General features: G+C 42.4%; 1 protein-coding gene across 3 annotated transcripts; it reads right to left on the bottom strand.

Moving 5' to 3' along the window:
• Positions 1 to 5,458: 5,458 nt before the first annotated feature.
• On the bottom strand, positions 5,459 to 37,249 carry NR4A3 (nuclear receptor subfamily 4 group A member 3). 3 transcript variants are annotated; one of them, XM_032860703.1, is made up of 8 exons: positions 37,076 to 37,249; positions 36,108 to 36,179; positions 33,822 to 34,810; positions 29,996 to 30,125; positions 29,363 to 29,535; positions 19,854 to 20,053; positions 17,591 to 17,769; positions 5,459 to 6,021 (listed from the first exon to the last, which is right to left on the bottom strand). In XM_032860703.1, exons 3-8 carry the CDS (start codon positions 34,806 to 34,808, stop codon positions 5,774 to 5,776), a joined length of 1,917 nt encoding a protein of 638 aa, XP_032716594.1. In that variant the 5' UTR covers positions 34,809 to 34,810; positions 36,108 to 36,179; positions 37,076 to 37,249; the 3' UTR covers positions 5,459 to 5,773. The 3 variants fall into 3 exon arrangements, with proteins under 3 accessions (XP_032716594.1, XP_032716596.1, XP_032716593.1); XM_032860705.1 differs by lacking the exon at positions 36,108 to 36,179; XM_032860702.1 differs by lacking the exons at positions 36,108 to 36,179; positions 37,076 to 37,249 and adding an exon at positions 35,759 to 35,849.
• Between the last annotated feature and the right edge of the window lie 28,910 nt (positions 37,250 to 66,159).

Here is a 66,159-nt window from a genome sequence, read left to right as displayed (position 1 = left end):
TTGCTACCCTTTTAGTATTTTGTTCTCTCATTCATCTGTTCTTATCTAGTTATATATATAGATATAGATATAGATATAGATATAGATATGGATATGAATAGAACAGAGCCACACACTTGATTTTGGGTGTATTTTGGTCTGTTAGAAGAAACTTCCTCCCAAAATTTTAAAGAAAGAAAATCTTATGTATATACAAAAATAAGGGTAAACATGACGAAGGGATGGAATATGACTGTAAAGATGAAAATTTTAAAAAGATTCTAAAAAAGGAATTGATAAGATAAGAAGTCAGTTGAAAAAAGAAAAAAAAGAGGAAAGAGTATGATCAGGCTGGAGACTAGAACAAAGCCATGTGCTAGATTTAGGGTATATTTTGATCTATTACAAGAAACTGTATACCAAAATTCAAAGAAAGAAAAACCTAAATGTATACAAAAAATAAGGTTAAATACAATGAAGGGATAAAATATGACTATAATAATGAAAAATTTAAAAGATTTTTAAAAAGGTATTGATAAGATAAAATAGTTAAAAATGTTAAAATAGGAAAGTGGAAAAATTAAAAAAATAGAATAAGAAAAAAAATTTTAAAAATTTAACTTTGAAAGACTAAAGAATCATGGGGGGATAGCCATGAATTCTATGTGCTATATTCCTGTAGGTCTAAAGTTTTGCAGTTCTCATTGATTGGTGAACTTGGTCTGGCCGGATGTTCTTGCTGATCTTCTGGGGGAGGGACCTGTTGCCCTGATTCTCAAATGTCTTTGCCTGAGGTGGAATTGCTCCACCCTTGCCAGAGGCTGGACTAAGTAATGTGCTCGGGTTCACCCTCAGGAGCTTTTATTCCCTGAACGTTTCCATAGAGCTTTGGAGGACAGGAATGAAAATGGTGGCCTCCCAATCTCCAGCCTATAGGAGCCGAGAGTTCGGGACCCACTCCTCTGTCTACCCTCAGAGAAAAGCAGTCAATCCTTCCCGTCTCCTTGGTCTCCAGCTGCACTCTGTGCTCACCCGGTCTGTGACTGAGCATTTCTATCTCTGGTCCCTGGTTCCGTTTGGAGTCCCCAAACCTAGCAGATTCCTGATGCACACTCCTGTGCTGCTCCTCCCGGAGGAGGAAGGTGGGGGGTCTCTCCGGATCTGCCACTTGTGGGGTCCCTGCTCGAAGATCAGTGGCTGAACTGTGCCTGGGATCACAGTTTAAGGTAACCCCGACCTGAGAGCTCACTCCTTGGCTCTGTCTTTGCAGCCAGCCTCCCTGCTATGATACCTGGCAGCTCTGCCACACTCAGACACCCCTGTTCTTTCTGTGACCCGGCAGGTCCTGAGACCATACTGTCTCCATGACAGCTCTGCCCCCTACTTAGCCTCTGGAGCGATGTCCCTCAATGGAACAGACTTCTAAAAGTTCTGATTTTGTGCTCTGCTGCTCCACCGCTTGCTGGGAGCTAGCCCCTCCCCCCATGGTCTATCTTCCTGTATATTGCCTCGGATTCACTTCTCTGCATGTCCTACCTTCCAGAAAGTGGTCGCTTTTCTGTTCCTAGAATTGCTGCTCTTCTTCCGTTTGACCTCCTCTTGAGTTTGTAGGGGTTCAAAATGGTTTGATAACTATCTAGTTGAAATCCAGGAACCTGATGATATTAGGTCTCCTACTCCTCCGCCATCTTGCTCCTCCCCCTTGGTGATTATTTTTTAATGGCTACAGAGTTTCGGTTGTGTGAGATGAAAAGAGCTCTGGCCATTGGTTAACAGTGGGGATGTACTTAACATCACTGAACTGTGCATCAGATTAAAAAAAAAAAGGCAACAATTAGCTTCCTTTGTTGTCTTTGTGCATTGAACTTAGGAAATTTCAACTACAGACATCTGCCCCTTTAGTCCTGAACTTCCCACTTCCCTCCTTGTTCAAACCAGACTTCTGCCTCTGGAGTGAACTTTTGCTAAGCACCTGTATTTAAAGCCATATGCAAGATGGAGCTCCACCATATCTCTCATTCTTTTCTTACTAATCACACTGTATATAGTTCAGGAAATGAAGGCACTGCTGAGAAGCAAGAAGAAGGGTTTGGCCCCTAGACTGAACATAGTACTTAGATGCCACAGAAAATTCTTTGTGTATGAACTGATGAACTAAGTAGAGCTCCACATTTCTTTTTTGGACCCGTCAGCACACACACAAGTAATACATTTGCCCTAATCCTGAATATATGATGTTTGGGGCGGAGTTGAAGGAAAGTTGCATTTGCATTGCCCACAAAGAGGGCTTCCTAGGCAATGTAGGATAATGGTGTCAGCAAAAAGGCAAAGGCAAAGAGTACTGATCAATCTTGGAGAACTCTAATCCTGATTCTTGTAAAATCTTGATATAGAAATGGATCCTTCATACCCTTAAAGAATATTTTAGGCTCTATTAAATATATATATTTCATATTCATATATGTATGTATACACACACACACACACACACACACACACACATATATATGAAAGAAAATAGCTTCAAACACTCTGCATGTTTGTATCTCCTAGAGCACACAGCAGTGCTTTGTCCACAGGAAGTAGTCAATACACGGTTATTGAATTTAGAATGTCCTTCTTCCCAATCAGTGAGGTTTAATATATTTCCAATCCAGAATGCCTATTAATTTTTCAGCATTAGTAAGCCTTAAAAAAAATCCATTTGTGGATGTGTTTAAGAGCTCACGGCAAATACCATTTCATACATGATGAAGAGAATACTGTTAAATGAAGCATGCTTATTCAACACATCGGTAGCCACTGATAAAATGTAATTTAATTTAATCATTTAAATTTACATTGTTAATGTACAAGAGCATTTCTTTCAAACCACAGGTTAACACACACTAAGGAGCAATGCTGTTAGAAGAGCAGAGAAGCTCTGGAAAACTCTGCTGTCTGAAATGAAAGCAAGGCACTCTCCATTAACAGCTGGTGGATTCCTGATTTCTGCCCACAGAAGGCATGTTCACACTGAGAGAGCTCTCCCACAAGGGAAGAATCACCTGCTTTAATTCTTGCTGTCCTCTTCTGAGCTAGTTTGGTCATCCACTCTGTATGTATAAACTTGTGTGTCAACGTTAAGACAAAAGAAGAGAGTTGAATTGATGGATTATGTGGGAGGCTCTCATAGTTCTTACAACTATGGAAGACAGAAGAACACTGGCTATAACCTTTATTTTCAACACTAGTGTCTGGACCTATAACTAAAAACCTTCATTCTGCCAACCAATCACGGCTAAAAAGTCTTTTCTTTTAATCTGATGGGTTTAAAAATGAAAAGTAACAGCATTTCTCCAGGGCTCTGATTTTTCTGTTTGTTTTGTTTTTCTTTTATGGACATGACAGAAAACAAGGAATAACTTTCCAATACTAATGGTGCACAAAAGGGTTATGTATACACAACATTTCTAATTTATTCAAATTCAATTTGAATTTGGTCCGAAGCTACCTTGTACAAAATGTTAGCTTTCCTGATATTTAATAATGTTTATTATGTTTGTATATAAGTTCAAAAAAATTAATGCAAAAGTACTACTTTACTCATGGTTACCAGGTAAAATGTAAATATTAGTGGTTATTTTTAAAAGCCTGTTTTCCTATCGATGCAATAAGTTGAATAAAAAACACTATGGAAAGGAGAATTAGGTCCTAGTCTTGATTCTGGTACTAGCCTGTTGGACCTTGGGCAATTTTTACTTTCTCTGGGTCCCAGTTTTCTCCTTGAAGGGGTGGGGGAGCAGTTGACAAGTCTAATGTCCCAAGAGCCTAACATTGCAGACCCTATCACCTGGATATAAAAATAATAATCTTCCATAAAAGCACACACAAACATAATACATGATCAAATATCAGAATGACTCTTGGGGGGGGAACATATATGCTTTGCTATCTGGGTTATCCTTTGCAGCAATTCGGCAATTCATTTGGCATTTGTTTGATTGTATAATTTAATGACAATATAAACAGCATAGTTTTGTTATTTTTTTCTTGAAAAAGACTAAAGCAAAAATGATTTAAAGCTAACAGAAACTACTGTGACATCAGTTTCACATTCATAGTTTGTTTCTTAGCAAAATGGCCAAAGATATTTTGACTTGATACAGAATATATAATATAAAGACTTTTAGACCTAAAAATCTTCAAACATTATTCGAATTTAGCAAAACATAAGCAAAATTTTCATATCAAAGTGCTAAACAGTACTGCCTTAAAAGTCACTGCAAATGAATCATAAAATAACTGCATGGGAAGTAACATTTATTGTACAAATGGTTAATAAAAAGACACATTATAAATATATATATATGTAACCTGCTATATTTATATATATATTTGTTTATTTAATTTCTAATTGGTGTATCCAAGTCACTGTGAACACCCCATTTAAGTACTCTGTAACTCAGCTTCCAGGAGCTGGTGGTCTTGCAGTAAATACAGGCAAAGCTATTACAATAGAACGTGCATACAAATGTTTATACAAATAAGGACACTATGCAACAAATTATCTCATAGTAATATGGCATCGACAGTATAAACATACAAAAGGGGAGTACGAACACGGAATGTTGAAACGCAGCCCACTAATCCTGTCTAGTAGTCACATTCATACTATTATTTTTTTAAATAAGACTCGCTTGCTCTCCAAAATTGTCTTTGTAACCAACAACAGAAATTAAATTATATAGATTTTAAAAATCTTGTTACCTCTGGTGTTTACCCTGTATGATCAGTTCCTACCTCTTTGTGTGTTCTTATTTAGGGATCAAACGCTTGAGACTCACTGAAAGCTCCTGGGGCTTGTGAATGAACATGTCGGCCAGCTGCTATTAACTGAAGCAAGTTTAGGGAACTCTGTCTGGATTGACAGAACACAGCTGAGATGGCTGTATGCATTTTATTTTGTGATCTGAGCCCCTTGCAGGACAGCTGGACAAAGATCTGGATCCATTTAGAATGACCCAAAGTCTTGGATGGACTGTACCTCAGAAGGGTTCTACAGATGGACAAAGCCTCGCTAGGAAAATTAACATGTGTCATTTGCCAACACGACTGCCTCCTTTTTTTTTTATCTCCATACGAAATAAAGGAGAGTTAATAAACACGATTCAGCAAGACAGCACTTTAAAAATTGCACTTGTATATGGAAACGAACAGCCGTTATCATTTTGCTATGTCTGATTTCTAGGTAATCGTCATCTTTCACCTTTTGTTAAAATAAAATAAAGGAAGAGAGAAATTAAGAAGAAAGAATTTCTGCCTCATTTGCATCACATATATACCCTTGATACAGGAAGTGTATTCTAAAGATCAACGTCAAGAAACCTCCTACCCTGGCGAACAACCCTTGGCTGTTCTTGTTTTTAAATACAAAGCAACTCTAATTGTATTCCCCAAAAAGTTTTAAAACAGTTGTATTATCCTTTTTTTTTTTTTCTCCTGCTGGGATAACATCGTCCAAAAGTGCTTTGTTAGCAATTTCTTAGAAAACCCTCATGAACTATACCCTCCCCTCCCACACCAACCCCAAAGCCTAAATATAAAACACAACCCCAACACAATACTCTGCAAGTTTTCTGGCTTTAGGTTGTAAGGAAAAGTGCCAGAAAGAAAAAAAAAAAAGTCTTTTCTACAGGAGCTGCTTCTCCTCTTAAGGAAGGACAGAAAACGGTAGGTGTCCAGACCCATTCCTCTGCTGCTTAGCAAGAAGGTGCTGGCCACTGAGGCGGCTCCCCGCTCCAGCTGCTCCTGTTCAGAAAGGCAGGGTGTCCAGGAAGAGCTTGTCGATGATGGAAGGTGGAGACACCAAGTCTTCCAGCTTCAGGTAGAAGATGCGCTGGAGGCCCAAGGTACAGAGCTTGCGCAGTTCCACCAGCGCGCCCAGGACCTTGGGCTCGCTGGGCTCCAAGGCCTGTCCCTTACTCTGGTGGTCTTTCAAGCTGCTTGTGATCTTGTTGCATAGCTCCTCCACTCTCTTTGGTTCTTTTAACCCATGTCGTTCTGCAGAGGGAGAGAAAAGGACAAGTTGAGGAGGTGGTGACATCTTAAGAGACTTTGTTGTTTTGTTTTTGCTTTTTTCTTTTCTTAAAAGTAGGCTCCACACCCAACATGGGGCTTGAACTCATGACCCTGAGATCAAGAGTCAGATGCTCTACCGACTGAGCCAACCAGGCACCTCATTTTTTTTTTTTTTTTTAGATTTTATTTATTTATTTGAGAAAGAGAGAAAGGGAGGGATAAAGCATGAGTGGGGGTGGGGAGAGGCAGAAAGAGAGAGAGAGAGAAAGAGAGAAGTAGACTCTCTGCTGAGCAGGGAGCCCTATGTGGGGCTCGATCCCAGGACCCTGAGATCATTACTTGAGCCGAAGGCAGATGCTCAGCTGATTGAGCCAGCCAGGTGCCCCAGGCATCCCCATCGTAAGAGGCTCTGAATCTCGAGTAGAGGCCCATGTCTTCTTCCACCAGTTGGGATGGCATTTTACAATCCAAGTGCCTTCCTCTTAGAGGTCACTCATAGCCTTTGGTATCAAACGGCACCAGGCTTTGAATCCCAGTCCTGCCACTTTCTCGCTGTGTTCCCCTGAGTTAGCCTCTTAATTTCTGAGCCCCGTTTCCTTATAAAATGAAGATAATAATTGTTCTTAATTTTCTGGCAGTTTCTGGGAGTACCGGCTTAGGGGAAGCACACCGTTCCTGGCACACAGTCACATTGAATGAATGACAGAGAGGTAATTACTTTGCATACATCGTCCTACAAAAGCCTGGTCAGGAAGCAACTCTTTATCAGAGTGATAGAGAAACACATCCAGGCAAACGAATTAATGTTCGCATCTTAACAGGTGGACGGGGAGGGGTCCTGTTAGTTCCATTTGCTAATGCAAAGGCTGCCCCATGAGATCCAGCACAAAGCACATTTCTTATGTTTTCATGCTAACCAGCACTGAGAGGAATCCGGCTTTTCTCTTCCTTGTTTGTGGCCCCCCTTGAAACACCTATTGACCTACGCCTGGCACCCTGTACAAAATACACGTCTTCCTGCTGTGGAGATGGAAAAGTCAACAAGAAGGGAAGAGGCCCAGAAAGAGGAGCTGCAGGCATTTTACAATGTAGCAAGACATGAACACCTGTATCTCGTATTTTATAAAACAATACAGAAAAGGATCCCCATGTTGAATATTATGATCTCCTATTTTATTTTAAGTGATTTTCTCAAAGTCCCAGAGATTTTGTCCTCCTACCCCAGAGTGATGTTGCATCTCTAATCAGAAAGGACTTACTCGCATTGAGTACCAATCACTTTGCTCTCCCTCAGCAATTAGATACCAAAGTCTCTTTCCTGAGAGAAGGGCTTGGCCCTACTTATCTCAGTCAGGGTTTTTTATCTCTAAGTATATTTACATGTAAAACAATAACTCTTGTGAGATGGAAGACATCCTTCCAAAGGGAAATCAAGCAATGGTGTCTCATTTTTCTTACAGTTATTTTTTTCAGTTGGGTGTATATATATATATATATATATATATATATTATTTTTAAAAAATTCCAGTATAATTAACATATCGCTTTATATTCGTTTCAGGCATACAAGAGTGTTCAGCAGTTCATCAGTCCTACGTGTTACTCAGTGCTCATCAAGGTAAGTATTCTCCTAAACCTCAGCTGGGGAAATTTTTGTTAGGGAAGTTATTTCCTTAAAACAGAAACAAAAAAATAGTCAATTAGTAAAATGAAGCAAGATCCAGACATTTCTTCTCTTGCCCTAAATCAAAGGAGGCCGAGGGACCCGGAGATCTGCACTCTTCCCCCGGCTGGCTAGTTGTGTATGAGCTGGGTGAGTCCCTCCCTCTTTAGGGCTTGTTTTAAAAGAAGGAGGTCAGACTTAACGACCTTTAAGGTCCCTTCTGGCTCTGTGTGTCGTATTTACAAACGACAACCATGAAAACTGCCAGCATCTCAGTTGGATTATAACTTGCAGGCGTCTCATCTCCGTGCACCACAATATAGAGCAAAGGGCACTGGACGTGCAGCCAGACAGAGCTGGGCTTCAGGTCTGGTTCTGTTACTTACTAGCCATGTGACCTCATTTCTTTGAGGCTCAATGTCCTTCTAGCAAAATGGGGAGGTAGACATACAAGTCTTTATTGTATTCTTCATTTCCTTCTGTGTGTCTCTTTTTTAAAGATTTTATTTTATTTTTAAAGAGAAAGAGAGAGTGTGCACGTGCATATGCACGTGGGTGTGTGAGAGCGGGGGAAGGGAGCTTGGTGGGGGAGGGGCAGAGGGGAGAGAGAGAGAATCTTGAGCAGGCTCTATGCCCAGCACTGAGTCTGACGTGGGGCTCAATCTCACCACCTTGAGATCACAACCTGGGCTGAAATCAAAAGTCGGACACTTAACCGGCTAAGCCACCCAGGCACCCCAAGATTTTATTTTTTAAGTCATCTATAGACCCAATGTAGGGCTCAAATTCACAACCCTGAGATCAAGAGTTGCATGTTCTACGGACTGAGCCAGCCAGGTCCCCCCTTTTCTGTGTGTCCTAAATATTGCACAATAAATTGAAAGAAAAATATGATTATAATAAAATCTACTTCCATGGATTATTGTCAGGCTTAATTAAGATGATGTTACCTGAAGACCTTCTGCCAGCTGCAGTGTGCTACACATGTGGTACGGTCAGCACCCACAATGGTGCCTGCCGCCTGGCAAATGGTTGGCAACCGCAGGGTCAGACAAAAGGCAGTAAAGTCCCCTACTTCCCAAGTTTTGCAGGGCACGATTCTGCTTTTCCCAGGAAACTGTGAGCTAATCATCCCAGGTGCAAACCTGTCCTCTCCGTTTATCTTTACTGCATACATAGCCCCTTTGTTTAGTCTCAAAAGATGTACTCAGGACTGACCTTCAAGAGAAATTCTGCCTACAACGGTGTTCTTCTTAAAGTCCCCACCCCCCCCCGCCCCTGGCCCCACCAAAGCAAAAAAGCAGACTGCAAGTTTGGCAGTAACTTCAAGAGCTGTAAAACGTTCATAGCCTCTGACCAAGTAATGCCACTCTTGGGAATTTATCTGAAGGAAAAATTCAGCAGAAGACTAAAACTGTATGCACGAACACATTTGGGGGTAGCAGTATCTTTTAAAAAAAAACTGGGAAAAAGTTAAGGGGTAGAAAGATAGGGATACTGCTAATGGCATACACACATAATGGAAGATTCTGTAAACATCAGAAAGGACAAATGGGAAGGCTGTGAAGCGACATGGAAAACTATAAAATATCCCATTAAAGAAAGAACAGAATATAAAATGGTATCTAAGATGTGATGACACCTATACAAAATTTATTTCTGCATATAGAAAAGGGTGAAAGGAAACAGAAAAGTGAGAATATTTATGAGCTTGTCATTTAGCTCTTTTCCTTTCTTTTAAAATTTCCAAGTTAGCAGTATTTGTATATTAAACTGCTAGCCTAGAACGATGTGGGATTTGGTCTCTCTCGCAGCTGTAACATGATCAAACAGTCATCTTGCTGATAGTAAATTCTATTAATACCAAGCTATATCGAATTAGGTTCACAACCCAGGAGAGACGCTTTTCCCAGAATAAAATACCAATCCACTGATTTCAACTTTGCCTTCCTTCCAGTGCCCCATGTCTTGCATTATATTCAAGATCCCATATTTGTCTTCAGGCAAAGAAATGGAGCACAGTGCTGGCTGGATTTGGGGAGGGGGTTGATTATAGAACCTAATAACTAGACTTTGTCATGGCCAAACTCACAGAAGGTGCCTCAGAGTTTTCCCTGCTCTCCAACCAGTTGTGACTGCTCAATAACTATGGCAACCATTATTTATTCAGCGAATTCAAGTGGAGATCGATACCTCCCTGCCAGCTGGATCAACCCTAGGCCTGGAATTCCTTGAGGAATTCAGAGACTCTCCTGTTAGAAGCCAAAGGCACCTTCTTTGTTGCTTTGAACAGCTACTGGATTTGTGGTTTCTTTACTTTTTCAAAAGGGCTGAAATAAAATTCAGTCTCCATGCAAACTACTGCCAGCAGCCAGCAAGATTTCCAAGTCACCAGGGAGTCCCTGAGTGGCAGGGACCTTCCTAGTAATCTGCAATTCCTTAAAACCCCAATCACTGATGTTTTCATTTAAGGGACCTCCTTTCTCTTTGGTGCCTGCTAAATATGGCTGCAGTGCTGACAGACAGAGGCTTCAACAAACCTGGGGAAATTGGACATTTGGATTTCCCCCTTCCTAAAGAATCACACACAGATTTTACTGTAAGATCTTTGTCCACCATTAAACAAAAACACAAGCTCTTTGGCATTTTTTGCTCTTTGACCTATATCATACTACATCATACTATAAATATTTTCACATTTTAACTCAGCTCTCTCTATCCAAAACTTAAAGACACATCTTATAGAAACGGCTAAGTAATGGATTTATGTGTCACAATCATAGTACATATGAGTTGGAAAGGATTTGAGTCATTTAGTTCACACTCCCATCCAAGACAAAAATCCCTGTGGAGATGTCACAAAGTGCCCAGCACCAGCTAGTGCTTAGGGGGGCGCCTGGATGGCTCAGTTGGTTAAGCAATTGCCTTGGGCTCAGCTCATGATCCCGGAATCTGGGGATCGAGTCCAGCATCGGGCTCCCAGCTCCACGGGGAGTCTGTTTCTCCCTCTGACCTTCTCCCTTCTCATGTTCTCTTTCACTCTCTCTCTCTTAAATTAAAAAAAAAAAAAAATCTTAAAAAAAATTAACAATGCACTTGGTAGCACTTTATATTCTGCTCTTTTACTTAGATTATTTTATCACACCCTCTCAACATCCTTGTGAATTGGACAGGACAAAGATGATCTTTATTTAATAGATAAGAAGGCTCAGGCTCAGAGAGTTAAGTGACTTGCTCATAGTCAAATTTAGCAAATGGCTAATTTCTTTTGCTCCAAGTCCAGACATGTTTCTTTTATACCAGGATGCCTTGAACATCATACGAGAATGTTTTTCATCATGAGATGAATTCAGCCCCTATAACCCCTATAGCCCCTTCCTACTTTCTGTGTACCTAATTAATTAACTGATTAATTAATTCTTTCAACAAATATGTACTGAGTGCCTATTCTGTGCCTAGCAATGTTATAGTCATAGTCATTGGGGGTAGAGCAGTGAACAAAACAGACAGACAACAGATCCTATTCCTGCCCTGTGTGGTATTAGTATCTAAAGAAACTGTTGGATTCTTATGCAATTTTAGCTATAAGGGCTGAGAGAAGAAGAGAGGCAAGTGGGAGGAGAAGTGAGGAGGGAGGGAGGGGGAGAGGGAAGGAATGGAAGAGAGGAAAGAGGGAGAGAGAGGGAGAGATCGAGGGAAATAATAGAGCTATTAAGGCCCATGCTCATGGTTTCCCCTTTTTCCCTAGTTAAGATCTACTTATCCTGTAGATTGCAAATCAAGTATTTCTTCAAAGGGACTTTCCTTTTTGCTCTAGTTTAGATCATGTTCTCCTACAGTGTTCTATTTTTTTCCCTCTGAAGGACAGAACAGGGCAAAATCAGATATCCGTCTGACTCTCGTCCGCCTCCTCCATTAAGTGTAAGCTCCATGGGGGTATGGGCTGTGTTTGCCCACCATTATACATGCAGCACTACTACATACATATATACTACATAGGAGACACCAATAACTATCTGCTCAATGAATATATATACGGAGGAACAATGACCTGTAAAATACGATTAACTGATACTAAACATGTGGGTTGCTCAGAATAAATAGACAAGTTGGGAGTTAATGAGCAGGGCACAAGGGTAAAGAACTTCACAAACTCTAAAACCTACCACATTGGAAGCTTTGGAGCCAGATTTCCCAGAGGGAGAACCTGGCTCTGCCACTTATGAGCCTGGGTATTTCAGGTCTGTTTCCACATTTGTAAAATAGGGCTGATAAGGACAGCTACCCCTTGGGTTGTAGTGAGACTTAAACGAATTAACACATATGAAGTGTCTGGGACAATGCCAGCATAGAGTTAAGTACTTAAAAATTATTAGCAAGTATCCTCTATGTCTAAAAACTCAACTCATTAACATCCTCTTCAAATCAGCCACTTCTCTGAGTTTACCTATGAAGGATTTCGCGGACCTCCCCATTGCTCTCATAACCATGTCTAACAACTCCTCCCCCCTGGCCATCATAGTTAATCCATCGCAAAAACTCCGATTATTATCTCTGTGATGTGCCTTGCATTTAGCTCCTCCTCTCAATCTCACTGCCTCTGGGCTAGGGCTCCTGTAACTATTACCTACATTGTTTCCAGGGCTCCTGGCTGGTTCCTCTGCTTCCCATCTCTGCTGTAATCCATCCCAGGTCCTTCCAAATCTACTTATTAAATGACATTAAACAAAAGAGCACATGTAAAACCCATGGCACACTGCCTGGCACTGAGTGTTTTTAAATGGTGGTTATTATTAATTTCCTAGAATCCTAATTACCAATAGCTTTCATTGCCCCTTGCTACTCAAGTGTGGTCCCTGCAGGAGCCACTTCAACATCACCTGGCAGCTTGCTAGAAATGCAGAATCTTAGACCCTGTCCTGAACCAGCCTCATCAGAATGTGCAGTTTAACAAGATGCTTAGTGAGTTCATGCCCACAAACGCTGGGGAAGCCTGGTCCCAATGAGATGCCTGAGCCTGTCTGTACCCAGTGTTCGTCCAGTCTCCATAAACCTAACTCCCCAAAGCCACTTGTCCCAGTATCAAATAGTTCTATTACAAAGTTTTTCTTTATGTTTTATGTTTATGATTTTACAGTTCCCAGTTCTGCCTCTTGGGCACATACAAGAAACAAATTCTCTTCCTTCTGGCAAGCAGCAGGGAACGAGGACAGGGTGTTGGTAGCCATCAGAAGACCCAATAATGACATGCAATTCCTTTGCTTTCTGAGCAGGTCTCAGGGCACAGGCCAACTCGGAGACAACTGTAATCCAGTTCCAGCCAAAGAGGAGCGCTAACACCAACCAACAAACAGGACCTTCCTGCTCCGCTCCGAGCTCCACTTCTTTCTTGGGGAAGTCATCTCACTGCTACTTCTCACTACATACATAACATCCTTTACTGGAGGGCAGTCCCCAGAGACACCGAGCCTGTGCTCATGAGGAAGCCACAAGCTGGTCAGCAGTCTATGCTTAGGCTATAATACTGCTTTCCAGTCTGTCTGTCTTTGGTTTATTAGAGTATATGTCTGTCTCCCCAAGGAAACCACAAACTCTTTGAGGATGAGGGATTGTGTCTGGTGCATAGCAGATGCTCAATAAATATTACTGAATTAATCTGAATTGAAATATGGTAGTCCTCAGGAATTCAGACTATTTTCTAATAACAAAGTGGTAGGTTAAAAATAATTAATTTTCCTAATATGGGACGCTTTCTGCAATTTACAATTAACCCATTCATTTGACCAATGTTTGCTATGTGCCAGACACTTAAATGCCAAGGTAATTATAAAGATGAATAAGACTCTCCCTGTCCTGGGGCGCCTGGGTGGCTTAGTGGGTTAAAGCCTCTGCTTTCGGCTCAGGTCATGATCCCAGGGTCCTGGGATCGAGCCCCACGTAGGGCTCTCTGCTCAGCAGGGAGCCTGCTTCCCCTTCTCTCTCTGCCTGCCTCTCTGCCTACTTGTGATCTCTCTCTGTCAAATAAATAAATAAAATCTTAAAAAAAAAAAGACTCTCCCTGTCCTTCAAGAAACCCACCATCTAGTTACAGAAGAAGAGACACAAATAAATTACTTAATATAATGTGTATGTGCAATTGTAGGGATACAGGAAATTGTTATGGATTCTCAGGAGAATAGCTAGCTCTACCCAGAAGTAAGAAAATAGCATTTAACATAATAATAATGAAGGTTGGTCTAATATTTTTTCTCTTCAAAGTACACATTAGCTCATTTAATCTTTATAGGAAACCTACGAGTAGATGCAATTATCCCTGTGAAAAATGAGAAAACTGAGATTCAGAGAGTATAAGGAAAAAAGAGAGAGAGAAAGAGGGAGTGTGCGTAAGAAACTAGCCCATGACTGCACAGCTAGGAATTAGCAGAGTGAAGACTTGAACTCAGATCTACAATTTCTAAATTCCAAGACAATCCTCACCCTTTTTTAAAAAAAATGATATTGCCAAGTTTTACACTTCGTTTTCTTTGCAATGCAGCTGATGGCTATACATGATATAAAAACAGGGTAACTGGGTAACCATTTAGAATGAGCGGGGTAGAGGGTATGGCAAGATCAGCCACCTGCCTGGTCCTTCTATGTCACTGTTCATTGCTTTCTGTCCCTGGTTCAACCTTTCTTCCTGCTCTCCAATCTTAGAATTCATGTTCTAATAAGACCAAGAAAAAGACTCTAAGCATAAGAGAAAGGAATTCTTTTCTCACTTGACAGAAGATCTGAGCGGGCAAAGAAAGCCATGGAGAACATTATTTTAGTGTAATGATGCCAAATGGCATTTGGACACTCAAGATTCCCTCCCCACCATCTGGTCTAAAATGGCCTTTCCGATCTTATTTCCCTTTTTACTGCATGGGAAAGACATTTTACTTGGATGCTAGATCATCATAAGATAAGTACCATATTGAATCAATCTTTTTCCTGAAAATCCTTTAAATTCCCCCAAAGTTCAGCTTTCACCACCAGAAGCAGAGACCCCAGGACCCATTGTGGACATGATGTCTTCTGTCTCATGCTCACCGCAGGATTGACACTCTTCAAGTATGATAGCCTGCATTCTTTTTGGTTCTTCTTTCTAACCAGATTATATGTGGGTTTGGGTTTCAACACAGGTGTAACGCAACACTGCTTACTTGTTCTCCCCAAAGGTGCTGAAGCCTTTGTGATGCTATTTTCTTGATCTGGAATGTCCTTCCTCTGCATCTTCCCATGGCTACACCCTACCTCCTTGGGAACCCATACATGACCGGTGTCTCTACCTTTCTCTGCCTGAAAAAAGTGAACAGTAATCTGGACTTCCCCTGCACCAAATCTATTGCTTTTAAGGACCTGGACGCTAACTGTCACACATTAAGTTCATTGCATCCCTAATCACACATGACTTTCTAGAAGGTTCTACCCTTTCTAATAGTAGAATTGATGCATGGCTTATCTTTGCATCCTGAGAGACTGACACCAGCCCTGACATATGGTAGGCCCTCAATATTTAGTTAATGAATGGATACTTATAAAATGGTAATTCCACACTAACTTTCTGTTTGGGGGGGGTCTTCTTATGCATGAAACATAATGAACTGTTGCCAGACCTCACCTCACCAGGATCCCATCAGAAGCAAAGCATTTCTGTTGCTCCCATGTCAGGGATGGGGTACGGGTGAAAGAAGACAGGGCAGATAAACTGGGGACTTAAAAACATTTGATAACCACAACTGTGGGGCATGGGAGTGATCTGAAACAAACCATTTCCTGCCCCACCTCACCACCGAGTTTTTCACAAGGAGGCCTAGAGACAGGTGGAAGAGGCAGATAAAAAGAAGTAGAAAACACAAGCCATGTGTGTGTGCCAACTTTTAATACTTCCCAGATTCTTAATAATTTCCCTGGAAAAGAGATTGGCTAAACTTCTAACAGCCTGTTTCCTTTTCATGATTCTTCCCTGTGGTTTAGGAGCAGATAATTTGGGGATGAGTTTTCTGATGCCAGGAGCCCAGCTGATCAGAGCCCCACCATCACCTGGGACCATCAGCGGAGCTTATTCCAAAGTCAGGATTTCCTGGGAGGCCATAGTCAATTGGAAACGAAGATCTGCAACAATGCACACTGGTGTTTTCCGGACGTCCCCTTTCCTGCCCTTTCCTGATGCTTTCATACGTTTCAAACCCCCTCCCAACCAGCAAATCACAAAGCACTGCAACGTGCGGAAAAGAGAGAAGAGGAGCTTATTTTTCCTGTGGGCATTCCCCACAGCACCTAGGATAGCTCTGCACAGGCTACCAAGATCAAGGGCAGGGACCAGGACTACCCCGTGAAGGACGGGGCCCCTGGTGCCTTAGTGCCGGGTGAGTGCAGCTTCATTTCTTCAATACTTGTGTCCTCCTTGGAGCCTCTCAAGCAGCCGAGGAGATATTCACCAAACATAACGCCTCCTAAAGCCACCACCAGCTTCCTCATGGCACCGAGTTCGATTTTGGACTCCCTAGGGTTTTCAAGGGGAAGGGGTAGGCATAGGCCAACTTTGAGGGGATCCCTGTCACCATCATTCCAGGATGGAATATAGGTGGAACGAGCGCCTAGTCCAAATCCAGTCTGGCTACATCACAAACCTTTTTCCCGAAATCCTTACTGCTATCTCCTAGAACAGGTGTTGTTATCCCCATTTTACAGATTGCAGTCCGGAGAAATGAAATGCATTACTGAATAGCACATGCTTATTGAATACAGGGACCCAGATTACAGCTTGGGGGTGCCGAATTCCATAGTCCACTCTGCTTCTGCTATGCCAAACTCCCTGAGCAAACTTCCCCATAGAGGGCAGTGGGCCGGGCAGCTGTAACTGTAGGGCACACAGCAGGCTTGAGGCAGAGACGGGACCCACAGCACCATCTCCTAATATCTTCCCTGTGTTCTCTGCACTGAGCTGCCCAGTATCTCCAGGAGGAGGGGACTGTCTGGCACTCACGTGTCCCGGGTTCATCGGCATCTATTAATTTCTACTTAATGAGGAAAACAAACACACAAAGATGTAAACCTCAGTAGCTCTCCTCTAACCCCGTAGCTCCTATACCTGGACTGGCCCTTTCCCTCTTACTGGTGCTCAAAACCAGCTGTCGGGGTAGCTCTTTCTAAAATGCAAGCCTGGCTCTGATGCTCCCCGGGTCAACACTTTCCATGGATCCCCACTGCTCCCTGAATGAGCTCGGACCTCCTCACTGATGTACGAAAGGCTCTTCATGCCTCGCCCCACCCTTCCGTGCCAGGCCCAGCTCCTTTCCCAGCACTCTATCTTTTTTACTCATTTCCTTCCTGAAACTTATGACAGACAAATAGTCAATGGGTTTAGCAAAGTTTTATGTATCCCCAGAATTCTCATTCCTCCCATTTTAGCCTGGAGATACCCTGTGCTTTTATCAAGAACAATTCACGTTTGTAAAATGTTACCTCTTTTGAGAAGCACACCACCTTTGATGACTTGGCACTTTGTACCCATGCCCACAGCCTGCCCTGGCACAGCACCCTGTCTCCCATGCATTCGTGTGCACATTCTAGCTCCTCCAGGGACGCATGCTATCATCTCTGAAAACCCACCGACGTGAGCAGAGGGCCGAGATCAGTGAACACTTGTTGACTCACTCGCTGGACTCAACACTCATTTCCATAGGGATGTGGCAACGTGTTGGTTTTATTTGCCGCAAGCCAAGCCTGGTTCTAAGTGGCAGTCATTTCCCCAATTTTCTGGTTGTGTGTGTGTGTGACCACCAACGCCCGAATCCACCGTTAATATAGGAAAGGAGAGGAAGGGGACACAGTCACCTTGGGGAGCAGGGTGGAGCTTACCTGTGATCATGCTCAGTGCTGACAGGCATGCTAAGGCTTGGATATCAAGGTTCAGGCTCTGCAAACTTAAGGAAAAGTCTTTAATGGAGTCGAGCCACTCCCCAAATCCACGAAGGCACTGAAGTCGATGCAGGACAAGTCCATTGCAGAACACAAACTTATCTTCAGCAGTGTTTGACCTATAAGACAAAGTCGTGGGGGTGGGTGGGAGATAGAGACACATCAAACATGTGTTCAGTCAGTCCAACATCAGAACACAAAGGCACCTAAACAGTCATGAGGCAGCCTTCAGAAACCCCCGGCATGGTGCTGTGCAACCTTCCCAGATACTCTCGATAGACAAGACTGTGCTCCTGGGATCGACAGCCACTGCCACTTGTCTGCACGAACCTTCTGAGGGGCAGCCCTGGGTAGCAGGCGGTGGAGCCCCTGCTCTCTTATTACTCAAATCAGGTGCTCGAATCATCCCTGTGAGGGATGGGACAGGGAGGAGAAGACACTCGGGGAGGATGGACGTGAAGCCCCAGGCGCCGCCTCTCTCTGTAGTGAACGTGAGGCTGTTCCCTTCAGGGCTCCTTGGCCAGGACTTCTCCCTTTTATTCTTAAATGTCAAAAACTGATAAGACCTGAGCCTAGACACTACAATTCCACTGTGCAGACTCTAAGAACACTTCTTGCAATTGCCAGAAGTCAATCCCAGAAATTAAAAGTGATCCAAAGTCCAAGTAATTGTTGTTGGAAGTCTCCTTCTGTCCTTTTAACAGTGGGGATGTGGAGGGCTGTTTCTAAATCGGCCTGATAGTTTATATTATGCCCATCACCACTCTGGAACACCTAGACGTCACCACTTAGCCATGGGCCTGGGAGCATGCCTTTCATCTCTCCTTATCTATAAAAAAGGAAATTCTGATTACTACCTCCTGCCATTGTTGTGGGAACTCAATAAGGTATTTGAAAGCCCACGCACAGGGCCTGGTACAGAAGAGGAGCTCAATGAGTATTAGGTGTAATAAATTCTGACTTCTCTATGGTCCTTACTTGAATCTTACCTTTCCTTTAATTTTCCAGTCTCTTGCTACATATTTCTTTCTTTCAGCCTATTGCATTAACAAGTTAATATCTCTTGATTTGGGCTTCTTGGATGAGTAGCTTTATTCATTCATTCCCTTAGCAATTATGTCCTTTGCCCCAGGTATATGCCATTCCTGGAGCCAGGCACTGGAGAAAATTTGGTGAATAGTACATACATGGCACCTGCCGGCATGCAACTTATCCCTTACTTAATCCATTGCTGCCTGCCCAACAGAGGACAGTCCCGTTGCTGGCTTGGCTTCTGTGCACATGAGACTTATCATTATGCTAATGACTGACCCTCCTAGACGTAACTCCACCTCTGTCTCTCCTGCCACAGAGGCGTGCAAAAGACAGAAGGATTCAGCCTCAGAGTTTAAAACCCGGACCTCAGGCCACTGGCATCAGAATCACTGAAGCATGAGTTAAAAATGCAGATTTCTGGACTTCTTCCAAAGTAGCTCCAAACCAGAAGAGCTGAGAATGAGGCCTGGGAACCTGCACTTTGCACAAGAGTTTCTGGTAATAACACTTAGATATGAAAAGCTTAGAGAGAAGCTCAGATCCCAGGTTCCAGCTTTTTCGAAAATCACCCCCTCTTTGTCTTTGTTGTCACTGAGGAGGACAGGTTGGACCAAGTCTTTTGATCCAAAAGCTATTCTCTTGGAGTAAACACGTGGGGTTGAGAAGCTGTGGGAACTCTTTAGAGCCCCATCTGGTGTACTCGAGCAGCCCCTTGTTAAATAGAAACCCGTGAGGTAAATGCGACGCTCAAAACAAATACCTCCTGCCAGGAAATGCCTCACACACCATGAGAGAATCTTCCTCGAATCACAGAATGTTGGAACTGCCAGGGGCTTCAGAGATCAGCCTCAGAGATCAACCATGGGCTTCAGAGATCTGACCTCCTCATATCACAAAGCAAAGGGAGTATCAGGGGAGGCCAGGGACCGGCTCAGGGTCATAGAGCAAGTCCATTTTGGAACTGAGACTAGAACCTGGGAGTCCTGGCTCCCAGGCAAGTGCTCTCACCCACAGCCTAGTTTCATTCATGCCCGGCCATCTTTCCTATTTCCTTCCTGAGCAAACTTTTCACTGATGACTCCGTTACAAACCCAGCAGATTGCCAACTTCTCCCAAGCAAGGGGAGAACTTTAAAAAAAAATAAAATAAATAAAATCATAGTAATTACCTGATGGAAAGTCTGAGAACAAACAGCTCCAAAAAGGCTGATTCTATAAGTAACGTCTGATCTTCTTTGGGGAGATCAGTAAATCCGGGGATCTTTTCTGCCCAGCTTCTGGACACATCAATGGAGGCTGTCAGGAGGTTGTAGAACTGTTGCACGTGCTCGGCATCCGTGCCTGCCGCAGCCTGTTCGGCCGGACAGTACTAGAAGGCAAACCGCAGAGAGCTGCATTAGCGCAGGCCCACTGGGGCGGCAGCACCATTTGCAAATTAGCTTTTCCAAGACAGTCAGGGCCTAAAACCTCATTTTTAGGTCCCACGGTTGTAAAACATTTTTTTTTTTTTTTGCATTTAGTCTCATCTGATTCTCACAAAGTAAACAGAGCAAATTATGTTACCTCCTTTTTTTTTTTTTTTTTTTTTAAGATTTTTATTTATTTATTTCACAGAGAGAGACACAGCGAGAGAGGAAACACAAGCAGGGGGAGTGGAAGAGGGAGAAGCAGGCTTCCTGCTAAGCAGGAAGCCCGATGCGGAGCTTGATTCCAGGACCCTGGGATCATGACCTGAGCCGAAGGCAGACGCTTAAGACTGAGCCACCCAGGCACCAACATTGTGTTATATCTTAACAAAGAAACCTGGTAACATCCATTAGTGCAGTGGTTTTCCATCCTGATGCAAGACTGAAATCAAGTTTTACAAAACACCTTGTCTAGCTCATCTGCACAGAGATTTGAATTTAACAGGTCTGGGGTGGGGATTGGTCATCAGGAATTTCAAAGGCCCCCCCAGGTGATTCCAAAGAGCTGTTAAGGAGAATCATTACCCCTGAGGTCTGTGTCCAACAGGCCTCCAGGGTCTACTGATTCCACCAAAGCATAGCTGTCTCCGGGATGCTGATTCCGTCACAGTTCTCAAAGTGTAGTCCCTGGGCCAGCAGCAGCAGCCACACCTGGGAATGTGCCGGAAATGAACATCTTGGGCCCCCACCCAGATCTATAGAAGCAGAAACTCTGAGACTAGGAGAGACTGTTTTATGGAGACCTCCAGCTGATTCTCATGCACACTGGAGTCCAGGAACCACAGAATTAACCAATAGGAAAAGAGAAGGATTTTTGCTTGTTGCAGGTAGATTTCTGTAAGATAAAACAAACCAGGCCAGAGGAGGGGGGTGTCTCCTTACCAGGGCCCCGGCAGTCATGTGCTATCAGACTCAGGACTTATGGCTACTTAAATTCATGAAAACTAAATAAAAAGCCCAGTTTCTCAGTTGCGCTGGCCATATTTCTAGTGACCTAAAGCCATATGTCATGTGGAATATTTCGATCACTGCAGAATATTCTACAGGACAGCACTGATCTAAAGGATCCCAGGAGAAGAAAGGTACAAGTAGGAATACAGTCCTTGTCCAGCTTTTGGATATTCTGGTAGACTCAGGGTTTTGCTTGAGTCACTGGAAGAAAAAGTCTTTGCTGCTCTGGGCAGGAAGATTGATAGAGCAAGATAGTAATCTAGGGTCAAACAACAACAGAAACGCAACAGATCTGCAGAAATACTCATGGAAGTACGCACATCATTTCCTTCGCCCTCACACAGCCTTATGTGTGTTTGTGTCTTTTGTCTCAGTTCCTGCGGGGTATGGATTTTAATCCGTATTTTACAGGTGAGAAAAATGAGGCTCAGGGGGACTTAGGGAGGTGAAGACTTTCCCAAGGTACACAACCAATAGTGGTCCAGCCAAGTCTTAAACATGGCCCCGTGACTCCCCCTTCTATACTCCCTGGCTGTTAATATGTCTGATGTTCCTAGCTGGTAGCCTGTGGGATAGTTTTAAATAGTGTTTTTGCTTTGCTCTAATCGGAGGTGTCTGCGTGTGTATTTGGTCCCATGTTTTTGTCAACAGCACAGTGACAGCACATAATTGACCTCCAATAAGTTGTTGAATATTGCTCAGTGAAAAAACAGTCAGGGGAGTGCCTCGGTTTGTCACAATGCCCTAACCTGGCTGCCGGAGGAACAGCCAAGAAGCGCCAGGAGCTGACTTGCCTTAACTGGGTCTCTCTCTCTTTTTCCCCTTTGTGCTTTCCCAAGAGGCATCATGAAATACCAAAAGACACCATCAAAAGGGGCCCAGATGCTTTAATCCTAGATTTGTCTAGGCCCCTAATTTGTGAAAGAATGTAGCTCTGCCTGTAGTTACCTGGGATAAATTACTTCACTTTTCTGAGCCTCGGTTTTCTCCTCTGTAAAGTGGGGATTAGAGCAGAACCCCCTTTAGAAAGCTGACAGTACTACATGTGAAACTCCCGCGTGCTAGCTGGAGTAGAGAGAAGAATTTTGGACCAGGCAGTAGGTCATGGGGTCCTCTTCCAAGCTCTGGCATTGACTTGCTATGCAGCCCTAGCCAAGTTACTTAACTTCTCTGGAGAAGGAAGTGACCGGGCTACCTGATTTTTAAGATATCTTCTGGCTCTCTGCATTCAGCTGTATTTCTGCTATTGATTTCTAGTTTAGTTACATTGCGGTTTGATGGCACACATCGTCTGTTTTCATTCTTTTAAATTTGTTAGGGTGCATTTTATGGCCCAGACTATCAACTATCCTGGCGAATGTTCCATATGATGGCTCTTGAATTCGATGATTCTACATGTTGTTAATCATACCAGCTATGCTGTTACTGCCTAGAATATGGCACTGATTTAGCATTATTTTGTCTTAAAATAGTGTGTTAAATGGAGAGAAAAAGACCAAAGGTTGTAAACTTGTCCCTGGGAACAGGACCTAATAGCGCCCTCCTGCACTGACCTCCCTGAAACCATGGCTCACAACTCAGTAATCTCTCTGCTCAGAATCCTCCCGAGTGCTTAGCTTCCATCCAGCATTCTCTGTAGGCCTCATCCCTGCTGGGCTCACAGGGAGGTGCAGACCCTGCCTACCGTGTTTGTGCAACTGTCTCCGATGGAGTTCAGCAAGGAGAAAAGCCAGCAGGCCCGGCACGCCGGACTCCAGCCAGCCCTCCGGGCTTCACCTACAGTGATTCTGGCCCACGGTCCGGAATTTTTGGGACAAACTGGAGTCAGCCTGAGCCACCACTAACTTGGGGTTGACTAGAGGAAAAAACAAACCAAAGGTCCCCTCTGTTGAACGTAAGATTTAAAGGAACAGAACAAAACATTTTGGATCCTTTCTTACCTGGCCTAGAAGTTTTTTATAAAACCTTGCCAAGGAATACTGGGATTTGCAGGTGGAAGAATGTGATCCCCATTCTCAGCTTCTGGGCTCCCCTACATCACTCTGTTTCTGGGCGAGGCAGTTTTGGGGTTCACCAGAGAAAATCCAGAAATGTTCATTTATTGATCATTCCCATCGAATTTAGGTCAAATAGAGAAAGACTTTAAAAAAAATAAATCTTTTTTCCTGTTTAGGCTTCTTATTTCAGCCTGTGTGAATAATCGATCTATCTTAAATCTGCTTTACCTCTGGCCAGAGACACAGTATGACATTTACTAACCATTTAGAAGAGGCTATCGCTGTCTGATGGAAGTTTCTCCGACTGACCTAGAGTGAGAATCTCGAGCTGAAAACATCCACAGAAGTTACTGAAACAAGTCTCCATTCTACAGATGACAATACTAGGGCTGGGTAGGTCAGACTTCGCCAACAATCCTAAAGGCCTAAAATAAATTGTTCGAATGCGAATTAAGTGAGAGCCTCCAGGAACGCCAGCCCCGGCACATGAGTAATGAGAGGTTTTCAGAGCAAAATGGAATCTGGTATTTACCCCACCTCACCACTAGTCCAGGCTGAATATGTAAAATACTGAATACTAAGAACCTTTATCTCCCTTCAGAATGTTACTTCCCTCTGGGTCTTTCTATTTCTTTATACATTTTAGATGTGATCACTACATGAACCAACTGTGCAGACATATTCTTAGGTTTTTACACTTTAAAAAGTGACACTTTAAAAAAATTGGCAACAAGTGTGTCCCCCCCAACACCCGCCCTGCCGCCATCTTTCTTTTCTGACCCCCTCCCCTGCTAAAAAACAAAAGAAACAAAAAACCCTCTTCTCCTCCCACTAATGGCGTCACTACAGTGATACCTTTGCTTACTTTCTCTCTCGTTTAGGCTATGTCAGCTGTAGGCAGGGGATTCTCTTCAACATGTCCACTGCTATAGAACAGTACCTGACACCCAAGGGCCCAATCCGTAATTATTTGTTATACGACTTGGTTACTTTCCAAAAATTTATATGTCTATCCCTCATTCCCTCTAGCCTCCAAAAAAAAAAAAAAAAAAAAAAAAAGCTGGGAAACATAAGATTAGAGGTAAAACTGGATTGTTTTTATTAAACTATACTGGTGGTTCTCAAACCTTAGTGTGGCAACGAGTCACCCAAGGCACTTGTTAAAATGCAGATTCCTGTCTGCCTCGTCCCCCCCCCGTCCCAGTTCTGATTCGGTAGGTCTGGGTGTGGCCCAGGAATCTGAATTTTTAAGCAAACACCCTGGGTCTTCCTGGGCACTACACTCCGGGAAATGCTGAGCTCAGCCCATAGCAGAATTAGAGCATGACTAACAGTCAGAGGGTCCAGAAGGAGAAGCCTGGGAGGGATCATGGCGGGGCATTTAGTCTGATCTCCTCACCATTCAGACAAGGCAGCTGAGGCCCGCTGTGGCACAGGGACTGCCCTGAAATCTTGTTAACATATTTAAATGCCATTTGCTGGTGCCTGGTTTTATCGGAGCGGCATCTCTCGTTTTTGAAATCTGTTACTACCCTAAGTGACACCAATTACCGAGAAACATCCCAGTTTGCTGAAGAATACTTAAAATGACCAACTAATGAGAACGTTAAATATATTTTCTCATTAGTAATAATGCAGGCTCCGAAGCCAAACCCCATATCTATATATACTTGTATTGCTAAATTAAAAGCAACTGTGGGGCAGAGAACAGCTACATTTCAAGGAGAAACAAATCAAACGTGACATGTTTTGACTGCACTGATATACAATGATCTGAGCTCACTTTTGAAGGAGAGAAGTTTGGCCCAAAGGAGAAGTGAAGGTCCCAGAGCCAGGAACACTTCGCAGAGCGAGAAGCTCTCTTTCTGGCCTCTCACACATGCATGCATTCCCTCTGTGACTTGGAACCCAACTGCTCCACCTCCCTTTCCCACAATCGGGGAAAACCACTCACTCATGACCTTAGAGACATACACGCTGGAGCAAGGTTGGAACATACCTATCTGGCAAACATTGTCTCATTTCTCCATTTGCCCAATTCAAGGGGGAAACTGGTATTGTCAACAAATTGTTTTGGTCAAATCAACTGTCTGACTCAAATCCAACAGGGTAAATTCTTATTTAAAATGTAATAAACTATGGACACACACTAGAATGTTAACATTTGTTACCACTGAAGAGTGGGATTAGTCAGGAATAAATGAAGAGGAGAATTTCATTTTTCACTTCGTCCTCTTCTAAATAGTTTGCCTTTTAAAAAAACCCAATGGGTATATATTACTATTATTGTCATTTTAAAAAACTCAGTAAAGCTTCTATTTAAAAAAAAACTAGTAAATTTTCATTACAGAGACAAGGCAGTATGGTGAAATAGGAATTTAAGACCTTGAGTGATGAGATTCAGATCTAGCTCTAGCTCTGCCCCTGACCTTAGGCAAGACACTTAGGCTCTGGAAGCTTCTATTTACTCCTCTGAAAATATGGTAGTTGGATTAGATGATCTCAAAGTCACCTGCAGTTCTATCCATTTGAATATATATATCAGGAGAAGATATTATGAAAACTGAATTTCAATGAATGACATTTTTTAAAAAAATGACGGAAACAATAAATTACAGCACATAAAGCTGTGGCTTAAGTGAAATTATGTAAGAACATATGTGATGTTGCCTAGCTCAAAGTAGGCACTCAATAAATTCATTTTGCTTCATTCATTTTATGGTAATGTTTTTTAGAGAACAAAGCAAGTTCAATCTTGTTAAATAACAAGTTTCTTAACATATATTCACATACACATTCACATATATATCTAAAATCATATAAATATAAAATTACTTGCATTTAGGAATAATAAGGTAAACCCCAGAATCATAAAATCTTAGAGTTGGAAGGAATCCAATATTCAAAATAACTTCTCTGCTTGTGAGAAATCCTGTTATGTGTTCTCCTTATTTACTTCATGTGTTGATGAGCTCATGCTTCCACAGTAACTCTTGTAGCTAAGAGAGCTCATTCTTATCTTCAGAATGAGCTGGACGGCCCCCCCCCCTTCTTCTTCTTCTAGATCTACCCTTGGGAGCAGCAGTCCTCTTTCCACAGGGTAAAAGAGTAACCCAATCCTGCAAAACCTTCTCACTTTCTGTCTAGATATTTTCGTTTCCTCCAATCATTCCTTACAAGTTTCCATAAATGGTGTGTTTCCACGTCCCTCTTAAACTACAGTTTGGGAATGAACTTAACCCTTGAAATGTAGTCTCATAGAACAGAGCCTGTGTGTCCACTCCCAACTTGGTTCTGGTCCTGCATTTCTACTATAGCAACCCAAGGTAATTCAGCCTCCCTTCCTTCCATCACACATATGTTTTTTGGTTCATATTGAGAGTGTATGGAATAAAGTCCCAAGATCTTCTTAACAAGAACTACTGATGGGCCAAGGCTCTTCCATGTTTTGAAATTCTAAATGCTGAGCTTCACATTTATTTTTGTTAACTTTCTTCGTGATGGCTTCAGCCCATCCTGTTCCAACCTGTCGAAATCACTCTGAATGTTGATACTGACATCCATCATATTAGCGATCCCTCCCAGATTTCTGTCATCTGCAAATGTGATCAGCATGCCTTCTATGCCTTCATCCAAGTTTTTGATGAAAACTCACTGTATTTTTAAAAAGTCTTTTAATTTAATTGATTTTGGTCCAAGTTTTGATAATTTTGTAAAGCTATCTAAAAGCAGGAGAATCCAACTTATGAGGTTCAACCTGATTCCAAAACAATGCAATTAAAATAAATATGCTTTACAAAATTGAGCAAGGCACCAAAAGGTAGTATCAATGTGACCCAGACTCTGGCATGGTCAATCTGCTATTTTGGACAAAGCTAACAATTAAATTGGATAAATGTTTGTTGATGAGGATGATGACTCTAGTCTAACACACTGAATAGTGCAGAGGCAAGCAAACACACTGGATTGATTTTTCCATGTGGAGACAGTTCCCAGCTGGGACAACTCAAAGTGCTGGGGAGGGTTTGCCACTGAATGACTAATTAGGCCATGTAGGCCAATAATTGGATAATTCAGGGCCAAAAAATCACTCTGGGGACCCAAGTTCTCTGGACTGACCATCAGTAGCGATTTCCAATGCCTGGAACAACGTCAGACTGTCCTACAGGCTCGGCATAGGCACTGTGGAGCAGCTTCATGAATTCAGACAAATTGCATGTGGGGAGGCCCAAAGGTGCTTCAGGGAGGAGAGGTCATTATTTCTGAATGCTTTTCTAGCACCCACTCTCACTGAAACCAAAGACACGGTGAAGCATGGTATCTAGGAACACAGACTTTGGGGTCTGTGGGTCCCCAGAGATTGTTGGGGTGTTGGGTCCAACACCCTTTGCTTCTAATTCTCTCTTTGACAAATGTCACCTATGTGACTTTGGGCATGTCACTCCCTTACCCTTTCCCAGTTTTCATCTCATCATCTGTGAAATAGGTGATAACGTTTACCTTAATGATATGGCTACGTGACCCGTGACATGTGTAGTTCATACATTCAACAAATGGTAAAGGAAGAAAGGTTGGTCAGGGAGATAATGTACAGGGCACTGTGCTAAAGCTTTGACAAGTATCATCTTATTGACTCTTCTTCACAGACCACCCCAGAAAGTAGATATTATTATTATCACTCCATAGCACAGATGAGGAAACTGAGGCATTACAAGGTTTCATTGGTTGCTCAAGGTCACCCATCTACTAAATGATGGTGTTGGGATTTTCTTCTAGGCCTGCATGGTTCCACAGCTTAAACCCTTAACCACCACATTATTCTGTTAGACTATTATTTGAGACTTGACTTTAGTTAAGAGATGCTACTTGTAATCAGAATAAGAGTCCTCAACCTTTGGTGCTAAGGGTCTACCATGCTTCTCATTTGAAGTCTTGTGATTAGGTGTGGAGAGGAAGCTTCACAGCCTATAATGAGAGTGAGGATGAGGGAGGGAGGATCGCAGCAGGTTCACCAATCACCCCTTCATTTCTGTCAGCATTGCAGCCCAGAAGGAGGGCACACAGCAGACACACACACACACTCTCTTTGCCAGCTCTTCCATCAGAAGTCTGAAATACTGATTAGACCTGGGGAGGGCAATCTGGTAGTCGCTGCCAAGTCAGATCAACCAACTAGAGATCCCTGGATTGGCCCTTCTCTCTCATCTGTGTGCAAACTGTGTTTCTAAGTTTTCTTGGATTAGAGAGTGGGAGACTATCCTCACTGTTCACCGTTCTTTAAGTGAACGGTGACAGACAATAGAATGCAATGTCTAGCATGACGAGACAATAGAATGCAATGTCTAGCATGCAGAAATAACCCAATAATTGTGGTCTTTTTCCTTCCTTTCCCTCTCTGGTGAGACCCCGTCTTATTAGAAACTTGCTTTTCTGAGTCCAGTGATGTTTATACATTTGCTCAGAAAATCCCTTCTCATGGTTCTCCTCTGTGTTATACAAATTTCTGGGAATTTTCAGAGTTCAAACTGATGAGATTTGACCACATCTTATGAGAAATAAAAATAGTGATATGCTTTGGTTGACTTAAATAACAGTATTGGTACTCATTTACGGTTTTCAAAGCCATCATTCCTGTGTAACTGATGTTCCAAACATCCCTCTGGAGTTAAATATTATAATCATCTCCACTATAGGGATGAGAAAGCCATGAGCAGGAGCCAGGTGACACTGGCAGGGAGCAGCAGAGGCAGTGTTCCATCCCGATACCCCTGACACCTCCCAATGTCAAGGCCAGAGCTCGCTCCTCTCCATCAGTGGTCTAATCCCCTGAATAAGCAGCAGGTCAATCAGTGCTGATGCAATTGGGTAAACTGATAAGGGATAACTTGAGGCTCACCCAGATGGTTTGATCAGAATATGAAAAAAGTGTTGGTCCCTTCCTCTAAACCACAAAAGAAACCTACACACCGCAATTCACCTGTGCAGATTTTCATTGACACAACCACCAGGAATTCTGCAACAATGGTATGACAGGTGCAGCACTGTCAGGGTCATTTTGTTAAGGCATTCAGAGACCCAATAAGGCAAAAATGATTGGGCGCAATGGATGCACCAGAATTGCTAAATGAAGGGAGAAATATAGGAAAGGTATGAAAACTGTTCAGTCCAGCGCCAGGTGCAAAGTCATTCAATCAACTCATGTTACTAGTATCATGAACAGAGACTGGATCATTCATTCGAAAAGCAGGACATCATAAAACTTACTCTGGAGTAATCGAGATCTCTGGGTGTTGAGTCTGTTAAAGCTCGGACAAGGGCGTTCATCATACAGATCGGAGGAGAAGGTGGAGAGGGCTGAGAAGGTTCCTGCTGTAATGGGCTCTTTGGTTTGGAAGGCAGCCGACCTCTCCTCCCTTTCAGACTGTCTGTACGGACAACTGATGCCAAGAGAAAGAAAGAAAAAAATGTCTTCAAAGATATCCATAAAGAGCCATAAATCACAAAAAAGAATCAAAACACATTACAGTTGAGCAATCATTAACAAGACCAACCATTTACAAGTGGCAATGAGTTTGGAATTCTATCCCCACAATGATTTAATGAGAGTTGAAACAAGCAGCATAAAAATCACTCATACTTACATCTGGTAATGAATTAGCCCTGAAAGTCTCCTTCTTAAATAGAACAGAGATGTATGTACACAAGCTCTCTATTGATTTTGAGAAATTAGAATAAGTAGTCCTCGGCTATTTTTTAAATGGTAATACACACCGTAAAAGTAAAATGGTGGGAAGAAAAGGCAACTAGGAAAATTCACCATCCCAACATTAATATCAACATTTTTCTCAGTGATAGAATAGGTATAAGCAAGCTGAGTAAAGAGCATTATATCCGTACCTTCTTTAACCATGCCAACACTGAGACACTTCTGAAATCGACAGTACTGACATCGGTTTCGACGTCTCTTGTCTACAGGGCAGTTTTTATTTGCCAGGCAAACATATTTTGCATTTTTCTGAACCGTTCTCTGAGAAAACACAATACAGAGATAGTCAACTAATAGTTTCTGGAAAGAGGTAGGACCTGACAAGATGTATTTTAATTACAATGTGAAAAGCGACAGTGCAATTCGTATAATTAGATAAATTTAATTTCCTAACACGCTAGCCTGCAGGAAAAACAATTTTATTAGTGTTAGCTGCTGACAATGAAAATCATCTCGGATTGTTCTGAAGCAAGTCTCAGGAGACACCAAGTCTGAATGATAAAATCATATCTGAAATTACCAGGTCAACATATCATACCTTGGAGGATTAGATTATCTCCACTTTTAATATCCCTTTGGGAACAATTTTCTACTTGTTCCACTCTCCTGATTATTGCTGACCTTATTAAAATAAAATCAAAATTATCTGGGATGTACTTTGTTGGCTATCACTATTGTAAGTCAAATATCACAGTAACTGGCTTTGTTCCCCAATAGAGATGAAATCATAAAAAGCAAAATCAGGACTTGACTAGTTAAAACATATAGGAAATGTTTTTATGCAAAAACATCACTATCGCTTAATCTGCCTATATCATTTATTTTATCTTTAAGATATTAAGATAATATATATTAAAAGAATATTTTCTTAAGAGGATATCTAGGGTAAACTGATTATTTCTGACTTTTGAAAGTAAAATCTTAAAATTGGTTACTAAAAACCACACCAAAAAAAAACAACAAAAAGATTAAAAACGAAAAAAATGGAAATATGAGAGCCATAAATTTTCAATAAAAATTCCTATTTATAGGTTATCTCATAAATGACTACTGACATAGACATCAAAATAGCCATATTGTAAACAATACAACATAAACCTTAGACTTGGATATAAAATGATGTTTTATTCTTCAGCCTCACATACGATTTGAAAATGACACATGGAGAAATAATGAAGCATGTTTTATGCTCCAGATTTTAAAAAATGATTTAAAAAAATTAAAAAAAATTGTACAAGTGGATGTGTATTTACTACCTAGGGTGAAATTATTCAGAGATTACCTGAATCTATACAACTCCAAATAGAGCAGAAAGTTGGAATTTATTTAGTAAGCCTGGACCGCATTAAAGAAAGAATGAAAGAGAGAAAGGAAGGAAGGAAGGAAGGAAGAAAGAAATCCAGATAATTTAGGATTGGTGAACTATTTTGGATCCAAAATTCTAGATTCACTTTTAATCTTTTACTTTTAGCAGTTCTCAAGCCCCATGAATTAGTTTTCACCCATCACCTTTTAATTTCATTTTAGGGAATGGTTTCTAAACTGCTTCTACGACTTTAAAAATCTACCAAAGCCAGATCCATTTAGTTTAAAATGCAAAATTCCAAAACACAAACACATCTCTGAGTTTCCAGCATTTAAATTCTCAACAGTCTGTAAGGGTAGGAAACTTATGTTTCCTGAATGAAGCTCTCTTTCATTGGACATGCAGTAATTTCTGAAACTCTCTTTCTTGCCATCATCCTCAAGGCTACCTGCCAGTTTGAGTGCTGGTGGCATTTTGCTTCAGGTATACATCTTCCCAATAACCTGAAACCTTCCCCACATTTGTGTGTGTCTGCACAGTTTAAGGACAGGGAGAGATCGTTATGGTTCAATCACTGAATTCCCATCATTAACTGCACCTCATGTCACATTTTTAAAGAATTCAATTTAATGGTAGAAAGCCACTGGGTAAAACCTGCTCCTGTTCCTTTAATTAACAGATCTGTGGGGTGGTTCTCCCCCATCCTACCCCCACCCTTTTGAGTATAGATTTGTTTTCAAGGCATTGCTGCAGAAAAGGGATGCTGTTGGGGAACACTTAATTGACATTTCTGGACGAGGAATGTATTACCACTCCTGTATTTTGGTTAACTCTCAATTATTCAGAGGTGATTATATTCGTGGGTTAATCATACTTCTCTTAATTGTTTTTCTTTCTTTTACCCTTTTTGGCTGCCTGTTTCATTGCCCTTCAGCATTTCCACTGAAATGCTGTGAAAATGAAATCTGCTACAGGAATGTGGTTAACTTGGAAAGAACCCTGGTAAAGCGTGAGCAGTTCAGACAGGAAAAAAAAAAAATGGCTAAACTGAGGTTCTACATTTAAAACATTATATTTCTGCATACCTCTTATATGGCACTAGACATACTACAAAGTCTTTCCACAGCATTTTCTCATTTATCTGCAGAATTTAATTAGTTGCATGATGTCTAACCCCAGATCAAAAATAACTGTTGCTTGCTGGTAGGCATACCAATCCACACACATGTGCATTTTAATAAATACTTGGTAGTTTTCATTTAATAATGAACTACTATTTTATGGCCCTTTAAATAAATGTGTTCATAACTGCTTTATCTAATTTGATACTCATGGCCCTTCTCTGAATTTTTATTCACCTGATTGGAAAATGGAAACCTAGAAAGACATACCATGCCCAACATGGTATGTTGGATTGGTAGGTGACAGATCAAGGACTCTTATTTGAGTGTTCTGACTCCAATTTTAGCACACTCCCACTCCCAGATATATCCTATTGGCTTCCAAATACCAGTTATCCAATCAGCATCTATCTTCCCTTTTCCTTCCACCCTACCAGGCTCTGGAGGCCAGGGAGTGGCCAGGTGCAAGAACATTTGTGGGTTTGCAAATGCCTGATATAATGGCCAAGGGAGTAGAGAGGGTGGCACAGAATTAGGTGTCTGAAGAAGTCTGGGAGTCAGTAGCAAAAGTTGAGTGGCAAGAGAACAAGGCCTCTTCTCCCTCAACAGTAGAAAGAGCACTGACCCCAAGTGTTGAAGGAAAACAGCTGGAATGGCCAAACATGCCACTAAATCACCATTTATAGAACGCACAAGGCTTCTCTTTCTAGGCTTCAGCTTACTCAGGGGTAAGTTATGGAGGAAGCCAAAGACCCTATAAAATTCTCCTTTGGGTCTATGAGATAATGAACGTGTCCACACCTGGCACTGTGTGTGGCACAGAGATGGAGGGGACTGGTGAGACCCCAGCTTCTGTCTTCTACAGAGGGAGCTGTCCCAGCCTGCAACCAGCCAGTTGCTCCTGTCTATTCTGCTGGTGCAGACCTGCGAAGAGTTCTCACAGAGTGTGTGTCTTGGGGTAATTTGAATAACCTCTCTGAGTCTCCACTTCCTCATCTGTGAAGCAAGGATAATTAATACCTACCTTCAAGATACTATTAATAAAAATGGCTAGTGGGTGGTCAGAATTCAATCTCAGGTCTGTCTGCTTCTAGAGTCCCAGCTCTTATATGAGGATTAAGTGAGATATAAATGTCCAGGGCCTGGAACACAGACCCCATCCCCTCCGATACCCTGCATGGACAGAGGAGGAATACAATGAGGCTTCTGCATTTTTTTTTTTTTTTTTTAAGGCTAGGGATCCTTTTGAGAATCTGCTGAAGGCTCTCTCCAGAAAAATGTTCATAAGGTAAAGCCAAGTCGGGAGGTTCACAGCTCCCTGGAGTCCAGGTCTGCCTCCGTTCATGGACCTCAAGTTAAAAACCCCTGAGAGAGTGGGTGTGAAGGTGCTAGGAAAGGCTACAGGCACGCACAGTATAATAATGCCACTTCTGGAAGGGGAAGGACCCTCTTGGACGCCGCTCACTTGGCAGGTGGCAGAGGAGGCTGGCTGCAGAGGGGAGGGGGCGCCAGGAGGAGGCGTGCGCTCACCTTGAAGAAGCCCTTGCAGCCCTCGCAGGTGCGCACCCCGTAGTGCTGGCAAGCGGCGTTGTCCCCGCACACGGCGCACGTGCCCTCGCCCGACGACGAGCTCCTGTTGGGCGGCGACGGCAGGTTGGGGCTCTCGCCCAGCAAGCTGGACGCCGTGGGGGAGGCCGTGAGGCCGAGCGGCGGGAAGGCCAGCGCGGCCGCCCTCTTGGCCAGCGGCAGCCCGTATGGGTGGCCCTCGAGCGCGGCGGCCTGGCTGCTGGCGGCGGCGGCCGCGGCGGCGGCGGCGGCTCCCAGCGGCAGGGTGAGCGCGGCGGCGGCCGTCGGGTCGTAGCCCAGGTGGTGGCCCCCGGCCGGGCTAGGCGCGGGCGGGTGCGGCGGCGAGGGCTTGAAGTGGAAGAGCGGGAAGCGCGCGCCGGGCACTGTGGGCACGGCCTTCATCGGCGGGTCGAGCAGCGGGCCCGGAGCGATGCAACCTTGCGCCGAGGGCAGCGCGTCGTCCCACAGCGCCCCCGCCTGCGGAGGGAAGCCCGGCGTGGTGGGCGTGGATGGCGGGGACTGCTTGAAGTACATGGAGGTGCTGGGCAGCACCTCGTCCTCCGGGCCGGACGGGGGCGGAATGGATGGCTGCTGCTGGGGCTGCTGTTGCTGCTGCTGCTGGTGGTGGTGGTGATGGTGGTGATGATGGTGATGGTGGTAGTCGTGCGCGCGGCCCTCCTCCATCTTGATCAGGGGCCGTGGCCCCGATGGCTGCATTTGGTACAGGCAGGAGGGCTTGAGTTCGTAGTTGCTCGAATAGCCTTCCATGAAGGTACTGAAGCTGGGCAGGGACGTGGTGGCGGTGGCCGTGATCTCAGTGCTGCCAAGGTCCATGGTCAGTTTGGCGTAGTCGGGGTTCATAATCTCCGTGGTGTATTCCGAGCCGTAGGTCTGCACTGCATAACTGGAACCTGGAGGCGAAGGGCTATACTGGGCTTGCACGCAGGGCATATCTGCAGGACAGGGAAAAGGGTCTGTCAGAAGCAAGTCAGCACTCTCTCCTAGCTGACAGGTACCACTTGGTTCATTGCTTTCTCATCTGGGAAATGGGAGGGGAAGTGCCATCCTTTTCTCCTTCCGGTAGAGTAGATTTAAAGCTTCATGCTTACTTTCTTCCTTGGAGAAAGCGGAATTCCTGAAAGACTGTCTAAGGGGCCACAGGATGCCTAAACCAGGCCTCGTGGGGACCTCTGCCTACCTTCTCTCTCTTGCCCTTGTTCTCCACCAGATCTGGGAAATTTGACTACTTCTTTCATAAGCCCAGTCATGTTTTGACGAAGGGGTTTTGAACCCTATAAACTAATTGGGGGTGGTCTTGGCCACAAGTAGGGAGGACAAAAAGAAAGCCAGTGAATGCTGCTCTGTTGGTTTATTTTTGGGAAAGAGGCCACTAGTCCCCAAAGTCACATGCATTGATTTAGAAATCTGAGGTTTTTTTTTTTTTTTTTTAAAGTGTCCTTTGCGAGACTTACTGGCCAAGGAAGACTGACATTCTAACATTTTATGAGTGCCAACTGAGCCTACCCACACATATTGTGGTCGCTTTCTCCCACCCCCTCCCCATTTCTCCAAACACAGCTAACAGCCTACACAAACTGGACCCCTCGTGATGACTTCAGCCAGTTAGGTGGAGAGGTGGGAACACAGGCCCAGGAAATGGACTCGGGGGAGTTTGTGCCATCTGCAAAGAAAAAGATCAGCAGCTGCAACAAAACACCCACCGCACATGCTCTCTGCCGTATACAGTATGTATATATATATATATATACACACACACACATATATGTATCCCTCAATCCTGACTAATAAAATATATCAGTGGCTGTTTTAAGACAACAGTTTACAGCTACTATAAGAGGGGAGGTAGCCTACAAATTTTCTTATGACAGAAGAATTAGTACCTCTGCAAAAGAAAGCAGTTCCTTAGTAGGTTCAATTTCTCTGCCAGTTGACTATGTTGAGCCCCCAGAAGTGACTAGTATCCCGGATGCTTATTATTGTTCAGAGAGGTTGAGCTGGATGAGAAGGCCTTGGGAATTACTGGATCTAGTGGCTGATTTTTTAAAGATCTTATTATTTCTCTTTCTCTATGGCTAACTAGAAATGGTAAAATGGGCAGTTTCTGGGGGTTGGTTTTTCTGAACCAAAGGGAAAGCAGGTGCTTCACCTCTGTTTGGAGTCTACGGTCTAGAAGTTGTGACTAATAAAAAAAGTGAGTACTTCATATTTCCTTTGACATCTTTCTCTTACCCACGTTTCCAAATCTGATTGAGTCATGCGTGTATGGGATGAAATCTTGACTTGAAAAAAGGTGATGAGGGCCTGTGGGAAGAAGCGGTGATAAGGAGAGGCCAGTTCAAGCCTTCATTTTCCAAGAAGGGCCTTAAAAACACTCACTAGTTTGAAGTTCAAGGATTACTTATCCTGCTGTCTTGTTAGGGTGAAATGAAAGGCTAATGATTTAAAAGAAAGAACACTGCCCAATGTTCCATCTATTCTTCCTTCAGCACCTCTAGGATTTCTCCATTAATCTTCTGTCATCTTTCCTTGCCAGTCCCTATGCATTGCTCTTCTTTGTGTCTTTCTGGGGTTTCCAGCTAGAATATGAGTTTGCTTGCTCCTAAGTTCTATTGATCTGCATATCTTTGGTGATTACACAGTCCAGGCACCTGATATCTCTTTAACAAAGGCATAAAGAGGTGTTAAAAGCCAAACCTGCAATCCTTTCTTTTGCCCAATTAGAATTTACTCCTTGGTTTTCAGCTCAAATGCTTTTTCTCTTTTCCTCTGTGCTTTAATAATCCAAACTTCTGCATCAAATGATTTGGGTTCTGTACAAACATAAATGTTCTGTAGCTCAAAGAGAGTCCATAACTTTTATATGCATAAACTGGATATAAAAGGAGAGCAAAAATGGAGACATCAAAATGTATAATAAGATCCTAATCTATTGGCGTATGAGACTTTTTTTTTTAGGAAAAATATTTTTGAGAAATGCAACGCTTAATTGAATCTGGCTGCTCTACTAGGTAGCAACAGGGTGTGGTATCCAGAGGAGCTTCGTGCAAGGAGGCCACCTGTTCTGTGAAATGCATGGTCAACAGTCACTGCCCTGGTGCTGGGCAAGTGGAACAGCCCGCCTGCTGGGTGTGTGCATTCCCCCCCGCCCCCACCTCTCCCAGCCTGAGAGGAATAAGGCGCCATGCCTTTAGACCTACCTGGAGGATATCTTGCGCGCTGAATGGTGGGGCTGTGGGTCTCTCCAGCGGAGGCTGAGAGGGTGGGAGGCGGGGACGTCCGGCGAGGCGAAGCGGTGGCAGTGCTACCCGGCTCCGCTGAGGGTCCAGGCTCAGGACCCGGGCTTGCCGAACTGCGCTCTTCCGCAGGAGGCTCTGCGGGCACCGAGAGAGACAGAGCTTAAAGTGAGACCAGGCTGGTCGTCGTGGCCGGGGCTGGGCGTACTGGGAGAGGGTGGTTTGGTAGGGGGGTCACTATGAATGCTACGTTAATTACAAAGAATTTTAAGGGCAAAGAAGCAGTGATTAAGGTGAACGGGGTTCCTGGGCAAGAAGCATCACACCTCCTTGAGGGGAGGGCGCAGAAAGGTTGTCAGGCACCCACTGCGCTCACCGCCGTTTTGTGGCACCCAAATCTAGGCTAAAAATACGTGCATTCTGTCATCGCCCAGGAATTGATCTCTCTTGTCCCCACAATTGGTTCTGAGCTGGCCAAGTCAGGAAAACCAAAGAAAGAGCACCTGAGGAAGAGTTTCGACCGAATTCGAGGAGTCAGTGAGTGTTCACGAGCAGAAAATAGTCATTTTCCAACTCCACTGGCCCCCCCACCCCGCCCTCCTCAAATACAGAATTTACACGTTGCATAGGAAATGCACAAGGTCCGGAACGAATGCGTGAATGCCCCGGGGAATTAAGAAAGTCTGCGCTTTTCATTCTAAATGCTAATGGAGCTTAGCTTCTATTAGCCGCGAGTTTTGGGGGCCAGGGGTCAAGCAAACAAAGGGACACAGTGGAAACAGCCCCGCGCTGGAAACAAGGGGACCAGGCAGTTGGAGTTCCAGGCTGGTAGGGTGGGAGGAGGGAGGCCCCCTGCACCCAGCAGGAGGTATCCCTGAGGGTGGGCGACTTCGAGGCTCGGGGCCATCCGGCGGCCCCGAGGGGGCACATTCCGGAGGGCGCCGAGCGCGGCTCCGGGGCGAGCGTCTCTGCGCACAGCCTCAGCGAAACTTTGTAGCTGGAATCGCAGGTCCGCGGGCCTTGGGGGAAAGGTCCACTGCCCCAAACTCTGGTCTATAGCGCCCCCTTTGCCTGGACCCGTTCATATCTCGAGGGTTGGTAAGGTGAAACTGAAAAAAACCAAAACACAACCCCCCAGAACCTCGGGAGTGCGCGGGCCGAGAGGGGCGTGTTAAGTTTTGTCCCCCGCCGCCCCTGCGCCAGCGGCTTGCCTGAAGGAAGAGGGAGAGGGGGTATCGGAACCCCCGGGTCCGGTAAGCCCTCGAAAGCCAGGAAACGGGGGATTCCCTTGCCACCCCGCCCCAGCCCTGTCCCAGCCGATCGTACGGAAATCTTGCGCTCGCTCTAGCGCAGGCACGGGCGGATCTTCCCACGGCTGTAGCAGGAGCTTCCCGTCCACCCAGAATTTGCAATACGGGACTCCAGCAACCTCCCACCACCTCCTGCAGTAGGTGCCCTCATTCCTGCCCTCCCCTGGGTCCTTTCGAGCGGAGTGTTTCTCCGAGGATCGGCGAGGTTGCGTCTCCTTAAGGAAAGGGCTCCCCTCCAGCGCCGCGCGTTCGCGGAAAGAGCCACACCACGTTTCCTGCAGCAGAGCCAAAAGCCCCAACGCTCCCCTCCGCCCCCACCCCCGCCCACTCCCATGGCCGGTTACCTAGGCAAAGCCTCTGCGCCTGGAAACACGTTCCGCCGCTCCGGCTCGCGGCCGCCGGGGCCGGGAGCACTGAGCCTCGGGGTTGTAAATTAGGTAGAAATAACTACCTCTGTCAAAGCTCCTTTCTTTCTCGTGGGCAGACGAAAGGAACACCCCCATGTTCCCCTCCCCGTGGTGAAGTGTGTGGAGGAAACCGTGAAACGCACCATTGTAACCCGGGCTCCTCCGCGGAGTTTCCAAACCTGGGGAGCGGGGGCGGAGGTTGGGCGGGGGCAGTAGGAGTGGAGGAGAGACCGACAGAAAGGGAAAGACAGAGATTCTCAGAAAGACCAAGGGAGAGGAGACAAACCGCGGGGGAGAATTTCTGCGAGCGCGCGGTCTCAGGGAAGGGAGTGGGTGGGTGCGGAGAGGAGGGAGCCGGTGTGGAGGTGGCTTGGCCTGAGCAATCTTTGATATTCACAGTAGGATCACCTTATCCAGGTAAGATAACTCGAATGAACTCCAACTTCATTCATTGTGCCCAGTAGCCCCGTTGGGCAGCTTTTTCTTTCCTCTCAACTCAGTTCTGTAAAATATTTCTCCGTCGTAGAAATAGAGGATTCAGGACGGATTTGCCATTCACCTCTCGCCTGGCACCCTAAGACTCTGGGATAACAGCCCAACATTTGTGATTACCAAACTCCTTGCAGCTCTTCCCTCCGAAGAATCCGGAGGCATAAGTAAAAGACAATTTCCAGGAACGTTCTTTAGAATCAAGGGACAAATGCTTTCTCTCCTAGTACTGACCCAAGCTTCCAGTGGGTTCGAGAGGTGCCTTAGGTAGTCCATCTCCCTAGGCTGCGCTCTCATACCGCTCTCCGCTCACCACTGAGAACTTTCATTTGTTTCTATTAAGAGTAAAACACTCAGAGCAACTTCTCCAAAAGCGCGAGTTCTGTCAGTTAAGAGTAAAACATGTCCACACCAAGCCAAGGCCCGAAGGAAACGAACACCATCTCCACGCGTGTCCGGGCTCGGGAGTAGGCAATTACACCCGATTACCTCTGAAGGGAAAAGTGTACACGGGCAAGTAGGCTACGCCAGGCAGACGTGCCTAGTGGAGCCCTAGGCTCATTTCAATACAATAAGCCACATTCCTACAATTACGCCCTCTTTCCAGAGATCATCCGAGAGACTTTGCGAACTCCAACCACTGCTGCCCATGCCCCTTCCCTCCCAAGCTTCCTCCCAGTCAACCAGATGGAAGTCACCATTAGGTATATTAACTTGGACCCACCGGAGCCCCTATTTTCAATCCTGGTTAAAAGGCAAGAAAATTACTGCCGTTCATCACCGGAGCTGCAACTCCCTGCCGCTGCCGCCGCCGCCGCCGCCGCCGCCGCCGCCGCCGCCGAGAGCATCATTACCATGACAACTAGAGCCGAAATACCCTGAATTACATCGCTGGAGCTGCTACTGAACAAATCCCGGTCCTCCTCTTTGTTAGAGGCTTTTCGCCTCTTCGGGTGGGGGGAGGAATCCCACGAGCTCCAGAGATCCCCGCGGGCCCGCTACAGGGGAAAAGTTTCACATCAGAACCCACCGGGCCGCTCGGCGAGCAAAACCAGAGCGACGAGCCGAGGGGGAAAAACCCCACACGCAAAGTTGTCAATTTCAGGAGCGACGCTTCCCAGCGCGCCAACTTTTTAGCAAGTCCCCCAATTAACTGGGCGAATCTCATACGTACTTGAGTGCTGTGGCGGTTCCGTCTTTAGAGCGAGTTTCTAGAGAGCTGCCCCGAAATCTGCACTGGGGGGGAGTCACAGCTGCTGTCCCGGAAGGGCTGCTGTGTACAAGCCCAGCGGCTCCCAGAGGTGGTGAGCGTCTGGCAGGGGATGCTGCGATCCAGACTCATGGGAGAGTGCCGGCGAGGGGTTCCGCGGGCGTCCTGGCTCCGGCCGCGACCAGGGGGGAGGATGCCGCCGCAGTTCCCACCTCCAAGGCCACCGCCGGCGCTGTCAGCGTTGCAAAGTGAGTCCAGGAGGGGCGTCCGGCTGCCGCGCGGCTCGGCACCCGCGAGGGCGCAGGGCGAGAGGGGTGTGAGCGCGCGGGAGAGAGTGGAGTGTGTGTGAGGAGCTTGTGTGCGCGCGTGTCTGTGTGTGCGAGTGAGGGAGCGGGTGTGAGCTTGTCTGTGTGTGGGGAGCGGAGGAGGAGCAGGAGCTGGAGGGGTGGGGGGCGGGAGGCAGGAGACTCCGCTCTCCCGGCAGCGCGTTCGCTCGCTCTCTCGGCACGTCATTTATGCCACAGGAGCCCTAGCGGCCTCTCCATAGAGTGCCTGGAATGCGAGACGTCAATGTGACGCCATGGGACGCTACGTCACCCTCCTCCTCCCTCCCCTGGCCCAGCCGGTTCCGCGTGTGCGAGGGAGGGTGTGTGTGTGTGTGTGTGTGTGTGCATGTGCGCGCGCGCGCGCGTCCCCCGACCATTCTCAGGGCTGCACAATGGAAACTGCGCCGCGCCGCCAGCCCCGGCAGGGGGTCCTTTTGGACTCGCGCCGCCAACCCCTTTGCCGCCGTGCTGCTCGCCAGGGCTCGAGTCGGCTAGAGGGTGCAGCGGCCCGCCGGCGGGTCAGGCGGGACCGCCCAGCTGTCAGGCTAGGGTGGAGTAGAGTTGGAGGAGTGCGGCTGGCGCGACTCCGAGGCTGCCCCGAGGCATGGAGCCAGGGAGAGGGGGTAAGGGAGAGGACAGCTCTTCCGAAAGGGAAGGCTCCGCCAGCCAGCTTCTCCGAGTGACCTGGCAGCCGGTGCAGGAGTCAGGCACCGGCCCGAAGACTCCCTGAGGTGCAGCTGCGCTTTCCTCAAGCAACGGTTCCAAAGCTGTTTAAGCCTCGCTGGCCCTCAGCGTCTAGGCTAATCCATCTCCTCCTCGCATCATTTGCTGAGTGCGTGTTTCGCACAGGGATGCAGATGGCTCCGGGAAGATAAGGTCTTATTTCATTAAGCTAAGGTGTGGATTTCCTAACTGGACCCACTGTAACCCAACTAAGAGTGCACATCCATCCATCATCCACGTGCGCACTGCAGCAGAAACTACTTAATGTGTGTAAAACAAACACACACGTGTTGAACAGCTGAGTGGGTCTGACTGTTGCAAATCAACCACCCCTCCCAGCAGAAATGGAAATCTCAGCTCGCACTTTCACTTTTTGGTGGTTGCCCCCCCCATCTCCCAAATTAAATATTTCGAAATCAATCAGCAGGATTTATTAGTCAGTCCCTCGCCATGGGATTTGCTCTGGTCTTCTGGGACACATTTGTCATGAAATAGTGTGCTGAAAGCCTGGGCGACTGTGTGAGGGAGAGCAATGTCTTCCTGGAAATGATGAATTTAAGTGTGAATTTCTCGCTGCAAACAAAAACAAAAATTTATCAAAGTTAAAGTCTCCAAGTTCCAAAGTGCAGCTAAGCGAAAGCAACCTCTTTGAGGTATGAATTTCTGAGGAGGAGAAAATATTTGAGTGAAACAACGCAGACAGGAAGGGTCTCCCTGTAGTCCGCTTAAATCAGATGTGACATTCTATTTCTTTGACATGTCCCAATGTTTGCGTGTGTGTGTGTGTCGAAACTTGAAAACAAAACTATTATATATATACAAAATGTATATTTCTTAGATTCCATTTCCACTTCAGACTGGGTGGTGTGGAGAAGACCGTGGGAGTGTGCTCCGCAAGTTGACCCAGCGGAGGGGAACCGAGCTTCTGCACTGCCACGGGTTCCAATCCAGTCTCGGAAGGAAGGAGGGCGCTGCTACATTGTATCCATTCAAAGGCTGGGGGGTGGGGGGAGCAGGACCTGGAGCCGCGCGGCGCTGACGCACACGAGGCGCGTGATTGACGCAGGCGATGTTACTAAATTCGGCGGTTGGCCGGGCCCCGCCGCCGGCGCGCGCCGCAGATAGCGGAGTAGGTTCCCCTCGGTCACCCCCGCCCCTTCTCCATTCAGTGCTGAGCGGGGCGGGGCGGGGCGGAGAGCGCGGGGCGGGGCGGGGCGGGGCGGGGCGGGGCGCGCGGGGCGGGGCGGGGCGGAGTGCGCGCGGCCGCGACGGGATCCGGCCGAACCAAATATAGTCGAGCCTGGATATTTTTAGCCGGGCCTCGGGCGCGAGCCCGCCGCGTGAGGGGGCGCCCTGACCCCGCCAGGAGTGCGGAGGGGGCGGGGGCGGAGTCGCCATCTTGGACCCGGCTCGACCCTGTCTAGTGACCGGCGGCGCTGGGCCAGGCTCTGCGCAGGGGGTCGGGGTGAGTGGGTGTGAGCCTTGGGAGAGAGGGGGCGCGGGCTGTGACGGGAGACGAGGGCGAGGCGCGGGCGAGGGAGCGGGGCGCTCAGCCCGCGGGGCGTGCGTGTGTGTCGGAGACGAAAGCCGTCTGCCAACTTGCTGGGCAGTCCTGCCACCCGGCGGCCCGGCCAGCCCTGAGTCGCGTGGGGGCGGAGCCGCCCGCGGCCACCACTTCCTGAGAGCCGGGGATACCCCTCCCGGACGTCACGGAGGAGCCGAGGCGGCGGTGGCGGCCTGGGGCTCATCCTGCACTTGCATCACGGGTGCAGCAGCAGCTGCTCTGCTCCTTTGTGGCTTTTTCCCCTGTTGAGTAACTGCTTTGTTAACTGAAAATACCATGACGGGCCAGTGTGATCACCAGCTCAAGACCTCAAAGAAAGTGAAGCTGTCAGGCAAGAAGAGGGAGACTCCCCAACCCGGCTGCGATGGTATCTGGTGGGTGGGTGTGTAGAGAAGCACTTGACAGTTTCCACGTATTACTTCTTGCCTAATTCTTCACCCCCAAGAAGGTTTAAAAATACTTTTATTTCCATGCTGTAAAATTTTCATGTGTTCTGCACCCCACCCATTCCCTCTTCAATTTGAAATCTCACGCAATTTGAAAATCACGGTAAAGCAGGAACCCTAAAATTATGTTCAGTTTTTAGGGAACAGGACATTTTTTCATGAGTTTATTGAACAAACCCTATTTTCTAAATGTTAATATATATAAAAGTCCATGCCCACTCAAGGTAGTTGTAAAGCTACTAAGTTTGTTCATAGGAATTGGGCTCCTTCAGTGACAATTTGAAACCCGTATCCTTGTTTACCTTAAAGAAAAAAAAATCCATCCCTTGCCAAATATCTCCAGGTAAAAGCATTTCTTTCTTTGAGAGGCTATGTCTTTCTGGACGTCTGTATTGGTTGATTCGGTGCTTCCCCCTCCCCTTGCCTCGTTTACATCCTTTCCTTCCTGACTATCAGGTCGCCAATCTTTGTTCCTTGACTGCTGTTGAGCTGAGGGTTGTTGTCTGATTGCACTGAGCCAATCAGCGGGCTTAGTGCTACTCTGGGTAGGAAGCTGGGCTGACTGTTGGAGAGGTTCCAGTGGTCACTGATAAGTGGCAACATTTTTGCACTCAAATGGAAAGTCATGGAAGCAGAGACAAGGCTCTCTTGCAATCTGGGACACTGTCCTCTCTTTAATCCTAAGTCCCTAAACCTATGCAGTTCCTCAAACAGAATAAATCATTTTTTTTCTTTTTCTTTTTCAAATTACTCTCTATTGTTCTATATTTTTTCATAAGTTTGATTTACTAGAAATTAAACATAATATTCTGTAAGGCATGTGTAATACGACTTTCAGTAATCTAAATTACCTTTTCGGTAACTATTTTGGATTAAATGAAACTTAGTACTTTATAAAAGAAAGCTCTTCTTTTGGGAAATCAAATAGAATAAGACTACCTTAATCTCTGAAATGTTGAAAATTTACTTGGTTTCGTCCTTTTTCTAGAAGAGGGACGTTTACATGTGGCCTAGTTTACACACACAAAGCAAAGAAAGCAGTTAGTTTCTATTTTCATGATACTTGGGGCAGCCAGTCTGTTAAAAACTCTATGAAGTAATTATTACAAATTCACTGGATAATAAATAAACCTTCATTTTGTTTCTGTTTCTTTGGTGTAGTCTGCAAGAAAAGAAAAGTGCTCTTTCTCTTGGAAAATAAAATATGAAATTTAGGGGAGATTTATTGTGTGTGATATAAAACAATTGCTTTAACAAAGTGGGATTTAAAAACATTGCTTTAAATGCTCTTCTGAATAAGCAATGACATTTAATGTTGTTGATTTTGCTCATACACAAAGAATGAGGATGAGTAGTATTAATGTGAGGATTGGGTAAAAAAAGGTAAAATAAAAATTCCAAGCCAGAAGTTGTTACCTAAGGTGAAAATAGGAAGGGAAAATGAAAGAATTATGTAAATCCAAGTCTCTAGAATCACTGTAGAAGTTGTATGTTATATATGAATATATATGTGCATATATATAAAATATAAAAAGTATATATAAAATCTGGTAACTGCGGATGACATTGACTTACAAACTTAAGTGTTCTGGGCCCAGGAACATGGGACTATTGTGGTAATTTTCTGTTTGATCTGCCTGCATACCATGTCTTCCCTATCCATTCTATCGTTTCTCAAAAATCTCCAGCAGCTGGATGTTGTCTTCAAAGTAAAACCTGAGAGTCTCCACATCCTGGCTTCTTTATTTCCACAGAATTTCCCCATTCTAGTCAAACTGGTATCTTTACTGTTGTTCAAACATCTTTTAACCCTCCCACATTTGTTCATAGTTTTCCTTTATATGACATTCCCTCTTCCCCTTCTTCTCTGCTTATTGAAATCTTATCTTCCCTATAAAGCTAGCTCAAGAAATGAACTCAGATTATGCTTTAGTCTTTTATAGAGTTCTTATTTTACTGCTTTCTTTTTCTGCTTTTATGTCCATAGTTTATTCCCCTGTCAAACTATAAGCTTCACATGCTTCACATATCTTTGAAATTTCTGTGGCACCTGTTTAACATGGATAGTAAATATCCATAAAATATTTCTCCCTTCTCAGTTTGAATATAAATAGAGAGCAGCCATAATATAAGTCCCAAATTGCATGGATTAGGAGATTCTTGGCATGAATGGATGTAAATGAGATCATATGTTAGTTGTTTTTGTTAATCTCAACTTTTGACTCTCCTGATTGAAGATAACTTGTCAAGGTACCTGCCACAAGCCCAGACAGTTGCATGGTAATATGAGGAAATTGTAGTTTGGCTTGTACCTGTTATATCTGTGCAGGAAGACTTGCTCTGATTTTTTTTTTCTTGATCTACTTTGGTTTGATTCTTATTCTTCCCTCTTCCTCCCTCTAATTGCACTTTCTCTTATGCTGCTTTTTCTCAGCGATGAACTGAATGCTGTAGGCTAGGAAATGTAATGTCATTCTTCTTTTGTAAACATTTCTTAAGGTTTAGAAAATCGAGAACTCTAACATCTGTGTATAATGAGTTAAATATAAAAATTTCTTAATTTCCCACCTCTTCCAAAATGTATTGAACTAGATTTGTATGACACTATATATATGTCAGAGTAAATTAGGCAAGGAGATTTTGGAATTACATTTGTTGGAAGTTTTAGAGAGAGACCCATGTGACTTAGGATATTAAAATTTTCTTTAAAAGGAAAAAAGCAATATAATAGATCAGGGAAGACTTTCTATGTTATGGAAGATTTTGGAAAGAATAAAAACTGAGAAAGATTATTTAATAGTGTAAGTGCAGATAATATTTTAAAATCTCATGAAATAATTTTTTTTTGCTTTTGTCTATTAGTAGATAACAGGCTTGTGATGTGCTTAAAAAGAGAGTTTATTTCTTAGTCATGTTTTCCCCAGTTGCTGGTAAACTCTGGAAGACCACGGTGATTTGGGGAAGATAAGGTATTACTCCTGTGTGATCAGTCAATTCAGGATATCATGTATACCTATAAAATAAGATCTTCATTTTAGCTAGAAATGATAGATGAAGTTAATATCTCTTTCCAAAGATAACCACATAACCCTTTTTCTTATTATCCAACTCTGGAAAAGAAAAAAAAAAAGATTTCCTCACGTGTACTTTAGTTGCTTCAGCATATTCTCTAAGAACGAGATGCCGTATTTCACAAGGAGCTTTAGATTGCTTCTCAGAGGCCTGGGTCTGGCTTTGCTGCCACGAAGCTGCCCAACTTTGGGTAAGTTTATTAAGCTCTTTTGGGAGACTTAATATCATTATCTTAAAATGACATTGTTGGGCTCACTATATGACCTTTCAGGATGTTTGGTTCTAAAGTTGAAGCATTTTTTAGGCCACTTATGTATTGTGAATATAGAGTCAGCTCTGATCTGGTCTGCTGTAGTCAGTAGGCTCAATAAGTTTTGTATAAAATGTACGTTTCTAATAGTAACATTATATTAAACTGCTTTGGCCTGCTTGGTAATTAATTGTACCCATGGAGTGGGATCTCGGTAGCCGGAGAGAGTTAATGTACTTGCCAGCTTCACAGCCTTCTCTTATCCACAAAGTAGAAACAAGCAGAAACCTGGGTAGTCCGAAAGTCATTTTATATTTAGCTATGGAGTTTGTTTTTGTATTTCATTTGAATATGGATGAGTAGCAAATTGACTTCATACAAATTAATAAACTTTCATTGGAATGGATAGTGTTGTTTGTTTCAGTTCCTTTCTGATCCTCACTGCATGCTAGGCATAAACCATTTCTTCTTAGAAGTAGCAGCCAAGGAATAACTGTCCTTTTCTCTTTTTCATAGAGAATGATTGGTGATAGTGGGGTTATAAGTCTTTATATCTCTTTGTAGAATGTAAGTAAATAGGGTGAAATATTAAGAAGGCTGGTCAAAAGGAAAGTACCAAGTAAGTATTAGGTTGAAAAAAATGTTAGCACATCAGGCAGAAAGAATACAATAAATTCTGTTTGCAAACTTGTTACATTTGCAGTTGGATACATCTTTATGGATATGTAAGAGTCGACTTTATAGGCTTTGAGAAATACATGCATTTTAACACATTGCAGGTTTGTGTATTATCTGAGGTTTGGGAAGTAAAAACATGGTTTGTCCATTAATTTAGAGCTCTTTTTTAAATGCCTCTTCTACATATTTAGGTATCTGGTTTCCTGCTTAGATCATGTAATTAGTAACTGATTCTGATTTTTTTTTTTTTTTTTTTTTACCGTAATACATTTTCCAGTATTTATTCCACATGTTTATAGTTCACTACTGGAAAAATTCCTCCCTGACATCTGTTCTGAATTAGTTCCCTTTTCCAGTTTTGTTTTCCTGTTTTATCAATTTTAGTGATGAGAATAGAAAGCTGTATTTTAAAGATTTATCCTATTGAAGTTTAGTAAAATTGAAACAAACTTCTTCATTATTTATAATTTTGGAGAATGATTGTCTTATTTTAAGTTCACATGTTAAGTCAGTGTTTTCACTCTTGAGACAATAGAATAAGTTGGATAAAAATTGAAATTCATTTTCCATAGTATCATAGCATTTTATAGCTGTCAATTAAGTGACTTTTTCATATTTCACAAAAAAATTTTCTAAGAGAAGTTTTTGTTATCTCAAAATCTTTTAAAATATCTTTTTGTTTGTTAGTAATAATTAACAAACAAATTGAAACTTTGTTTAAATGATTTCCAACATACTTATTTTGGGGGATGAATTTATTGACCACTTAGAGCAGTTCTTGGCACAGAGTAGGTGCTCTGTAAACATTTGATGAATGAATGAAAGTAGTTTTCAGGAAGTTTATTCCAAATATTCTGTTTTCTTTATTCTAACCAGCCTTATGACCTTACTAACTTCTCTGAGAGTTTTCCATGGAGTTTAGGCATAAGAGAGCCGCAGAGGAGGCCTGCTGCCCGTCCCCGTGCCACTGCTACCAACTACCCTGGCTCACCATGGACCCTAGTCAGCAGAGACTTCTAGTTGTCCCGATCGAGGGCCAGACACCCTGAGTTCTACCACTCTGTGACACGCGTTTGAACTAAGAACTCATTCAGTATCCTAAGGAATTGGACCACCTTTTGACCTCACTACCCTAAGAATTAATCTTAATCTCTGGTTTATCTCTTTTGATGGGCCTCTTTTACTGTGGTACTTTCACAAAACTGTGCTCTTCCGTCTTTCCTTCGTGGTCTCTGCCCTGGGCATAAGCAACCTGTTCATTAGTGAGTTCTTCACTTCTAGTCATCAGGTTTCCAGACGGAACCACGTTTGGCTTTTCAGTTCAGGATGCTTCCATTTAAGGCCTCCCCAAGCGCCCTTGTTTGCATCTAGCACCCACAGACTGAGGGGCCCAAATGTAGAGTATTTTGTAGATAAAACTTGAAGTATTTCATCTACTAAACATTTACTATATTAAGCATTTTAAGTGTTAAATTTTGAAAAGGTAATACATTAACTTGATTCAAACTACAGAATGTTTAGAAATGAAAATTTCCCTTCCACCCTGTTCCCCATCTATTCAATTCCCATCCTTCTAGAGTTTCAAAATATATATTCAGGCCAAAACAAATATAAATTCTGTTTTTCACTTATATAAATGAAGCTTATATGCATTATTCTCCCTTTTTCACTTAACAGTGTATCTTGGAGTTCTTTCCATTGCAGTGGGAAAATATCCCAGATAGATTTCATTTTTTTTTTTTTTGAGAGGGGGAGGGGCAGGTGGAGAGGGAGACAGAATCTTAAGCAGGCTCCATGTCCAGTGTGGAATCTGACGTGGGGGTAGCTCTCACAACCCTGAGATCATGACCTGAGCCGAAATCAAAAGTTGGATGTTTAGCCAACTATGCCACCCAGGTGCCCCTCCCCCAGATATATTTCACTTTAATAATATATTTTGGAAATCTCTTTCACATCATTGTGTGGATATAGCATCTTTTTTTTTTTTTTAAGTGAGTCCCATATTGATGGGGATTTGGGAAATTTTCAGTCTTTTGCTGTTAGAAACAATACTGCAATAAGTAGTTTTGTTACGTAGATTTTTCATACTGGTATAAATGTATAGGATAAATTCTTAAAAGTGCAGTTGCTGACCGAAGAGTATATCTCATTGTAGTTTTATAGGTACTACCAAATTGCCCTCCATGGAGGTTGTATGCTTAGATCATGTAACCTCCATCAGATCATGTAGACCTCCATCAGAAATGTATGGGAATGCCTTGTTACCCATATTCTTGCCACAAAATGTATTATTGAACATTTGGATTTTTCCAGTCTGATAGGTGAAAAACGTTTTCTTGATGTAGTTTTAACTTCTATTTTTCTTGCGAATGAGTTTGAAAACCTTTTCATATATTTGCGAGCCAGTTATATTTCCTTTTTTGTGAAATATGTCTTTAATCCTTTGCCTTTCTTGGGTGGATATGGGGGGTTCATTTAAAAACCACCTTGTAACTGATGTGTATAATATTGCCCTTTGTAATATGAGTTGCAACACGCCCCCCCCCATTATCGTTGCTTATGATGTTTTTGCTAAGTAGATTTTTCCTGAAATGTAGTTGAATTTGTTAATCTTTTATAACTTCTGGAATTGGGGTCATAGTTGGAAAAGCCTGCCCCACTTCAAGATTATGAAAGAATTCTCTCACATTATTTTCTATGGTTTTATGGTTTCTATTTTGCACTCAAGTTTTTGCTCATTTTTCTTGGTGTATGGTATGATGGGAGGGTGGGTCCAACTTCATTTATCTCCAAAGGGCTCCTCAGTTGCTCCAACAGCATTTGTGAATAGTCCATCTAAGACGTTGTTCTGCTTCTTACCAAAACTGGGACTGATTTTTCTATCCTTTTTTCACACCTACTTTGTTGTAATTGGATATGTACAGTTCTCTGTTTTCCCTCCTATAGGACAGCTTTTTTTTTTTTTAATGGCAATGATGTCTTTCGCCCTCCTACCTCCCTGCTTACCTCAGCAACACCAACAGCCTGGAAGCCAGTTAGTATTTGAGTGAATACAGACTGCTCAGAAGGCTCTCCAGGACTTTCCCCTGAACAAGTGTCTAAAAAGAAATCCCAACTATAATCACGTTCCTTTGAGGACTTCACACTAGAGATGTCTTCTAGCTCTTTCTAGCCATATGACCAGCTATTGTAAGAAGCTGAAGTCCACTACCTGAGTCCTTTACTCCTGAGGCAGTACAATTGGGATTGTTTTTTTATGTACAAATTCCCATCATCTGCCATCTCTACTTTGTCTGACACTATGGGGTATTACCTTCCAGAATTTGGAATGGGAACCATAATATGTCAAAAACACTGGTTTGGATTCCCCAATCACACAGTGGCTAGCTCCAGAACCTCATTTACTGGGAAATTGTATCATTGTAGAGTGATTTGGGGGAACATTCATCTTCAATTTGAACCCCAGGCAGATTAAGGTTTCTCATAGGGAACCTGGGGAAAACCTTAGTATTGTCTACCCAAGGAGAGAATTCAAGCAGGTGGATGAAACTTAATTAACTTGGTATCCTTACTAACATTTACTAAGCTATCTGGGTTAGTTTTACAGCTCCTTGATAAAAGATTTTCTTCTACTCTTGAACCATTGCACTAGGTGATTTTCTTTTTTCATACTTGTTCAGGCCATCTTGCTTGTTCTTTATTACTGAATGTCGTGTAGGGATCCTATTTCTTATCTCTGCCTTTAGACTTTCCCCTGATGCTGGTAGTATGTTCTTTGTAAAATACCAGTTTGACTTAAAAGCTATTTTGGCCAAATACAATTTAGGTGAAAGCAAACTGGCCAACTGGCAATTTGGGTGAAAAAATGATTTGACTTTAAAAATATGCTAAGTTATCAAATTTTTAAGTAGTGATAATTTCAGAATATTATGGGGGTGATTAAACAGTTTTGATTCATTTTTTAAGGGATTTTTCTAAATTTTATCCTTTTATGTTTCAAATTAATTTTCAGCTGCAAGAATACTTTGTTGCTTGTGATATCAACAAGTTAAAACAACCTTGCTTCCCAGCCATAGGAGAATAGTTGGACAAGCTTGATCTTAAAACTACAAGGCAGTTAGAGGTTAATTGGAACAACCAAAACATCAAATGATAAGATAAAAACGTATTTCCTTTACTTTTTCCCCCTCATTAAGAAGGCAGTGTATGTGCAGTACAGGACACTCAAAAAAATGTAGATAAGGAATAGAAGGACAAAAGAAAAAAGCCGTAAGTTAATTCATCCCAGAATAACCACTGTTGCCCTTCCCTGTCTTTTCAGATGCATTTTACACACATAATCTCTGCATGTTGTTTGTAGTCTGTCATTATTTAAGGACCTTCCACTTATTGATCAGTCACCTTTGCCCAGGATTAGATTTTAGTTCCTTTCTGGTTTTTGTCTGGCAACCGTGGACTCATCCATTTTAACTGGTAATAGATAGTCATTCTCTTTTTCCATCTACCCCTCAATCCTGCCTAGGCCTACCTCCAGACTGGGTCCCAAGGACCCTCCTTTGCTTCCTTTACCTCAGACACTTTGTAAGTGAAGCCATTCTGCCAGGCCTTTCTATGTACTTACAAAAGGGGTCAGTTTTTAGAATTCCTGTGGAACTGATTATATATAAAGTAATTTTTGAAGTTCATGCCTGAGGTATATTGTGTGTATATATATGTAAATTACATGAGGAGAATGAAGAGATGGGAGAAGGTGGAGTGGATCGCCACTAAAATAAAAAAGAGGCATTGCAACAGAGAAATCTACTATCACTGAGGATAATTATTTAAAGAGATTTTCTCTGTACGGGGGTTGGCAGAAATACTCAGTGTATTGTGCCCAAACCCAAGTCATGGAAGATATCACTAATGAGTCATGTCACTATTTTTCACTGGATCCAAACTCAGCTTTGGATCTGTCTTGAAGTGGGGTTCTAGATAGCTGTTTCTACTGGAGTAGATGTGAGACACAAACCTGTTTGCCATTCTTGCTCTAAAATGTTGCATTAAAGACTGAAAAAAAAATAGGGGATCGAACAGGAAGGTTTTAATAAAGTGTTTTATATCTGAGGAATAAGTCTATGATGATAAATATGAGATGTGAGCAAGGAGTAATTATTTGAATCTCAGGCAAAGCACATGCTTCATAGTTATGATCATGGAAGCAGCATAATCAAATTACAGTTTTGTTCTGGAGTGAAAACAATGTCATAGTAATACTCATCATTATAAATTGTCCATGGTATGGTCATGGTGATTGACTCTTCATCATTCATTCTACCCCAGATGATTGGTCTAAGCAATTATGGTTGATCCCATTTCCTTTGCCAGTGAAGGGTTAGGAATGTAACCTGTGCTGGCCAATGAGATGAGAAAGGAAGTCTGGAGGAGGGCCAGAGTGCTTCTGGGAAAGAGTTTCTTGTCCCTAAAAAGAGTTAAAAGAAAGAGATGGTACTTCTTCCTCTGATGATATTACGTGTGAGTATGTTGGCTGAAACTGCTCAGGCCATCTTAGGACAATGAGAGAAGCTAGCTTTGGATGAAGCTCACCTAGAAGCTGGCAGAATTAGAGAAGAAACCTGAGCCTTTGATGACCTTGCCGAATTGCTGATTGTACTGTGCTGTACCTGGTCTGATCTACCTCTGAACTTCTAGTTCTGTGAGATAATATAGTTCCTTATTGTGTAAGCCAGCATGATCTGGGATTTTGCCATTTACAGCCAGAAGCATTCTGAGTGGTTATACCTACTTTGTCTCCAGCAGTTTCACATCAGATGGATTTGATTTTATTATGATAGATTTGGTTTTATCAGAGCTCATCTGGCTTCATAAAGTGCATGCAGATTCTGACTGGCCAGCACTTGTCTCAGTCTTCTTTAAGGGGCTCTGCCTCAGAGCAGGGGTCTTCACAGAAAGCAGTAAGGAACTGGTTTATTTTCTCATCTCCTGTCTTTTACTCATGGCATACACTAAGTAACACCAAAAATGTCTAGGGGTCAGGGTACTTGAGTCTTCATTATGGCTTTACTATTTGGCACCTGTAATTGGGCAAGTCACTTGAAAACATAGAGTTTCTTTTTTTTTTTTTTTTTTTAAAGATTTATTTATTTATTTATTTGACAGAGAGAGAGAGATCACAAGTAGACAGAGAGGCAGGCAGAGAGGAGGAAGCAGGCTCCCTGCTAAGCAGAGAACTCGATGCGGGGCTCAATCCCAGGACCCTGAGATCATGACCTGAGCCGAAGGCAGAGGCTTAACCCACTGAGCCACCCAGGCGCCCCGAAAACATAGAGTTTCTTCTTTGAAAAGTTAGTTAATAATTGTCTTTTTTTTTCATAGTATTATTGCGATTCAAATGAAATCATATGACTATGGCATATAAAAGAACCCTGTTTTTAAAAAACAAATACTCAGCTTTGGTTGGATTTTCTGATTATTTTCCAGGGAACTAATGTCGAAGTCTCTAGAATCAGCTCTGTGTAGCTTGTTACTAGTCTGTGAAAAGGCAAGGAAGTGTGATATGGGGCATAGTAATACAAATAATTAGGGATTGAAGTTGATATTTTAGTGGCAATGTACAGCCTGAAATAAAATGAAAGGATCACACAATATGAAGGGGAAATAAAGGTCAGAATGTTTATCTTGAGGCTTGTTTCTAGTTCAACCAGAAATTCTGGTGAGCCAAATTAGGGGGAAGAGAAACCAATAGAAGAAACACCCCCCTCTAGTGGCGAGGGGCCAGATTCTATACTTTGGTTGCTAAGATGGGGGAATGGGTGGCTTTTTAAGATGTTTTTAAAGTTTCTTTCTTTCTTTCTTTTTTCTTTTTAAGGTTTTATTTTTAAGTAATCTCTATGCCCACCATGGGGCTCCAACTTAAGGCCCTGAGATCAAGAGTCACATACTCTACTGACTGAGCCAGCCAGGCAACCCAGAATGTTTTTTGAGTTTCTTAAAAAGACTTCCAAGGATCTAGAGTTAGAACTTTTAAGCAAGATCTTCCTTATCAGGGGAGTTAACACATTTCACAGAATATGAAGTATTTTGGCAGTTTCATGTGGAACTGACTGAAAAATGTGGAGGCTACAGTTGGAAGAGGCTTACAGTTTACTTTTTTGTAGGCCATTTAGAGATCATGAAAATTAGGAGACTGTTGTTACTAAATTTCTTATTGATTTGAGATGATGCAGTAAGTACCTTTATAAATCCATTTGTAGGGGATAAAGCCTATATTTGAAGTTATGGATAGTGCCATATGGTGATACGCACCTGTATACACAAATAATGGCAGTGGATATCCTAAGTATAATTTTTGATTTGAAATTTTTTAGTGACTGTCCTGAGAACTGAATGCTTAGCATGCATATTGGTGGTGATTTAACTGCTCCCTATTGAAAGGTAATGAAGTAAGGTATATTAAAATAATGTATTACCCACAATTCAGTGGCTTGCTAGGAGCACAGCATTCTTGAAGGATGTCTCATTTTAAGGATGTATGTTATTGATGATAATAATTGCAAGTGATTATTACATTTACAAATCTCAAAGTCCATTAAAGTTTTTATCATTCAACTGGTTTTTGGGAAGCATTCTTTTACATTTACATAAAGATCTCTAAAGAGGCAACATTTCAGACAATAAAATTTTTATGGTACTTTGAGTTAGATCTTAGGAAGATTTGAATGCCATTCAACTCCAATATAGAATAGAATGATTAAGACACAAGGAAATACATTCTGAATACATTCTGGTACAAGACTGCATTATCAAAGTACCATTTTTTTTTTTTTAAATGTCAAACTTGCCCTGAAGGAAAGACATTTGCAGCTTGCAGTAGAACCAACCTCTGAATAATTTAGAATGTGTTTGAAGATGTTTTATGTGAAATGAAAATGGAAAAATTCATATATAAACATACATAGATAAAGTAAGATTATAGAATTATGAAACTAACTTTTGTTTATAACTTGTGGAACCAGTATCCTTAGTTTATGGTTATACTTCATAAATATACTTCATTTTAGGAAAGAAGAACTAGGTCTGGCAGTAGATTAGGATCTACCTATTGGGGAAAAACCAAAATAGGAAGAACAGGTTATTAATGGTTCATTCTTCGCTGAGAAAAACTCAGTATGGGATAATTAAGGTCAGCTAGGGAAAGAATTATGATTATGTTAAGTGAATTCACAGATATTGTCAAAGGCAAATCAGCTCGAACTGATTTGTTAATATATATGGGGCAATAAACCAATTAGATGGTCTCTTTACTAAATTAGTATGACAGTAGTAGAAGATATCTGGGGGGAAATAAAATAGATGATAGGGTTAGTGGTAATTAGACCTTCATTAAATCCTAGCACTAAAGAGGTATACCATGTATATTAGTGATAGCTTAATTCTATAAATAAAATTTGATATTAAGAATTGATAGAATGTTGACATTGTTAAAATTAGGCAAGTATTAATACATAAAGAATTGCAGCGAGTGGGTTTGAGTAAAAAGCCTAGGCTCCAAACCTCATTTGGAATGCCAGATTAAGTGTAGTAGTAATAAAAAAAAAATAATAATGATAATACATCTTTGCATAGAATTTTACAGCATTCTGAGTGTTTTCACAGACATGATTTCATTTTAGTCTTATCAGAACTCTGGGGGATGGTAGCACAGGTGTGATTATCCCATTTTTTTACTAAAAAGGCTGTGGAGGCTCAGGGAGGCTAAGGAGTGAATGGGGACTAACTGCCAGGTGTGGAACTTGAACCCAGGGTTCCTTACCAAAATGCTTCTGTTCACTGTCTCCTGGGGCTGCGGTAACCAATGATCACAGACTGAGGGGTGTAAACAACAGAAAGGTATTTTCCCACAGTTGGGGAGGTCAGAAGTCTGAAAGGTTCTTGGGCTCTTTCAGCTTCTGCTGGCTGCTGGCATTCCTTGACTTGGTTGGCTCCACTCCAGGCTCTGCTTGTGTGTTCTCACAGCTTCCTTCTTTTCTGCTCTGTGTCTTTTCCTCTTCTGTGTCCTTTCTCTGAAAACAACTCTTACAAGGACTGACTTTAAGACTCCACTTGTCATTAGATTTAGGCATACCTAAATAAGCCAGATACTTTCCTCATTGGAAGATCCTTACTTACACCTGTAAAGGCCCTTTATTTCAATAATGTAATATTCACAGGTTCTAGGCTTTAGGGCATGAACATATCTTTTTTGGGGCCACCATTCAACCCACTACATTCATTATATGCAATTCCTTTTGGATTGAAGAAAGAATCTTCCAACCGAAGATAGATAGTGGACTTGGAAATTTTTAGGTAACATCTAGAGAGAAACATTTAAAATATTTCTGGTTGGTGCTGAGTGCTTAGTAAATAGAACTGAACTAGTTAATACAAGAGTTCCACCAAATTGTTATGCTAGCTTTTGCATTAATAGAACTATAAAAAATGAGACAAATTAAGTTAAAGTAACATTCCACTATTCATGATTAACTATTGAAAGTTGACTTTTTGTTTTTGTTTCTTATGAATTCAGCTAGAAGATTGTGTGTGTGTGTGCGTGTGTGTGTGTATGTTTAAAATTTTTTTAATGACTTTTGTTAGTATGATCAGTTTCTTACATGGGCATTCCAATTTGGGTGATATCAATCAAGATTCATGTATGTATACTCTTTGAGGGAAGGGACGTAATGTGTCTTATTCACAGATCCCCAGTATATTGCCTCACCCATAACATAGATAGTTCCAAACAATTTCCTGAATGAATGAAATAACTTCTTTATGACACACAAATCAGGCAGCCACAAATCCCGTACAAGTTCACTTTTTGGAGGGTCCTGCGTGGCAAAAACAATAAGATCTATTCATTGTAGGAGAGTCCTCAGTGACTCAGATTCCACTGTGAGTCCGTTTACTCTTGGCCTACAACTTTTTCATCTCCGATAATCTTTAGCTCCAGGCTATAAAAACTGTCATCCTTGCCCTGCTCACCTTAATTAAAATTAGTGAATGAGATTCTTTCTGCCCATCAGTTCCCTTCTCACTTGCATGAGCTCAGGTAACATTAGAGGCAGTAGGGTGGGGCTCATCCTACATCTTTTCAGATCAGTAGTGCTAAACATTAAGCCCTGGGGAGGGCTCAGACTCCTGCCTCCTCAAAAGTCTACACAGTTTTCACTCTCTTATACAGCTTCCAGTATTAACAGGTCAAAGTCCAGTGATTATAATTGACTATGTGCTGGACTATTCCATGTATTATCTCAAATACTGCCTCCAGCCAACCTTAGAAGTTAAGTATTGTCATCATCACTGTTTTAACAGAAGCACAAAGAAGTTAAGTAACTTAACCTGGTGCACACCAAGATTTGAAGCCAGGTGGTCTTACTTCAGAGCCTGTGCACTTAGCTGTGTCCCCATGGCAGCCTCATGCTCATTCGTTTGTAAGTAACCTGTTCTTTCTTTTTTGAAAGTTTATGTTTTTTCTTTATTAAACTTGAGAAATGTTGCCAGGATATATCTCAGTGCCTTTTTTCATTTATCCTGCCTGGCATGCAGTGAGTGCTTTTGACCTAACAACTCTAGTCTCCTCCTGAGGGAAGTTTTCTTGCACTATGTTTTGATTATTGCTTTCTCCAATGTGGTCTCTCTTGAATTTCTTTTATTTGCAATGAGGCCTCCTAGACCTGCCCTCTAGATCTCTTTTCATTTGGGAATTCCATTTCTTTTATTTTTTGATCTGGATAGTGTGATAACTCATTCACTTGCATTTCCAGATAATAAATTTGTTCTTCAGAAATGTCTGTTCTACTCTTTAATTTCTCAATTGATATTTGAAATCTATGAATCATTTAAAGACTTTCCCAGTGTATTATTTTTTCTTGGTTATTCCTTTATATCCAACAGCATATAAAAATATCATAACCAAGTAAACATTGTTTATTTCAGATATGTAAGGGTGTTTCAACATTAGGAAATATTAATTTAATGTATTACCTTAGTAGATTAAAGGAAATAAACTTTAGGATCATTTCTACAGATATTACTGTGGTATTTGTTAAATCGATATTCATTTGTGATAAAACAAAAAAATAGAAAACAGTTCTTGGGTAATCTAGGAGATGATACTTTCCTAATAGCTATTGTCATACTTAACACTGACATACTTAAGGAACATTTCCTAAATGTGTCCTTTGAACTGTGGATCTGGGTTTTTTAATTTGTTTTAGTTTTATTTCATTGATTTATATTTATATATTTTATCAATACCACATTTTCTTAATTGCTTAGTTTTTTGTTTTTGTTTTTAGAGCGTGCACGTGCACCAGTGTGAGGGTGGGGAGAGGCGGCAGCGGGGAGAGAGAGAGAGAGAATCTAACCAGGCTTCATGCCCAGCACAGAACCTAGTGCAGGCTCAATCTCATGACCCTGACCTGAGCCAAAAACAAGAGTCAGATGCTTAACCAACTGAGCCGTCTAGGAGCCCTGCAATTGCTTAGTTTTATATTAAGTACAGAAATCCTCCTTTATTTCTTTTTCTCAAACTTGTTCTACCCATTCTAGGCCCTCCACTTTTCCATGTAAAGTTTAGAATCAGTCTGCCAAATTCTACCAAAAACTATGCTGGAATTATTTTTGAGATTGCATTGAATATATAGTTCAGTTTGGAGAAAACTTGACATTCTAACAATATTGAGTCTTCCAATCCAAGAACATGTTATATAGTGCCATTTTTTATTTATCTCTTTAAAGTTTTGTATTTTTTTAAGTATACATATTTTGCATATATTTTGTTAGCTCTGTCTCGTTTTTTGTTGCTATTTTAAATGATACTTTTAAAAATTGTTTTTAATTTTAATTCCAGTATAGTTAACATACAGTCTTATATTAGTTTTGGGTATAAAATATAGTGATTCAACACTTCCATACAATTCCCAGTGCTCCTCACAACAAGTGCCCTCCTTAATCCCCATCACCTATTTCATCCATCCCACCACCCACCTCCCCTCTGTAACCATCAGTTTGTTTTCTTTTTTTTTTTTTTAAAGATTTTATTTATTTATGAGAGAGAGAGAGAGAGAGAGAGAGAGCGAGCACAGGCAGACAGAATGGCAGGCAGAGGCAGAGGGAGAAGCAGGCTCCCTGCAGAGCAAGGAGCCCGATGTGGGACTCGATCCCAGGACGCTGGGATCATGACCTGAGCCGAAGGCAGCTGCTCAACCAACTGAGCCACCCAGGCGTCCCCATCAGTTTGTTTTCTATAGTTAAGAGTTTGTTTCTTGGTTTGTCTCTCTCTCTTTCTCCCTTTCCTTTGCTTGTTTGTTTTGTTTCTTAAATTCCATATATGAGTGAGATCATATGGTATTTGTCTTTCTCTGACTGACTTATTTTGTTTAGCATTATCTCTAGCTCCATCCACGTTGTTGCATATGGCAAGATTTCATTCATTTTTTTTTAACATTTTATTATTTATTTGAGAGAGAGAGAGAGAGAGAGAGAAAGAGAGAGTGCACATGTGTGGACAGAGAGAGGAGCAGAGAATCTCAGACAGACTCCATGACATTGAGTGTAGGGCTGGTTGTGGGGCTCAACCCCACAACCCATGAGATCATGACCTGAGCTGAAACCCAGAGTCAGACACTTAACTGACTGAGCCAACCAGGCACCCCCCACACTACGTCTTCTTTATGCATTCATCAGTCAATGGGCACTTGGGCTGCTTCCATAATTTGGCTATTGTATATAATTTACAGTAAACATAGAGGGGCATGTATCCTGTTGAATTAGTGTTTCTTATTTTTTGGGTAAATACCCAGTAATTCAATTACCAGATCATAGGGTAGTTCTATTTTCAACTTTGAGGAAACTCCATATTGTTTTTCCATATTGGCTGCCCCAGTTTGCATTCCTACCAACAGCGCATGGGGGTTCCTTTTTCTCCATATCCTCACCAACACTTTTTGTATCTTGTGTTTTTGATTTTAGCCATTCTGACTAAAATCAGAGGTGATATCTCATTGTAGTTTTGATTTATATTTGTCTCCCTGATGATCATTGATGTTGAGCATATTTTCATGTGTCTATTGGCCATCTAGATGTCTTCTTTGGAGAAATGTATGTTTGTGTCTTCTGCCCATTTTTAAATTAGATTGTTTTTTAGGTGTTGACATGTATAAGTTCTTTATATATTTTGGATACTAATCCTTTATTTGATATGTCATTTGCAAATATCCTCCTGCATTCTAGCAGGTTAGGTTGCCTATTAGTTTTGTTGATGGTTTGCTGTGCAGATGCTTTTTATTTTGATGTAGTCCCAATAGTTTATTTTTGCTTTTATTTCCCTTGTCTCAGGAAACATATCTAGAAAAACGTTGCTGTGACTGATGTCAGAGGAATTACTGCCTGTGCTCTTCTAGGATTTTTTTTTTGTTTTTTTTTTAAAGTAGGCTTCATGCTCATTGTGGAGCCCAACATGGGGGCTTGAACTCACAACCTTGAGATTAAGACCTGAGCTGAGATCAAGAGTCAGACATTTAACTGACTGAGCCACCCATGGACCCCTCTTCCAGGATTTTTATGGTTTCAGGTCTCATATTTAGGTCTTTAATATATTTCGAGTTTATTTTCGTATATGGTGTAAGAAAGTGGTCTGGTTTCTTTCTTTTGCATGTAGCTGTCCAGTTTTCCCAGCACCATTTCTTGAAGAGACTTTCTCTTCAAAGAATATTGTATATTCTTTCCTGCTTTATCAAAGATTAATTAACCATATGATTGTGGGTTTGTATTTGGGTTTTTCATTCTGTTCCATTGATCTATGTGTCTAGTATCATCCTGTTTTGGTTACTCCAGCTTTTTAATATTTCTTGGAAGTCTGGAATTGTGATACCTCCAGTTTTGTTGTTCTTTTTCAGGATTGCTTTGGCTATTTGAGGTCTTTTGTGGTTCCATGCAAATTTTAGGATTGTTTTAGTTCTGTGAAAAATGCTTTTGGTATTTAGGTAGGGCTTGCTTTAAATCTATAGATTGCTTTGGGTAGTCTAGACAATTTTAACAATACTTGTTCTTCTAATCCATGAGAATGGAATGTCTTTCCATTTGTTTGTGTTGTCTTCAATTTCTTTCATCAGTGTTTCGGTTTTCAGAGTACAGGTCTTTCATGTCCTTGGTTAAGTTTATTCTTATTTTATTATTTTTGGTGCAATTGTAAATGGGATTATTTTCTTAATTTCTCTTTCTGCTGCTTCATTATTAGTGTATAGAGATCTGGGATTTTAAAGACTTCATTTATTTATTTGTGATAGGTAGGGGGAGGGGCAGAGAGATAGAATCTCAAGCAGGCTCTGTACCCAGTGCAGAGCTCGATGTGAGACTTGATCTCATGACCCTGAGATTATGACCTGAGCCAAAATCAAGAGTCTGTTGCTTAACTGATGGAGCCACCCAGGTGCCCCAGGATCTGGGATTTTATATAAAAAAGGATATCTTGGTTTATTTGTTATGATAAAGCAAGAAGTTTTAACAAACACCGATATTTCAACAGCTTGTAATACAGTGGGAACTTTTTTTCTCCCTCATGTAATAGTCCCATGTGGGTATTTCTGGTTGATAGACAGTTTTTCTCTGTATGTTTTCAGGGACTCAGGTTCCTTGCATCATGTGGCTCTACCATGTCTAGGGCCTTGAAATCTTCTCTTTCCAGCTGGCAGAAAAACAAAGAGTGAGGATGCACCCTCTCTTCTCTATTACTTTATCCTTGACATGATGCTTATCATTTGTGTTCATATTCTCACATTCCATTGGCCAGATAGGTGATCTCACCGGTTTCTAAGATGTGTTTGTATTGGGGGTGGGGGAACATGGGAGAATGGGAGATAGTTTTTGATTGGGCAGCCACAAGTAAGGGAAAGGGATAGGTGTTTTCCTTTGTAATTGGCTGGAAGACCACTTGAATGGAGGACACTGTGGTAGTATTTTTCAAATTTTAAAATATATATATCCTTTGAGCTTAGACTCCACTTCTAACAATTTTTCCTATAGATATATTTACAAATGCATACATATTTACATTTTAAGGATACATCTAGCAATACTGTAAAAGCGAAATATTAGAACTATTCTAAATGTCCATCAAAGGGGACTGGATGCAAGTTATTATATTTTCATATAATGGTACACTTTGTAGCTATCAAGAAGAATAAGAGTGATATGTGTATTATCTGGGGAGAGAAAAATGAGGTACAAAATTTTGTGTGCATGACTACCACTTATTTAAAAAGAAATATATACGCATAAGCAAAATATTTGTGGAAGGATCACAAGAAACTGGTAACAGTGGTTGTTTTTGGTAATGGCAGAATGGGATGGGAGAGAGACATGCTTTTGCTGTATACTCTTTTATACCTTTTGATATGCACCTATTTAAAAATAAAAGTCAGTTGTAGAAGTATAGTAAATTACATGGAAAAATGGTTGTAATATATTGTTGCCTGAAAATGCTGTTTACTGAAAGGAATGTATAGTATCGTTTCATTTTTATAATAAATAAATTTTTAAATGGCACATACGAAAATATAGTGGTTCATTTGTGATCTTTTTCTTTTCTGTATTTAGAAATTTTATATAATGAACATTTATCATCTTTGTAATTAAAATATATAAATAAAAAAGAAACATAAAGAAAACTTTTCCTGGTAGTCCCTTAAGTTAAGCCTGTCATGAAATCTTTCCCCCTTTCAACTCTTGTTTGCTTCCATGCTACACTTTTCATACATTACCTGCTGAATTGCATTGTTATGTACACATTGGCTCACCTACTCTGTACATTCTTTAAAGGCCTGGATCTTCCCAGATTCATCCAGAATTCCCTGTCTGTGCCAAGCACAGTGTCTTTCTCATAACAGGTGTGCAGTAAATATTGAGTTGGTGCTTGAAGCAGGGAGCAAAGTGAATAAAGTGGTTGTGCATTTTGTTGTTATATGATACAACCTGTATTCAGTACTGTACCAGATTCACTCTTCAGTGATGCCAGGGTCTTACTAGGTGCAGTGCAAAGCACGTGGGCCAGAGCATTTCCTTCCTAAAGCGATTTGGTTGCCTTTAGAGATCTCTGTCTCTGCATCTTAGATGTGTTAATGTGTGTTGGTTGCAGAAATATATATATAGTAAAAAATGACATAAAGTTAAAAATAAATCAAAGAATAGTCAAATTACTGATGACATAGTCTCTGCTGTTCTAGGGGTAAGACACTGCTATCTGCTCAGTACGTTAATTTAGGTCAGTTTCCTCCTATTTTTCTCTCCATACTATTTTCCCTTTCCTCTATCTCTCCTTTCACTACAACCTTTCCTTGTACACATAGCTGTAGTTCTGATATGATTATCAGGGGTCGGTTATGAACGAGTGAGAAGAAATACAAATAGAAGAATTGGGAGCTGATCACATTACTTAAAGCAGTAGGATTTTTTAAAATTGAAAATTGCTTGAGAATTACTTTGATGGTCTGGCTTTTCTCCAAGTCCCAGTTTTATTGCCATTTATCTCTTGCCACTTTATTGCCTTACTCTCCATTTTTCTTCCCTATGTTCTAGTCACAGAACTTACTTATTATACCTCAAAAGCTCCTTCTAGGGCCCTTCCTCAAACCTTTTCTTACTGGGAGGTCCTCTGTATATGTCATTAATTCAAGTACTTCCTGCCCACAAAGAGTCAGTTCAGATGCCACCTCCTCAAAGAAGTCATCACAGATCCTCTTAGTCAATTTCACTCTGCTCATTCTTCCATTAAATCTTTATACCCTCATTAGAGCACTAATTAAAGTTTATTTGTTGATTTGTTCATTATGTACACATTCATTGAGTGTCTACTGTGCATAAAATTGTTGTGGGAGCTAGGTTAAGAGACCACTAAGAAGTCTTCAAGAAGCTAACAGAATGGTGGTGGAGGCAAATGAGCAGAAGTGTTTCAGTACAATGTAGTAAGTGCAGTGAGTGTGTGCAGGGTTCTGTGGGCACACAGAGAGGGAGCAAGCATCTCATGTAGTAGGGGTTGAGGAATTCCAGGGAGATTTGAGTTGAATATGGAAGTTGGAGAAATGGAGGTAGGGGAAGGAATTTCCCAAACTAATGGAACAGCACATTGTGAGTTATTGAGATGTGAAATGTCTTGCTCATCTGAAGATTAAGTAACTCAGGCTGGAGGGTGGATAGAGGAAGAGGCAGGAGATACCTTCAAGGAGGAAAGACAGGGCGGAGTTGTGATGGGCCTTTTGTGCCACGCTAGGGACTTGAGCTTTTGAAAGCAAGGTAGAGCCTTTGAAGGATTTTGTATAGGGGAGCAATGTAAGTAAGCCTTGAATTCTGTGTTTCTTGAGGGCAGGAATCAAGTCTTATATATCACTATAGCACCTTAGCACCTAACACAGTGCTTAAAATTGAAATGGGTTTGCTGGGTACTGCTGTAATTCTTTTCAAGAATTAACTATCTGAAATAGTAATAGTGTTGAAGACTTTTGCATTCTGTCAAACCTGTAAGAACTATCTGATCCTTACTACTCTCTGATGTAAGTATAGTGGCTTAGAGGTTTAAGTGAGGGGACTAGTGTAATAGTTAAGTCTGCTTGGGTTTGAATTTCAGCTCCTCCACTTACTAGTTTTGGACCTCAAAGTTACACATGTGCCGCTATTTCCTCGTCTGTAAACTAATGATGATAATGATACCTCATACCTTATAGGGTATTATGAGGAATAGTGAAACAAGTAAATACATGTAAAGTGGTTGGCCCTATGATTGCTAAGTGATTACATGCTCAGTAAATGTAATTCTTAGCTATAATTTAGAAACATATTCCAAAGTCACATGAGCGATTAGTGATGAAGCCTAGGATGAACAAGGCTGTTTGATTTCAGAACCTTTAATTACTATTTCTTCTATGTTATAACCACTTCTGTAGTTATAGTGAGATGAGTAAAGATAGGTTCTAAGCAGTGAAACAAAATGAAGAATTTCTGTCAACATGGGAAATACCATTAGGGATAGGGAATTCTTAGGGACTCTTCAAATTGCCCCTACTTAAGGAACTCTTCCTTTGCTATCCTGCCTCACATAAGGAACTTATGTGAGAAATATCTCTCTCTAATTTAGGTAGATGAAACTAATTCCAGATTCGTAGTACACATGTCTAATGAACCTAAAGATTGTCTTATAAAGTCTCCCTCTAGGAGTTTGTCTGCTGGTGTTGGCACCTGGTATACAATGTCAAGTCTTGTGGCTCTCTCTCTCTTCTCCATGCTCCCTAGATTTTTCCAACTTTAGGACCCAAGTGGGAGTCTTATGTTGGAGAATGTTGTGCAAACCACATGCGTGAAGAAAATAATTTACATTTTTCCTTTCTTAGCTTCTGGAACATCAGTGATTCTGTCCTCCCACTTCTATTGGGCAGAAATTGAGGTATTCTCCTTATGCTCCCTCATCTTCTCCAAAAAGCACCACACACACACACACACACGCACGCACACACACTCCTTGCCATACATGTCATAGGGATCCAT

The sequence above is a fragment of the Lontra canadensis genome, unplaced genomic scaffold (assembly GCF_010015895.1).
Source record: "Lontra canadensis isolate GAN:19392208 unplaced genomic scaffold, GSC_riverotter_1.0 scaffold19, whole genome shotgun sequence".
Classification (NCBI taxonomy): Eukaryota; Metazoa; Chordata; class Mammalia; order Carnivora; family Mustelidae; genus Lontra; species Lontra canadensis.
This window is presented reverse-complemented; position numbering and strand designations above follow the sequence as displayed.

Bases quoted from the DNA above. Each gene is read 5' to 3' on its own strand.
- NR4A3 (XM_032860703.1), bottom strand. From the start codon at position 34,808: ATGCCCTGCGTGCAAGCCCAGTATAGCCCTTCGCCTCCAGGTTCCAGT. The intron at 29,536-29,995 runs GTACGGATATAA...TCTTGGCATCAG, and splicing joins TGTTGGCATGGTTAAAGAAG to TTGTCCGTACAGACAGTCTG. The intron at 17,770-19,853 runs GTAATTACTATG...TTTGTCTTATAG, and splicing joins GTTCTCAGACTTTCCATCAG to GTCAAACACTGCTGAAGATA.